Source organism: Bolinopsis microptera, chromosome 3, assembly GCF_026151205.1.
Source record: "Bolinopsis microptera isolate Bmic1 chromosome 3, MBARI_Bmic_1.0, whole genome shotgun sequence".
NCBI lineage: Eukaryota > Metazoa > Ctenophora > Tentaculata > Lobata > Bolinopsidae > Bolinopsis > Bolinopsis microptera.
In genome coordinates, this window is record NC_087074.1 from 1,622,897 (window position 1) to 1,694,985 (window position 72,089).

Genomic DNA, 72,089 nt, shown 5'->3' on the forward strand with positions numbered 1-72,089 from the left:
GGGATTTGGCAGCAAAACCCCAGACGAGGGAGCAGTAATTAAGGTGAGACTGCACAAAGCTGTGATATATTTGTAAACGTGCTTCCAGAGGCAAATATTTTTTAAGTTTGTACATGACTCCAATGTATCTGGCCATTTTCATTTTCATGGCAGAAATATGTTGCGACCAGTTCAGTTTGTTATCTATTATAACACCTAAGAAACGGGCTTCTGTTTTTCTTTCGATTGTGACACCAGAAATTACTACATCGCGATAAATGAGGTTTCTTTGTCGAGAAAAGATCATATAATTCGTTTTTTTAAGATTTAGAGCTAATCCGTTGTTATCCACCCATTTAACTAAGACATCGCTAAGAATTTTGAGCTTATCATAAACCTCGTTTATATTTTCTCCTGTTAGGAAAATGTTTGCATCATCTGCGTACATGATGAAATTAGCTATTTCTGATATTTGAGGAAGATCGTTTATGTAGATTATAAAAAGGAGAGGTCCCAAAATTGAACCTTGGGGTACACCGTAAATAATTGGATTGGCTGAGGATTCAGAGGATCCAATTGATACAAACTGGTTTCTGTTCATAAGATATGATTTAAACCAGTTTAAAGCTAGACCTCTTATGCCATAGTGCTCGAGCTTATTCAGGAGTATGGAGTGATCCACAAGGTCAAAGGCTTTGCTAAAGTCAATCAAAAGGAGCAAAGTAACTTGCTTTTTAGACATTGAATTGAGGATTCTGTCTTTAGCATTAAGAAGTGCATGTTCACAAGACCTACCTGGGCGGAAGCCGTATTGATTTTCACAAAGTATATTGTAGGTATCCAAGAAATTTATGACTCGATTGTGCATAAGCTTTTCGTAGACTTTTGAGAAAGTGGCAAGTAGAGATATCGGTCTGTAATTTTTGATGTCAGTTTTAGATCCACCTTTATGTACAGGAACTACTTTTGCCGTTTTCAAGGCTTGGGGAAAGACCCCTTGTTCGAACGAGCTGTTAACAACGTGGGCCAATACAGTGGTAAAATTGTGACAGCTGTTGGCAATTTTGAGTGGTTGGATTTTGGTGTCAAGAGTAGCTTTATTCTTAAATAGGTTAATAACGTCTTGAACTTCGGTAGTTGTGACTGGTTTTATGTAGATACTATTTGGAGAAGGGTTACGTAGTGTCCCCTGGGCCCCACCAGGATCGAAAGTGGTCCTACTACTAATTTCAGATTTAATTTTTGGAGCGATGTTTGAGAAGTGATCATTAAATTTTTCTGCTACTGCTGCCGGAGTGCTGACTTGTCCGTTTTCGTCCGACAGTTTTATCGATGTAGGTTTGGCTGGTTTCCTATTCAGAAGTCCGTTAATCATCTGCCACTGCTTCTTAGAATTATCTTTGTGTTGTTCAAAGAATTTTTTGTAGTGTATGTTTTTGGCTTTGTCAACGTGTTTGGTGCAAAACTTTTTCAAACGGTCATATTTTAGCTGGTTCCTATCAACTGGTTCCTTAACAAAATCATGATATGCCTGATTTTTACGTTCTATAGCTTCTTCAAGCCAGGGCAGTATCCATGGTTTGGGATTAACACGTTCATTTTGTCTGCGCTCGGACTGTCTTTTTGTCGGGTAGGCAGCGTTATAAATCCTGTTGTAATTAGAATTAGAATTAGAATCAAATTTACACAGCAATACAATAAGAATAAAAATAATTTAAGAAGCTTCAATCTGCTGTGCAGGACATTCAAGTCAGTCGAAAACTGTTAGCAGAACACCCTTCTAGGGACATAAGGATATAGTATGTAAAACATAATGAGTAATAAATTAATGAGTGATAAAATAAGATATGATTTAACAGTGAACTGTGGGCATGAAGGTAACAATTAAGATTACATAGATGCCCACTTTGGGATTACGTTAGTAATGTTATTTACAGTTATATACAGAGAAGTATAGAACAATAATAGATTGGCAATGATAACAAATGGGAACGAATAAAGGAGATGTTTAAAGTTCTATACTTCTGGAAAAACCTAGGTCATATATAACGCAGGGGGCCTTTCCACCCGACAAAAACTCCAGCACCATAAAATTTGTTTCAGTTGTCACATAGCTAGAGTGTAGAAATAGTCGAAACTATTGTTTATTTCATAGGATGAGACTCCTTGAATTACATCTGACATAAATTTAGATTTCATACATTGTGAGAATTTTACACTACATTCTATAGTCCTTATGTTCTCTGGAATTGTATTCCAACATTTTGCACCTAAATATGTAAAGGTTTTGTGTGTTCTGGATTTGTGAATATAAAGGTTGCACCTCTCAGCATCACGTGATCCTCCGGATACATAAGAAAATTTATCTGTGAATGATGATGGTGCAGCCTCATTAAGAATTTTATACATATACGTTGATAGATGGAGTTGTCTTCTTAAGTGTAAGGGTAACCACTTCATATTTCGATATACATTTACTGATGGTTCCTGCCAATGAACATCCAGAGCAATTTTTGCTACTTTCTTGTATAATATATCAAGAGAATTAAGTTTGGTTTTGGCAGCCCTACACCATATTATATCCAGGTAGTCAAATTGGGGGAGCATAAGAGCATTTACAAACATTTTTCTATATTTCAGTGGAAGAAGATTTTTCGACCTGTATAATGCCCCTATTCTTTTAGCAATTTTTGATTTCACATAATCAATATGGTCTTGAAAGTTCAATAAATTGTCTATCATGAGACCTAAATATTTTTGAGATTTAGTTTCTTCTATAAATAGGCATTCTTTTTCCAAATCCAGAGGGATTGACAACGTGTCCAGATTAGGTGATCTATCAAATACAATGAATGAAGATTTTGCAGCATTTAGTCTTAGCTTGTTGATTCTAAGCCATTCATACACAATTTTCATATCCTTAATTACATTCTCATATATGCCTCGGGAAATGTTATCAAAATATAGTGCACTATCATCTGCAAATAAGTAAACAGTAGATTGTGTGCAATTTCTACTGAGATCATTTATGAATAAACTAAATAGAATTGGTCCTAATATGCTACCCTGTGGCACACCTGTTTTAACAGGGAGTGATGTGCTTACATTACCACGTATTTTGGTGTGTTGCTTTCTGTCCCCAAGGTAGCTTTTGAACCACTTTATGACAAAGCCATCAACTCCATAATACTTAAGTTTTTTTAATAAAATATTATGGCTTACTGTGTCAAAGGCCTTTTTGATATCTAAGAATACAATTGCAGGTTTCTTCTGTGATTCCTTAGACGTAAATATTTTATCAAATAGATTAAGCATTAGAAAAGTGGTGGAATGATCTTTTCTAAAACCATACTGATGGTTGGTAAGCAGTTTATTTGTTTCAACATACTCTGTAAGCTGTTGGTTAACAAAATATTCTATGCATTTTCCAAGTAGGGGGAGTATGGATATTGGCCGGTAGTTATTTGGATCATTAGGGTCACCAGTTTTAAGAATTGGAGTGACTGATGCAATTTTACATGCCAACGGCATTGTTCCACTTTTCATACTAAGGTTTATAATATGAGCTACTGGATCGATGATTTGGGGAATAATATACTTATATATTTTAATGGGCATGATATCGTTAATCGATTTATCTGATGGTATACTGAGTATATATTCTTTTACTTGTTCAACAGTCACCTCTTCGAATACAGAGAGTTTACACTCTGTTGGAGGCGGCATATATTCTAGGAAGTCGTCTGAATCCTTTTCCTTAATCGATTCTTGTATTATTGTACCAACTGTGGCAAAATGCAGGTTAACTCCGTTAACATTTAAGTTGCTTGGGGAAGAGCTACTTATTTTTCCAGGTAAGTTTGAAGCATGTTTGATAGTTTTCCAAATGCCTTTTAAATCGTTTTTTGCACTTTTCACAGTAAGGTCCTGAACAATATTTGTACGTCTGTTTTCTTTGGATAATTTTGTCACAGTTTCTTTGGGGACGATAGTTATCCCACGAAGTAGAGCATTTCTTGTAAGCCGAATTTAAACAATCAAACTGCTGGTTAGCATCAGGGGTATTTGTTAGTATTACAGACCAATTTTCTTCCATTATTAAATCTCTAAATTTATGGTTGTTGGCCTCATTAAAACTACGTACGTTGGTTTGTGTTGGATTTTGATTATAAGATGCGGAGCGGTAACTGCTGGTGGATGTATTATCAAGATTAATTGTTGTAACTATCGCTAAGTGATCCGACAGATCTGTCGTTAATACGTTGCAGCTTATTGTATCTTCAAGATTGTTCGTGTAGATATGATCAATAAGCGTGGCACTGTGGTCTGTTATGCGAGTTGGACGTGATACAATTTGGATGAAACCGTAAGAGGATGCAATATCTATAATGCTTTGACATGCCTGGTTGCTACTGTGCTTCAGTAAATTTAGATTAAAATCTCCATGTAACGTCATATGTTTGCGAGAGTGTCTTCCCAGGTTGTGAAGCGTACTTTTAAAAATTTCAAGAAATGCTTCAGGTTTTCTAGCGGGAGAGCGATAAACATTTCCAATTATCTTTGTTCTATTATATCCTTTACACTGGTGGATCTTGATAAATTGAAATTCGCCGCTAGTATTTGAGGGTTCAGGGTTGGGATTGAAAACATCAATTTTATCAGAGTCAGCTACACGTTTGTGTATGTATATGGCAAGCCCCCCACCTTTACCCGATGTGCGGATGGGATCTTGGATATACGGTTCATGGAATCCATTTAATGTGATGTCGTTTATTCCGTTAGGCAATTTTTCTAGTGTGCAGTTAGTTTCGTTAAAACACAATACATCATACTTATCATACATTTCTATATCTTCTCGTAGTTGATCAATATTTTTGAAAAGGGATCTGATATTCATGGAAAATGTTTTAAGTTGAGAGGATGTCGACCTTTTTATGTTACGTTGCTGTTTATACTGACAGTGAGTTAGGAAAGCCGAAATGTCACTCCATGTTGAATCATGGTGTTCTTCATTGGTCATGGCGTCTCCAATAAGATTACATCGACTATTTTGAGCGTATGGATTATAAATAGCGCAATTAAGCTTATTGTAGTCATCGTAAATTTCATAGTAAGTCGCGTAAAATCCAGGAATAAGACTTTCACAACAGCTTGTACAACCTAAATTTTCCTTAAAACATTTGACGTGGACGTTGTTTTGGCACCATGAACAGCTGCGGATGTTTTTGGAAGAATAACACCAGCCGCTACAGCTACCACATTTTATTTTGATTTTATGACCAGAAGTATCAGTAACATTTCCATTCGCTGCCATTTTAAGTTTACTCTTATGCTTGTGGAGGAATTAGAGAATAAAAAATGTATAAATTTATAAATAACGTAAAATATATCTATACTAGTGCAAATCAGATTCTTTCACGAGAACCGGAGGTCCTGTATGCTACAGAATCGTGATCTGAGTCTTATCTACTTATTTGTTAAAAATATTCGCTAAATCAAATGTTACAATATAGTGCCCTTATCTCGATTTTCGGGCTTATCAGTATGATAATATGACTTTACCTAAAGTGTATATTAAGTCGTTGTGATTTGTATGTGTGAAATTGTTTCGTTGTGTAGTTTTGTGTGGTGATTTTTGCTATTTAGTTGTTTGTGAAGTTTTCGAAAATACTGTTGCACTGAACTTTGACTGAGGAAACGTGCTTGATGCTGATTTACCAGAGAAGCTTCTATAATTATTAAATAAAATGTGCACAGTTTTGTTTGGTAATGTGAAAATGTTTTAGGAAATGTATGGTGGGATGATAAGAGACAAAAATGCTTGATAGTTAAAGAATGTTCATCAGTTCATCTGATAAGCTTAAGAAGATAAGCATTTTCGACCAATCAGATCATTTCTTCAAAAATCGATCGTGGTAGCAATCAAATGATGAATTTGGATGAGGAGTGAGGATGTACTGAAAAAGATATGAAAATACTTGACGATATGCTTAATTTAAGGGCTTGACAGAAAAGGTTGATTTTTATATAATTAATTCATTTATGGATTAGTGCTCAACCACGGTGATATCTGAAAGGACTGTTAGGCTCATGGTGGTAGAGCCACGCACAGTTCCTGTGGCGTGGCAGTTCTGATCCACATAACTTGCCAACGCAGTTGACAAGTTCATATGCAACAGCCCTTCTGACATCGTGATGTAAATGGATGCCATGCTTATCATTGCGGTCCCATACGTAGTATGAATGAACCCGCTTGATAACGGCATGGGCATCGTAAAATGTCAGATTGGGAATCACCCTGGCGAGATTCACCATACATAGATTAAAATCATCAATTTCTCTGTTCAACCAACCAATTCTAGTTAAAGACAAAGCACAAAAAACAAACTGTGTGCTTTTGTTGCTCTTACAGCTTTCGACAAGGCGGGGACAAAAGTTATCAGCCAGACTCTTGGCAGATTTTCCATACCGTGAAAGATCGTTTATGCCACATGAGATGATCACAGTTTTGGCATGTTTGAGGTCATGATCCAAAGAGTCTATGAGCTGGTAGTTCAAACGCTTCTGACAGCGGTGGCCGGGTATCTGATCGAACAACCATTCAGGTGTTTCACGATGAATAGAGTCATGTATGAATAGGACCCTGGAGTGACGAGACTGAGAGGAGGAGTTCTGAGCTGGAGGGGCAACAGGTGGTATCCGATGGAGAGCTGGAGGTGCAGGCACAGTGCATGACTCTTGTTGTTTCAGTTTGCGGAAAGTCAGTGAAATGCGTGGAAACCTTACCGAGATATCGCGGTCAATGCCGTGGCGCCAGTTGTCCTGATCTGCTCGTGACATGACGTAAAGTGAACCGTGCTCAAGTGGAATGTTATGCTCGACAAAGGGGCCTACTGTACTTGATATCCTAAGGTTTCTAGGTGCTCCAATCGACACTGTATAAATTTGACTATCCTCCATTATGCTAGGTTCGCTGTCATTATGCATCGGTATGCCGACCGATCCGTCCTTGTATAAAGTGCAAAGGCAAGTGTAGTTCGCTGGGGTTATGTCAGCGTCCAGTTTTTGCAGTTGCTCGTACACATGTTCCAGAGTGGGTGGAAGTGGCCCAACAGAGACAGGATGTGAGGTTCTGCCGTACGTGTAGGGGACGGAGCCATAATAAGTTGTGATACGGCCTCCAGGGTGGTGCATGTCAAAGTTTAGCTCACTTGAAACTTTATCAAAAGTTAACTCAAAACGGACAAACTCAAAACGGACAAAAAATAAAGCGGACAAAAACGGACAAAAACGGACAAAAAATAACAAAAATTGAAATAACATTTAGATGCTTCCTCCTCCTCCTCCTCCTCCTCCTCCTCCTCCTCCTCCTCCTCCTCCTCCTTCTCCTCCTCCTCCTCCTCCTCCTCCTCCTCCTCCTCCTCCTCCTCTTCCACCTTCTCCTCCTCCTCCTCCTCAGCCATCCTCCTCAGCCATCCTCCTCAGTCCTCCTCAGTCCTCCTCAGTCCTCCTCAGTCCTCCTCAGTCCTCCTCCTCTGCAGTCCTCATCATCCTCCTCAGTCCTCCTCCTCCTGGGTCCTCCTCCTCCTCTTCATCCTCCTCCTCTTCCTCCTCAGTCCTCAGTCCTTCTCCTTAGTCCTCCTCCTCATCCTTTTCGTCAGTACTCCTCCTCCTCAGTCCTCCCCCAGTCCCCCTCCTCCTCCTATTCAGTCCTCCTCCTCCTCCTCCTCAGTTCTCCTCCTTCTCATTCCTCCTTCTGAGTCCTCCTCATTCCTCCTTCTGAGTCCTCCTCTTCCTCCTCTTTCTCCTGAGTCCTCCTCCTGGGTCCTCTTTCTCCTCCTCCTTCTCAGTCCTCCTCCTCCTCCCTCTCAGTCATCCTCCTCAGTCATCCTCCTCAGCCATCCTCCTCAGCCATCCTCTTCAGCGATCCTCCTCAGTACTCCTCAGTCCTCCTCCTTCTCAGTCCTCCTCAGTCCTCCTCCTCAGTCATCCTTCTCCTCCTCCTCCTCCAGGGGGGATCCTGTTTTTTATCCGTTTTTTCCGTTCGGAACCCTATATTATCAAAACGGACAAAAAATAGAGCGGACAAAAACGGACAAAAACGGACAAAAAATAACAAAAATGGAAATAATATTTAGATGCTTCCTCCTCCTCCTCAGTCTTCCTCAGTCATCCTCCTGAGTCCTCCTCCTGGGTCCTCCTCCTGGGACCTCCTCCTCTTGGGTCCACCTCCTCTTCATCCTCCTCCTCTTCCTCCTCAGTCCTCAGTTCTCCTCCTCAGCTCAGTCCTCCTCCTCAGTCCTCCTCCTCATCCTTTTCCTCAGTCCTCCTCCTCAGTCCTGCCCAGTCCCCCTCCTCCTCCTATTCACTCCTCCTCCTCCTCCTCCTCCTCCTCCTCCTCCTCCTCCTCAGTCCTCCTCCTCAGTCCTCCTCCTCCTCAGTCCTCCTCCTTCTCAGTCCTCCTCCTCCTCAGTCATCCTCCTCAGTCCTTCTCCTCCTCAGTCCTTCTCCTCTTCCTCCTCCTCCTCCTCAGTCTTCCTCATATTCCTCAGTCCTCCCCCAGTCACCCTCCTTCTCAGTCCTCCCCCAGTCACCCTCCTCCTCATCCTCATCCTCCTCATCAGTCCTCCTTCGCCTTCTCAGTCCTCCTCTTCAGTCCTCCTCCTCCTTTTCCTGGTTCCTCCTCCTCAGTCCGCATTCTCCTCCTCAGTCCTTCTCAGTCCTTTCCCCAGTCACCCTCCTCCTCATCCTCCTCATCAGTTCTCCTTCTCCTTAGTCCTCCTCCTCAGTCCTCCTCCTCCTCCTCCTGGGTTCTCCTCCTGGATCCCTCTTCTCCTCCTCAGTCCTTCTCCTCCTCCTCAGTTATCCTCCTCCTCCTCCTTCTCCTCCTGGGTCCTCCTCCTTCTGCTCACCAGTCCTCCTCCTCACTCCTCAGTCCTCCTCATCCTCTTCATCCGCTTACTTCTCCTCCTCATCAGTCCTCATCAGTCCTCCTCCTCCCAAGTCATCCTCCTCCTCCTGGGGCCTTTTCCTGTGTCCTCCTCCTCCTGGGTCCTCCTCCTCAGTCCTCCTCCTCTTCCTTCTCCTCAGTCCTTCTCCTCCTCAGTCCTTCTCCTCTTCCTCCTCCTCAGTCTTCCTCCTCCTCAATCCTTTCCCCAGTCACCCTCCTCCTCATCCTCATCCTCCTCATCAGTCCTCCTTCTCCTTCTCAGTCCTCCTTCTCAGTCCTCCTCCTCCTCTTCTTCCTGGTTCCTCCTCCTGGGTCCTCCTTCTCCTCCTCAGTCCTCCTCCTCTTCCTCCTCCTCCTGGGTCCTCCTGATCCTCCTCAGTCTTCTTTCTCCTTCTACTCCTCAGTCCTCCTCCCCCTCAATCCTCCTCTTCCTCCTAAGTCCTCCCCTCCTCAGTCCTCCTAAGTCCTCCCATTCTCAGTCCTCCTCCTCATCAGTCCTCTTCACCAGTCCTCCTCCTCAGTCCTCCTTATCCTCATCCTTCATCTCCTTCCTTCATCTCCTTTCTCCTCCTCATCCTCCTCATACACCTCCTCCTCATCAGTCCTCCTCCTCACTGCTCACTCCTTCTCCTCCTCCTCCTCCTCCTCCTCCTCCTCCTCCTCCTCGTCCTTAGTCCTCTTTATCAGTCCTCATCAGTCCTCATCAGTCCTCCTCCTCCCCAGTCCTCCTTTTGGGGCCTTTTCCTGGGTCCTCCTCCTGGGTCCTCCTCCTCTTGGGTCCTCCTCCTCTTGGGTCCTCCTCCTCATCCTTCTCCTTAGTCCTCCTCCTCCTCAGTCCTCCTCTTGAGTCCTTCTTCTCCTCCTCCTCCTATTCATTCCTCCTCCTCAGTTCTCCTTCTCAGTCTCACTCCTCCTTCTCAGTCCTCCTCCTCCTCTTCTTCCTGGTTCCTCCTCTTGGGTCCTCCTTCTCCTCCTCAGTCCTCCTCCTCTTCCTGGGTCCTCCTGATCCTCCTCAGTCTTCTTCCTCCTTCTACTCCTCAGTCCTCCTCCTGCTCAATCCTCCTCTTCCTTCTAAGTCCTCCCCTCCTCAGTCCTCCTAAGTCCTCCCCTTCTCAGTCCTCCTCCTCATCAGTCCTCTTCACCAGTCCTCCTCCTCAGTCCTCCTTATCCTCATCCTTTATCTCCTTTCTCCTCCTCATCCTCCTCATACACCTCCTTCTCCTCATCAGTCCTCCTCCTCACTCCTCAGTCCTTCTCCTCCTCCTCCTCCTCCTCGTCCTTAGTCCTCTTTATCAGTCCTCATCAGTCCTCATCGGTCCTCCTCCTCCCCAGTCCTCCTCATGGGGCCTTTTCCTGGGTCCTCCTCCTCTTGGGTCCTCCTCCTCTTGAGTCCTTCTTCTCCTCCTCCTATTCATTCCTCCTCCTCAGTTCTCCTTCTCAGTCTCACTCCTCCTCAGCCCCCCTCCTCTCCCTCCTCAGTCCCTCCTCAGTCCCCCTCCTCAGTCCCCCCTCCTCCTTTTCCTCTCTTTCATCTCTCAATAATTTGTTCAATTTATAATTATTGTTGGTGTTATTGTTAACATAATTTATTGTTATATACTAAAATGTTTTTAAGCGCATTTGAGTCTGGCTCAAAATGTGCTCAAGAATCTTTGTGTTTAACAAAGTTTTACTCTCCAGTAATAAAACTTTTCATCCCTTTTTATGTTATTAAAAAATGTGTAGACTATTCTTTGTGCCTAATTGAAGATTAAAAGTTTGAGAAAGGACCATGGTCATTAACCGGGCTACCCATTTCTGCAGATAGCCTGTTACAAATTGTGGAGAAAATTTAAATCAAAAGTTACAATTTTTGTCCGTTTTTGTCCGTTTTTGTCCGTTTGGCAGCTATATTTTCAAAACGGACAAAAATTAACGGACAAAAACGGACAAAAACGGACAAAAAATAACATGAGCCCCCCCCCCCCCCCGAGGTACAATCAATAATCCATGAGGTTTTATCACTAGTTCCAGACCATAAACACTTTGAAAAGGAGCATACAAAACCCATTTTTAATAGATTACAAATTCTTACAGCTCAAAACTTGTACAAATATCACTGTATTTTAGAATTCTCTAAGGTTATCAAGTACCACTGCCCATACTCCCTTTATGAGGCTATCAACATTTCAAACCGTGCAACGAGTCTAATGGTTATTCTCCTAAATAAATCAAATACCTTTTTGTTTAATGCAGCCAAGCTTTGGAACGCTGTTCATAAAAAAATTTTAACTTCAAGCAATTGCTTAGAAACGTCCATTAGCTTGATAAAACTGAGAACCAAAGCACTATTAATACAAGCACAGGCAGCTGACTTAAAAGATACTTGGACTCCAAACAATTTTAAATTGCAGTAATCAAATCTAATTGCAGCGGCACACACTTACTATTACTATCATGATTGTACTATAGACAGAAAATCTTTCAAATCGATTTTGGGCGCTTTTTAAACATTTGTTGTAATGTAAGGGGCACTATCCGTCGCGGAGTCGAGTCCGCGGCGGAGCCGCCGGACTCCGAGCGGACTCCGAGCGGACTCCGGCGGAGCCGCCGGACTCCGAGCGGACTCCGGCGGAGCCGCCGGACTCCGAGCGGACTCCGGCGGTGCTCCGCCAAAATGTATTTACAGTGGACTCGAGTACATTTTGGCGGACTCCGAGCGGAGCCGAGCGGAGCCGAGCGGAGCCGAGCGGACTCCGAGCGGACTTTAAAGTCCGCCGCGGACTCCGAGCGGCTCCGCGGCGGCTCGGCGGAGTGTCCGCCGCGGACTAAGCCACTAGGCGGACTCCGGTCCGCCGCGGACTCCGGCGGAGTGCTTGGCGGACTCCGCCGGACCTCTCCGCCAGACTTGAATCCGGCGGAGTCCGGCGGAGCTTGGCGGAGTCCGCCAGCTCGGCGGACTCCGCTCGGAGTCCGCCGGACTCCAACAGAGTCCACTGACTTCCGACCTCCGTCTTCCGACCCTCGGCTAAATTTGTCACGTGACATACAACATAGCATTTTGCAATATTGTGGTCAGATGAAAAGGTCGCTAGTGATAAACCTTAACCATTACCCTCACATGAATGTCAATAGTGTACAACTCTAGTCCTAACTTTGACGCTATAATGTATAAACGTTGACCCTAACCCTCCACCAAACCGTCCGCAGCGAAATATCAATGTCATTGACTGGTCACGTGACCAAAACAATTTTTGTCATATTATCTCATATGGGGAAGCGTTTTTAGCAAGCAAAAATACGTCGACCATCACAGGACGACGCCAGCACTCTCTACGCTCGTCGAGCTCCGATCGTCCTGTGACGAAGTAAGGACGAAGCCTGAGGTCCTCAGGTAACATCGACCACCGATTGAAAATTCAAAGATTTTTTGACAGAAAGGTCAAATGTAAAACTAAAATCTTGATGTTAATTGATTGACGACGTCAATTTTTGAGCACAGCGCGAGCGCATGCGGAAAAGGACCGCGTAGCTAGTCAAGATGTTGATAAATATTTGGCTTGTGGCGCGATGTGTTGCTTTAAGTCTAACTATAGCCCTTTCGCTTGCAGTAGCGCGCGACCGCCGGAGGCGGAAATGACCTGGTTAGCTAGGTAAACGCGATGTGCCTTGTAGGATGAAATCCTACTAGCTGACGCCATTCGCAGCTGTGCTGCTCGCTGTACGTCAGCGATCGAAATTTATACGCGTATCCCCCGTTAAGATGTGCCACTCGACGCGCCACACAATTTTTCTCGTTGCTCGTCGCACGTCGACGAACAACGAAGCTCGTTGCGACGCGCAATGAGCTGCCAGGCTAGGACATCGTCCTGGTCCAACAAATTTTGGCGAGCGATTTTCTCCAAAAATTTAATATATATATATTATTTATATATATAATGAGGGCGCCGACTTCCACTCTGGCTAGGTTTCTTGTTACCCAGCGCGCGTTCCTTAATGGGATGAGGTAAAATTAGGTAAAAAGAATCCACTGACTTGGCCAGAGTGCTTTCATAAAACTCTATTACTAGCTTGGCGTTGTATGATTATATACTTTAATTTCGGATCGAGTGAAGCGAGTGATACACATTACTTTGATTAAACTCATGCTGATCACAATACAGTACAGGGAAGTGGGTAACACGGCTTGCAGTCGCAGCTGCAGCTCCTCGCTGGCGGTAATATTTCAATGAACAAGAATTAAGAAAAAGAGAATTTAAGAAAAAGAGAATTTTATTTGCCACAGAATAATCAATACATATAATATACTTCAAAAACTTCAAAATATATTGTAACATGTAATAGTTCATCTATCGTTCATAAGATGGGGTACTCTCAATAATCAAGTATGAAGTACATGAGTACCCGACCCGCCGCGCTGGGTAAGAAGAAACCTAGCCAGAGTGGAAGTCGGCGCCCTCATTAAATTTTTGGAGAAAATCGCTCGACAAAATTTGTTGGACCAGGACGATGTCCTAGCCTGGCAGCTCATTGCGCGGCGCGTCGCAACGAGCTTCGTTGTTCGTCGACGTGCGACGAGCAACGAGAAAAATTGTGTGGCGCGTCGAGTGGCACATCTTAACGGGGGATACGCGTATAAATTTCGATCGCTGACGTACAGCGAGCAGCACAGCTGCGAATGGCGTCAGCTAGTAGGATTTCATCCTACAAGGCACATCGCGTTTACCTAGCTAACCAGGTCATTTCCGCCTCCGGCGGTCGCGCGCTACTGCAAGCGAGAGGGCTATAGTTAGAGCAACACATCGCGCCACAAGCCAAATATTTATCAACATCTTGACTAGCTACGCGGTCCTTTTCCGCATGCGCTCGCGCTGTGCTCAAAAATTGACGTCGTCAATCAATCAACATCAAGATTTTAGTTTTACATTTGACCTTTATGTCAAAAAATCTTTGAATTTTCAATCGGTGGTCGATGTTACCTGAGGACCTCAGGCTTCGTCCTTACTTCGTCACAGGACGATCGGAGCTCGAAGAGCGTAGAGTGCTGGCGTCGTCCTGTGATGGTCGACGTATTTTTGCTTGCTAAAAACGCTTCCCCATATGAGATAATATGACAAAAATTGTTTTGGTCACGTGACCAGTCAATGACATTGATATTTCGCTGCGGACGGTTTGGTGGAGGGTTAGGGTCAACGTTTATACATTATAGCGTCAAAGTTAGGACTAGAGTTGTACACTATTGACATTCATGTGAGGGTAATGGTTAAGGTTTATCACTAGCGACCTTTTCATCTGACCACAATATTGCAAAATGCTATGTTGTATGTCACGTGACAAATTTAGCCGAGGGTCGGAAGACGGAGGTCGGAAGTCAGTGGACTCTGTTGGAGTCCGGCGGACTCCGAGCGGAGTCCGCCGAGCTGGCGGACTCTGCCAAGCTCCGCCGGACTCCGCCGGATTCAAGTCTGGCGGAGAGGTCCGGCGGAGTCCGCCAAGCACTCCGCCGGAGTCCGCGGCGGACCGGAGTCCGCCTAGTGGCTTAGTCCGCGGCGGACACTCCGCCGAGCCGCCGCGGAGCCGCTCGGAGTCCGCGGCGGACTTTAAAGTCCGCTCGGAGTCCGCTCGGCTCCGCTCGGAGTCCGCCAAAATGTACTCGAGTCCACTGTAAATACATTTTGGCGGAGCACCGCCGGAGTCCGCTCGGAGTCCGGCGGCTCCGCCGGAGTCCGCTCGGAGTCCGCTCGGAGTCCGCTCGGAGTCCGGCGGCTCCGCCGCGGACTCGACTCCGCGACGGATAGTGCCATGTTTTTAGATAAGTTAAATATCTAAATCTATAAAATTTTTTATCGGAATGAATTAATTGATATTTAATAATTTATTCGGTAGGTTTATCTGGTATTGATATTGATTATATTGATATTGTTATTATTGAACGAAGCTAACTCTAGACATAGTTAATACTACTTCTTTTAAGAAAGGGACTTGGAGTATAAACGACCAAGTTTGCATAAATTTCTACCCAACCAAGAACTCAGGAGGCAAAGGTGGGTGCGTAAACTTTTGGTCTGCACTCTCCGATCCTGTATCACCCTGGATTCTTCTCGACGTATCTTTGTAAAAGTTATATACCTTTTAGTCAATCTCTTGCTACTCCAAGTCCCCTAAGATATCTGATCTAAAGTTCGTGCTAGTTATATATATATGAAATATATTTTTGTCTGCTTTAATTGGTACTAAATAAAATTGTTGTTTTCTCCCGACTCACCGGGTAGTTGATACACCTTTCACAAGCAAGAGCCACTTTGGTCTACTTGCTGTGAGGTGTCTCAGCTACATGGGTTGGGGGTCCCCCCTTTTTTTAAAAAATAAATCAAATCAAATCAAAATATAATGACACAAACATCATCACACATCATCAAAAATATATCTACTAAAGTTTTAAAAATATCTTAAATCTATTGGCCTAAACAACCAAGATAAAATGAATCTAATTTACATACTTTCCACTACTATATAAGTTAATAAAGCGTTTCTTAGCAACATGAGGATGACACACAAGATATTCATTGTGCTTCTCTTTATTAGTAGCATAATTTAATCCCTCAATCTTTCCTAATACTTCGTCCGAAACATACCAAAAATGAATATCATTTACGGATCCGTTTAAAATAGTCTCTTTTTTGAAAGCCTCTAATCTTATTTTAAAACTTAACACAGTCCCACAATTCTTGACATCCGAGGGGAGTTTGTTCCAATAATGGTCTCACCCTCTCCGGAAGAAAAGAACTGTGGACTTTCTTCATTTTACTGCTACTTTTACTGCATCTACTGTTTGATACCACATTAAGACCAGATCTGCTCATACTGAACAAACCAGCTCCGTAATTGGCCAAACCACTTATCATTTTAAAAGATTCAATGAGGTCCCCACGTATTCGCCGCTCTGCCAGCGTTGTCAAATTGAGGATTTCCAGTCGACGACTGTACAGTATGGAAGAGTACCCACCTCGTCAATCAGACGGGTAAACCGCCTCTGGACGCTCTCCAGCTCCAAGATGATCCCCCAACTTCCATGAGCCGCAACTGGACTCCACAATTGAACACAATACTCTAAATGGGGTCTTATTAAAGCTTTGTAAATGGATATCATCACAGATTTTTCCCTGATAATCAGATTTCTAACAATCCAACATATCATTCTGTTGGCTTTAGATATTGAAGCCGTAATCTGTTCATTCCAAAGCAGAGAGTTATGGGTTATAACTCCCAAGTCTTTTTCCTGTACAGATTCTGCCAATGTAACTCCATTAAGAGAATAACTTGATCTTGGGTTATCGTTAACATCTAAATGCATTACTGTTCAACACTTAGTAGGATTAAACTTTAAAAGCCATTTACTCTCCCACATCTCTAGTTCGTTCAGATCATTAGCTATAGTTTCATGCTCGGAGGCATTAGCTATAAGCTTAAGATCATCAGCAAATATTTTAACTTTACTTTTAATGTTATCTGGTAAATCATTAATAAATAACACAAATAGTAATGGTCCAAGGACTGATCCCTGGGGAACTCCTGACCATACAATCTTCCACTCTGAAGTTTCACCTTCTACACACACTCTCATAGTTCTATTTGAGATAAAATCTGTAATTACATCTAAAACTTTACCAGTTATCCCTAGACTCTCTAGCTTGTTAATCAAGCGATAATGGGGAACATAATCGAAAGCTTTACTAAAATCAAAATAAAATAAGTCCACAGGAGCACCTTCATCTATTAAATTAAGTATAGTGTCGAAAGTCTCCAAAAGATTTGACAAACAAGATTTTCCTTTAACAAACCCATGTTGGTCCTTTGAAATACGGTCTTCTAAAAATTCTAACACATGGGATCTAACAAACTGTTCATAAACTTTACAAAGAATACAAGTAAGAGAAACTGGTCTATAGTTAAGAGGGTCAGACTTAGAGCCCTTTTTAAAAAGTGCAACTACAGATGCCGACTTCCATACCTCCGGAAGATTTCCAGTATCACTACAGGCACTAAATAATTTAGTAAGAGCTGTTACAAAACTAGCATCTCCAGCTAGGGACTTAAGCAGCTTTGGATGATGCCCATCTGGGCCAGTGCTTTTAAAAATATTAAGCTTTAATAGTTCCTTTTTAACATTATCAAAGGTAATAACAATATCAGATATACTATTAGTATTCTTACTATAACTTCTAGGTAATGGGCCGAGTGGCTCATTAACAAACACAGAACTAAAGGCACTTGCAAGTACCTCTGCAGACTCCCCTGTACTAGTTGTCCTTGTACCGTCTTCCTTATCTAAACTTGGTACCGAAGCTTTAACCTTTCTCTATACTTTAACAGTTTGATTCGATGTAGGCTGCTCCCGTCCAATTTTGGTGTCAGTTATGTGGATGGATTTGATGAGTTCTGTGATAGGGATGGTCTCCTTGACCGCTCTCTCTCTCGCGACCTCAACAAATACCAAAAACCGGACTTCCTTCACCTCAACTGGAGGGGACTAGCAAAGTTAGGTCAATTTATTCGTAACACTGTTCTTCTCAGGATTAACGGTGGTATCGACAAAAGGAAGAGGAGGTCCACAAGGGTAGACGATAGATCCTACAGGGATGCGACTGCTGGAAGAGAAACTGGTCCTGTTGTTCCTGCTGCTGCTAGTCAGGGTCACGTGGATGGTTACCAACCATGACTCCCCTCATTAAGGAGGTATGTCCTGTCTGTTCTAAGAACATAGTCATCGGCCAAACAATAGTTGAATGTTTTTACTGTGACTGCATAATGCACCATAAATGCTATCGCAAATCAAATCCAAATAGCCAATCTAATGAGTTTTACTGTACTCGTTGTATCCATTTAGACAAGGTTAAATACAACCCATTTAAACTACTCACTGACAATGACGACGACGACAACAACCTAGACGAATACACAACCAAAATCTCAAATACTTTAAATGATTGTAACTCATACACTGCATCTGACCTTACAAATATTCTCTGAAACCAAGTAAAGAAACAATCTTCTATTCTCTTTCAAAATATTGATGGAAATAAATCAAATTTTGACAACCTTGCCATTGAAACCTGTAGGTACAAAACAAAATTCTCCGTAATAGCCCTAGCTGAAACCAACACTGGAAAAGAATTAAGCAATCTATTTCAGCTCGACGGTTATAATAGTTACTATCAGGACACAGCACCTAACAAACAAAAGGGCACTGGAGTAGCCCTTTATGTTGACGATAGATTAAATGCTACAGTAATTGAAAATATATCACAAGTCACAGAACATCTAGAAATACTTGTCTTATCATTAAGTAACGAAGATCAACCTGTTAATGTAGGTGTTTTGTATCGTCCACCAAGTGGCTGTATTTCCCAAGCTCTAGTTGAACTTTCTAACCTTCTTGATCACATGCCGAAGTTTAGTTATCTAGCTGGAGACTTTAATATCGATCTTCATGATAAAGATAACAAAAATGTTCAAAAATATGAAGAAATATTATTCAGTAAAGGATTTTGTCCGTTAATATCTATTGTTACCCACGAAAAACCAGGCTGTAAAGCATCCTGCATAGATAACATTATTACTAACGATATTGAGAATGTGATTACTTCAGGCACCCTAAAAGAACGAATAACTCATCACTCACCTATTTTTAACACATTTAACTGGAATGTTGAAGGCAACTCTGAAAAAACTTCTTTTAAACAATATTACGACTTCTGTCAATCAAATGTTAACGGCTTCCTAGTGGATCTTGAAGATGAGCTTAAAACTAAAACAATCCATAACTTTACTGAATTCCATGACACTTACAAAAACTGCGTCGAAAAATCGTTTAAACTAGAGACCCCGAAAACCTCTAAGAGAACTGTTCAGGTTAACCCTTGGATAACTCCCGGTCTCATTTGCTCAATTAATAATCAGCATAAACTGTACGAAAATTGGGTTGAGATAAGAAATAGAAAATGTAAACTCGGGGAAACTGATAACAAGGGCGGCATTTGCCAGTGCCCTGAATGCTCACTAAAACGTAGTCGCTACCTTATCTACAAAGAATACAGAAAAGTCCTAAAGAAAACACGTCAAACTGTGAAAACAGAATACTTCTCTGGTAAATTTGCTGAAAATAGCGGTGATAGTAAAAAGACCTGGGAACTAACAAATCGTATAAGAGGTAAACGGCGGCGTGAAATAAAGCCGCTGTTCACCATAGACAACGTTAAGATAACAAATAGAAGGATCATAGCAAACGAATTCAATAAATATTTTGTATCATTAGCCTCTGACCTAAATACCGCTTACAATGATCTTGGACAAATTAACATAAACAGTATACCTAGTTTCTATGATTATCTACCGCTTTCAAACACTTCCAGCATTTACATGCATGACTGCACAACAGACGAGGTTAGCAAAATCATATCTGAACTTAAAAATGGCAAGGCAAGTGACATACCGATTCATGTAATTAAGCAGTCCTCTAAAATAGTTACTCCTTTACTCACTGTACTGTATAACGAATGTATGAAAGATGGCATATTTCCAGATGACCTTAAAGTTGGAAGGATTAGTCCCATTTACAAGAAAGATAACCAGGAACTCCTTGAAAACTATAGACCTGTATCAACGCTAGCTGTGTTTGGTAAAATATTTGAAAAGATTATATTCAATAGATTATACAGCTTCTTTCATTCACAGAACTCCTTATATGAAAACCAGTACGGATTCCGTAAAAATCACTCGACCAGTTATGCCCTAAATTACTCAGTGAACCACGTAGAATCTTGCCTCAAGAAAAAACAACACGTTCTTGGAATATTTATTGATCTTAGTAAAGCCTTTGATACAATATCACATGAAAAGTTACTGCATAAGTTAGAAAATTATGGAATCCGTGGAAATGCAAATAACCTTATAGCAAGTTACCTGTCGAACAGATACCAGTATGTCTCGGTATTAGGTGAAGAATCCGAGAAACTTCCAGTAGTCTATGGAGTGCCGCAGGGGAGCTGTCTTGGTCCCTTACTTTTTATTATTTATATTAATGACATCCGTAACTCATCAATTATAGGAAAGTTTATACTATTTGCCGACGACACTAACATATTTATAGAAGACACATGTGTCAAAAGACTATACGAAAAAGGAAATGAAGTTCTATCATTTGTGTACAAGTATATGAAACTAAACTTATTACATATTAACATTAAGAAATGTTGTTTTATTCATTTTAAACCCTCACGGGCCAAAGAGGAAGTAGAAAATGACGAGAACATACTAACTTTAAATAATGTAGTTATTAAAAGAGTTCAAGAAGCTAAATTTCTAGGCGTTATTATTGACGACCAACTTAACTGGAAATCACATACGCAGTCACTTAACTCAAAACTTAAATGCGAAGTAGGAAAGCTGTGCAGAATACGACACATTGTCCCAAAGCAGTATTATAAGGATTTATATCATACTCTATTTGAATCACATTTAGGATTTGGAATATCTGTGTGGGGTGGTATTAGCAATAACCGACTTGAACCTATCTTTAAAACACAGAAAAAGTGTATAAGAATTCTGTTTGGGGATAGAGAAGCTTACCTAGAGAAGTTTAAAACGTGTGCCCGAACACGACCTGTTGATAAGCAAAGACTGGGGGTGGACTTTTACCAAAAAGAACACTCCAAGCCCTTGTTTAAAACCCACAGGTTGTTGACGGTCCACAATCTGTACAAGTACACTTGTCTCTTAGAACTATTCAAAATTAATAAGTTAGAGGAACCATTATCACTGTACTCATCATTTAACAGGTCACCACGACGAGAGGATTATTTCATTACATCACAACCATCCTCACAATTCATCTACCAATCATCCTACATGTGGAACAGCTGTCGACAAACATCAAGTAAGATAAGTTTTAATACTCCGACAAACGGGTTTAAGAATATATTGAAAATTGCCTTACGAGAATTGCAATTCAAGCATGATACACTTGATTGGTGTGAGCTTAATTTTGCCACAAATGAGCTCAAGTTCTGATTTATTTGAGTTACTAAAATGACCATATATCTTTTCTCATACATATAACCACTGCACTCCAACCAAAAACATTACTTACACCATACTCCACAAATGATATATATATATATACACAAACACACTAGTACCGAGCAATCGCACTGTAAAACATGCTCACGATACACTCAAAATTGGAAATATTCAACGGCTTGTATATGAAACTTACACTTACACTCAGTGTACACCCAGTGTTAACTAGTATTACACACTGGTAAACTCTACGTAACGCGCGAAAATAATAATTCTATGGCGTTTTCATTGTCACATCTCACGTCGACGGGATTAAACGCGCGCGCGTAACGTCATATCTTGCTGCTATCTCAACGAATAAACACACGACGACTTTGACAATTGACCGACGACTTAACGATTGTGAGTTATGCATATGACGGACTTAACTGTTTGGGTCAACTACTAAAACTGCATTGTATACTATCTTAATCACTATACTGGACATGAGATGACGAAGTATCTTGAGCAGCACTTTATACCTCCACTTAGAACTTGATTAGTCACGAACAATAGAATCATTATAAATCAATACAATAAAACATCTTGATCAATAAATGCCTAGCAGCACCAGACAGCAGCCGTGTACCTTTTTCGACTCCACGGAGTCCCTGATGGACTTTTGTTTACTTTTGTTAATAATTTGACCGCAACCTTTCTTTCTCGAAACACAAATCCTACTGTACTTCATTACAGTATTAAGATAATATAAAGCAAATCATGTGAATATATGACTACGAAATAGATCTATAGACTTGTCCATAATATTTAATACCGTATTGATGGTTTTGAATTTTGTATATTGAATTTTAATGTGAAGCGTTTACTCTTCCCCCTCGGCAATTAATTAGAAAGTTAGATTAATGACAACAATTGCCAAATGACGTAGTAGATATAGATGTTCAATGTTGTAGAGTGATTTCAAGAGTAGTGGTCCACAGGGGCCCGAAAAAGCCGTACAGGCACTTGGGTCCTTATCCTTGTCACTAGTCCCAATTGGATTCACTTTACACAAAACATGAACGTTTACAATTTAGACGTACACATTGGCACGATATTTATTAGAAAGCAAACAGTATAAAATAATACGTGCGTGCGCGGCTTGAGCCGCGCCGCATAACAATTTATGCGTTTAGGGGCTGGAGTACGCGTGTTTACAAATTAATGAATTGTTGCATTGTAAATATTTAAAGTTGACGATATATTATGATTTAATAGTAAATTTTTCAAAGCTGGCTTTGGACTTAGGTAAAATTATAATTTATTTATTTAAAAGAAAAAACCACGGATAGTTTTAAATTTACATAGTCGTATAACTATAATCAAGTTAATCCTGTTTTCAAGAATGCGCGGCTTTGGCGGCCAGTTATTGACTTGTACATAAAATTGAATTTTAAATAGAATTGTGAATGTATTAAAATTTAAAACTTTCAAAACGGAGGCTTATAAATATTATTATATTATGATTGTAAAATAAAGGATAAAATTTTAAATTTGTTTCACTAAAATTTGTTTCACTCTTATTTCTCAAATAAGAATAAAATGATTTACAATTGATCTTTAAATCAGAAGTTATCTTCTTCTCATATCTTATCTTTGCTTTCACTTCCTCATTCTCATAGATGAGCTGTTTACTACTTGCATGACTAAGATTAACACTAGAAGGTTCAATATCAAATGCAGTCCATGCTTTATCTTTGTTCTTTCTCATGCGCTTCAATGAGGATGTGTCCCATGGCAGCTTCACAGGTCTGTTGTTTTTATAGACCGAATTAGTCGGTACTATCCCAGCAACAGTCGTAAGTTTGCCATGTAACTCATCCCACATAAGCTGAACATCATTAGAGCAACTAAAATCCCAGTTAATATTTTCAATACTAAACTTTAAAATATCATCATTAGTTATTTTACCCCATGATGGTTTCAGAATCTTCTCTTTACATTTAATTGAATCTACAGAAACACTTAGATCGACTACCACACTGACATGATCACTTTTGCCAATCGGGGACAGCACTGTGCATTTATTAATAAGTGCATCATTGGTGGAAAGTACTTGATCCAGCAGACTCTCTTGGAGTCTATCCTTTACAACCCGCCGCCTTGTTATTTCAGTAGTAAAATACCAGGACAACCCTGCTTCGTTAAACATATCAATATAGATTTCTTGATTCAAGAATGACTTATTAGTGCTGACCAAACCTCCATTTACACAACCAGTCTCCCAAGAGACATCTGGTAAATTAAAGTCTCCTACCAGGAGTGTTTCAAAATCATTATTAAAATTACAAATATTTTTAAGAAAAGAAATTAATTTTAAATTTTGGTCAGAATTTAAAGATGGTGATCTATAAATACATCCAATACAAAGTTTACCACTTGCAGTATCTATTAACACAGCTAAAGAATCAAGTGCATTACAACTTTCTTTTACTAATGATGAATTAATATAATTCTTAACATAAATGATGGACCCTCCTCCAGAACTAATATCCTTTTTAGAAGATTCAATTTTAAAGTCACGGTCTTTTCTAAAAATTGTGTAACCGTCAATTTGAACTTCAGCATCTAAAATATCATTATCAAAATGTGTCTCTGTGACACATATAATATCAATGTTCTTGTTTAGCATCAATAAACATTTTACTTCATCTATTTTGTTAAAGAATCTACTAGCATTAGTATACAATATGCTTATTCCTTTGCAACTGTAGCTTCCTTCTCTTCGATCTTCTGACTCTTCTCTGTGTTCTTCTGCTTTTTCCTCTTCTCTGCTTCCTCCCGTGCTTGAAAATTTGCCTTACGGTCAGCTCTGCACAAATCTTCGTTTATCCAATGACCACTTTTTGACCGGATTCCTCTCCCTCCATTCGTGTAGTACTTTACGTCTTCTATGTCATAGAGTTTGACAATAAGGGGCCTGCAGTACTCTGGTATGTCTTTATTGACTTTGCCAGCTCTCGAGTACTGGTATAGTACTTCAAATGGTAGCATTGATTCTGTGTTTTGATAGGGTAGAAAATGGATCACAAGTCTTTTTATTTGGGCCCAGTGACATAAAGTGAGGAATCTAAGAATCTAATTCCTAGCCATATTAATTTCCATAGCCACGCCGACTAATTTTTGTCAACAAAATTATTAAATCAACTTTAAAATAGTCGCTCTCGGTTGTTACACACTGTAACGCCGCGCACTGTACTTTAATTCTATATTTATCCGAGAAGATGTTCGAATCGAGCGCAAATGCCAGATTCCTGTCAGGATCCTAGTTCTTGCGCTTAACTTGCGCGTTACCAAATAATCCAAGATATTTCTGTCAGGATCCAAGATTTTCCTACTACCAGTATGGTAGTATGGACTGTTTGGTAGTATGGTAGTATGGTAGTTGCAGGAACGCGCGAAGACCTATATGTAAATATTACAAAAGCGTACATGAAATCGTAGCCTAGTTGATTAATCCATCGTTACTACATTAGCAGATCGCGAGTTCGAGACCCGGAAAGGAATTCTTTCACAATCTTTTGGCAATTATGAATAACTATACTAATGAATTAATAACTATACTAATGAATAACTAAACCTCTGTAATATAACTAGCAAAGTAAAATGAAATCGTTCCGGCCGCGGAGCGGCCGAAAAATTTATGGTAGTCGTTTTAAAAATATATGGTAGCCGTTTTTTCTTTCCAGACTGGATTCCTAGTCCCTTTTTAAATTTATGTCACTGGGTATTTGGGCAGATATGGACTGCTATAAATTGATGTTTTGGAGAAAGCAAAGTTTGTTTCAATAACCATCGAGAACCAGTGGCCTTTGGTAGCTGCTTTTTCAACCTCAGTTTCATTTTGAAACGTCGAGTGACTGGTCAAATATTTTGTTCTATGAACATTGATTCTAGTATTTTGAAGTGTAGCAAGTGTTTAAATTTTTAATTCCATACTAAATTATTGATGTTTCAAGCGTTTTAATGGAGTATAATTTGTAAGGAGGGCATTTAAAATTAGTCTGTTGGAAATTTAAGTTTTTGATCTCTTCTATTTATTGTTAATAAAATGCTCGGTGTAGCCAGTTATTTTCAAAATTTTCACCATCATCATTTTGGGCAGCGTTGGTGAAAGATCTTCCACATATGGATGATAACGCTCTCTCCTCCTTCGCATTAGTACTTTGAGTCGCTGTAAAATGTTGAACAACCCAAATCCTTAAGGCAAAAGAACACTGTACTCCTTCAATCTTTTAGATGTCTGAGATTTTTCTGGTATTCCACAGAGGGCAGCAGTACTCTAAATGACTACGGACTAGAAACTTGTATATTGTCAACATTGTGACTCTATTTCTGCATCTGAATGCACTGAGTACCCGGCTGCAACTGTTTTAGCTCTTGATGCCATGTAGCTGTCATGATGTGACATGTCTGTATAGAAACAGGAAAGAGAGGAAAGAAGAGATTACATTTTTTTAAAAGTAGTCTTAGTGTACCTACTTATACTGACATTGCTCTAATGGTATTAAGTTTAACAGCTGTTATAGTACTCGTTGAATACAATCTTGAATCTTTTATCTAAATATCATCTTGTGACTTTTAATTTGTGGATAATATCATATGTCATTATCATTGATGATGTTAACTGATTATAGACTTCGATAGAATTAGTGTCGGCAATGGTGATATGAGTAATGACATTCAAGCAGTGTGGCACACATACATCAATTCTCAGAAGAACGATAGCCTAAAAAGAAATAAGAATTTAGAGCAATTTCTGAAATGTTATCAGGACCTTTATCAGTCTTCCAAGTGTACTCTTTTGTAAGTATACATCTTCATAATATTCATATTTTTAAAGTTGCACTATTAAAATTCAAATCAACAGAAATTTGCTATTAATCCTGTTATCATAAATATTTAAACTTGTTACAGGGATCTGGCCAGTGTCCAGAGTGTGCTCATGGAGCACTTTATAACCGATATCATGGGCCTTTGTGACGAAAATTCGAAGGAGAGTGTCCTGGAGGAATACCTTTTGAGCCAGCATGGGACACTTCTTATTGAAACATTATCTTTGCTCACCAAACAAGTAGGATATTATATTACATTGGTCTATTAACTGTGGTTGTGCTGGTGAAATTATTTGATGTGTTCTTAACGTTTATTGATGATTCAATGAAAGGATAAAGGAGATAAATAGTGTTTTACTTTCAGTCAGAGCCTACAACCCACATCAGTGAACTAGCTCCTTTGGTATTGAGTCTCATAGACTTTATCATGAACTGGAATACAAATGTTGTCATCAGTACAGGTAGGAGCTCAGTTTTACTTAAACCAGGTTCCTCTCCACAGTCGAACTAACGTTTGCACATTTCCAAATTAGTTGCATCATCCTGTAGGGGTTGATAATGCACATGGTAGGGTTATTGTTTATAATGCCCTGGCCATTGTAAGTGGATCTGTAATCCAATTCAATTAGTGAACACAAATGTAGATCACATGTTTAATACATGAGCATAAGATAGGATTACACTTCCAAAGCTGCTAAGCATAATAATTTATAAATAAATGTTAATCAAATTAACCCCAGATCTCTTTTCAACGTGCTCTTTGGACAAGTGTTTTGGTGATGAACCAGTGTTGATTGTGAATACTACAAACACAGAAATACAGACAACAATGAATGAAGCAGAGAATATAACAGCTGGGAAAATCGTGGAAGAGAAAGAATCCAAGAGTAACGATACAGAAAAAGATCCTAAAATAGACCCAGAAAGTGAGGCTCAACAGCGAGGATCACTCTACTTGTCCTTGTCACATCTCCTTAACCTTGCCAACAACTTGGGTTGTGTCCAAAGATGTACTTCAATTCCTGAAAACAAGGTTTTTGTAGCTCGATTGATTTACCTTTCATCATGTGAAACAAATTTTAGAAGAATCAAAGTTTGATGTTTAGAAAATTTCTTTTGTACCTATATAACTTATCTGCAATGTAAATGTTAAACTCATTAATGACCATGTATCATTGACAACACAATTTTTATAAATATTCAACAATAATTTAATTTGAATTTAACTAGAATACGTCAGGTCTCAATAATAATTCTAGCTCACTTGATTGGAGTTCTGGGTCAGCAGTGTTCGGAGCAAACTGAAAAGGAGCCACCTAGAAGTCCTGTCTGTAGTGTGTTTGTAAAGCGGTCCCTACTCCTAACCATCCTCTCTATTGCTAATTCTATCCTTGTGTCAGTCTTCCATATTTACCATTAATTTTAAATGCGATCTAATCTGATGTGCAATATTTCGTACATAATTAATATTTGAAATGATTCTTATGGGTAGTTGATGCTTCGAAATTAAAATTAACAACTTCGAGTTTGGAAGTTTTGCTCGAAATATAATTAATCCAATTAATAACATCAGTAAAGATGTGCTGTTGCTGGCTCAGAGTCAGTTTATGGATCAGATGATCGCTCTTGCTGACACTTGTTCTGATGCTAACATCAAATCTACTCTTTTAACTGGTAAGGGTGGGGATTATACATTATATATATATAATATATATTAATGCTTTTCATACAAAGTTATAACGAATTCTTCATGTCGTGCATCTGGGTTTGGACAGGATATGCCCGCTCAATAAATGTAAAAGATTTGTAGTGTTGTAATTAGTTTTACATTTGTCATGTTTAATTAGGTAAAGTTTTGAAAATATTGAAAAAATATTGAAAAACATTTATTACAAAAGGGATAATTTTACTGATTGTCTGTTTTCAGGACTCCTAATCCTGCTGGAAAAGAGTCTGAATCTCCCTGGCAACGACATTACAGGATTCTCTACCTTCTTTGCTCAATTCTTCCTCCTGGGGTTCAAACAGTGTGCCAATACACTCTGCAACTGCGGCGAGGTGGCTGTCTTTATATATCTTATCTGACTTGTCGACTTGATCTATCTGACTTGATCCATTTAATCGATTTACGTACCATAGTTTCAATCGTCATGAGACTATTACTGTAACTACTGTTACCATGACAACACTACTGTTACCTGTTACAATCGTTACTAAAGGATGCTCAGTAGATTGATGAAGCCTTTAAATCTATTTCAGGTGATGTGTGAAAAAGAAGACGACTTACTTAAAGCCAGTTCGGAGACACTGATAACACATCTAGCTTCACTGCACGGTGCTATCGAGATGAGCGAGAAGTAAGACAATACGTCACAATCTTTCTCTTTAGTTTGTGTGGTGTTTAGTATACCCTTATATGGGCATCACGTGTGGTGTTTGGTATACCCTTACATACACGTGATGCCCTTATATGGGCATCACGTGTTTAGATAGCGGTTATTATTGCGACAGTATTCGAATAAAAGACAATTTTGATGATAGTTGTTAGTACAAATATCAATTATTTGCTACCAGCGTATCACTACTGACTAGTAGGAATAGTCTCAGTAAGTCTCACTGCCCCCCCCCTCACCCCCTCACCCCCTCACCCCCTCACCCCACAGATCAGGATTAACAGAATACATAGAACAAAACAGAATTATTGGAGACTCTGTTGACAGCACTTCCACCCCTGGCTCAGCTCTCTTCTTTACATTCGCCCTCTCCAATTCCGTCTTTTTACAGGTATGTACCCGACTTTTCATTAATTTGTTTGAGAATATTTTATGGTTTTTCTTAGGTGTATAAGATGGCTTTTAAATTGAGGTAGAGCTGATTTATAGTTAAAAACTATTTTGTTGACCATGATCCTAAAATGTCTAGTTAAAGATAATTCTTACCCAATGTTCGTGACGGAATTATGTAACCTGAATATGTTATAATAATACCGTATACTATTTACATTTAATAAACAACTTCATGAATGATAATATAAGTTATGAATAATGTAACAAACAAAATGTAACAGTGTTACGATTATGTAAGTTATGTCAATATCATATTGTGTAGTATTATGTAAATATGTGTAATGATTGTTTTTTTCAGGAGTGTGTGTTGGATAGTTGCCTGGAACACGGTGTAGTGTGTAATGTGTCTCTTAAACAGGTAACTATGGGAACCCTGGTAACCCTGGTAACCCCGGTAACCCTGGTAACCCTGGTAACCAGTATAATGTGTCTCTTAAACAGGTAACTATGGAAACCCTGGTAACTATGGTAACCCGGGTAGTGGTAACTATGGTAACCCTGGTAACTATGGTAACCCTGGTAACTATGGTAATCCTGGTAACCCTGGTAACCCTGGTAACGGATTATTCTCACCCGCATTTTGGGGCCGTCTCAATATTCATTACTTATCCGGGTCGTGATTCTGAGACCGGATAAGCTTTTAGTTATTTTTGGTCTGATTGGTCCTTGTGCAATGGGGCTGATAGGCGGGCCCCCTTACTTAGATAATATCGCCTTTATGTTAATATGATTTTTATGCTCACTCACAAAAAGCACTTTTATGATGTCAAAGATGGTTGAATTATAAAATATGTAAAAAGTAATGTATTTTATGGATTGTGGTATAACACACTCTTTTTCTCTTCAGACGTTCACATTGTTGCTGTGGAACTACAAGCAGCGTCCTGAACACGTACAGTGTAAAGTGCTGTCCGGACTTGAAAAGGTTTGTTAACAGTGTGTTGGACACGTGCCAATACTTTAGTAGTGTGTTCGACACGTGCCAATCCTTAACAGTGTGTTGGACACGTGCCAATACTTTAACAGTGTGTTGGACACGTGCCAATACTTTAACAGTGTGTTGGACACGTGCCAATACTTTAGTAGTGTGTTGGACACGTGCCAATACTTTAGTAGTGTGTTGGACACGTGCCAATACTTTAACAGTGTGTTGGACACGTGCCAATACTTTAACAGTGTGTTGGACACGTGCCAATACTTTAACAGTGTGTTGGACACGTGCCAATACTTTAACAGTGTGTTGGACACGTGCCAATACTTTAGTAGTGTGTTGGACACGTGCCAATACTTTAACAGTGTGTTGGACACGTGCCAATACTTTAGTAGTGTGTTGGACACGTGCCAATACTTTAACAGTGTGTTGGACACGTGCCAATACTTTAACAGTGTGTTGGACACGTGCCAATACTTTAGTAGTGTGTTGGACACGTGCCAATACTTTAGTAGTGTGTTGGACACGTGCCAATACTTAAGTAGTGTGTTGGACACGTGCCAATACTTTAACAGTGTGTTGGACACGTGCCAATACTTTAACAGTGTGTTGGACACGTGTCAATACTTTAACAGTGTGTTGGACACGTGCCAATACTTTAGTAGTGTGTTGGACACGTGCCAATACTTTAGTAGTGTGTTGGACACGTGCCAATACTTTAGTAGTGTGTTGGACACGTGTCAATACTTTAACAGTGTGTTGGACACGTGCCAATACTTTAACAGTGTGTTGGACACGTGCCAATACTTTAACAGTGTGTTGGACACGTGCCAATACTTTAACAGTGTGTTGGACACGTGCCAATACTTTAACAGTGTGTTGGACACGTGCCAATACTTTAGTAGTGTGTTGGACACGTGCCAATACTTTAACAGTGTGTTGGACACGTGCCAATACTTTAACAGTGTGTTGGACACGTGCCAATACTTTAGTAGTGTGTTGGACACGTGCCAATACTTTAACAGTGTGTTGGACACGTGCCAATACTTTAACAGTGTGTTGGACACGTGCCAATACTTTAACAGTGTGTTGGACACGTGCCAATACTTTAACAGTGTGTTGGACACGTGCCAATACTTTAGTAGTGTGTTGGACACGTGCCAATACTTTAGTAGTGTGTTGGACACGTGCCAATACTTTAACAGTGTGTTGGACACGTGCCAATACTTTAACAGTGTGTTGGACACGTGCCAATACTTTAACAGTGTGTTGGACACGTGCCAATACTTTAACAGTGTGTTGGACACGTGCCAATACTTTAACAGTGTGTTGGACACGTGCCAATACTTTAGTAGTGTGTTGGACACGTGCCAATACTTTAACAGTGTGTTGGACACGTGCCAATACTTTAACAGTGTGTTGGACACGTGCCAATACTTTAGTAGTGTGTTGGACACGTGTCAATACTTTAACAGTGTGTTGGACACGTGCCAATACTTTAACAGTGTGTTGGACACGTGTCAATACTTTAACAGTGTGTTGGACACGTGCCAATACTTTAGTAGTGTGTTGGACACGTGCCAATACTTTAACAGTGTGTTGGACACGTGCCAATACTTTAGTAGTGTGTTGGACACGTGCCAATACTTTAACAGTGTGTTGGACACGTGCCAATACTTTAGTAGTGTGTTGGACACGTGCCAATACTTTAGTAGTGTGTTGGACACGTGCCAATACTTTAACAGTGTGTTGGACACGTGTCAATACTTAAACAGTGTGTTGGACACGTGCCAATACTTTAACAGTGTGTTGGACACGTGTCAATACTTTAACAGTGTGTTGGACACGTGCCAATACTTTAGTAGTGTGTACAGACTGTTCATATCTTTAGTGATTTGACTAAAAATGGTCGACATATCTTGCTCTTTATCAAAGTATCAATGTATATTGCTCCTTTAAAATAATAGCCCCTTTTTTTGTAATGTGACCCATCTTTGTGACCAGTGTATTTATTGTAAATTAGATTACACGATAGTTCTTGTTGAACATTCTCTACTCAGCTCAGCATCTCTCCTGGAAATATCCCTTTTTTCTGAGAAATAACCCACTTTTTTGTGAAGTTTGGGATAAAATATCATCCCGCAAGTTATATTAGAGCGCCACCACCGTCAATTAATAACACTCTAATTTCACTGTTGTTCTCTTTAACAGGCAGTACTCACTATAATGACTGTGTCCTATTACAGGTATTACTGACAGCTCCCTTTTAACAGGTAGTACTGACTGCTGATAAGTATGAGTTTCTCTTCCCTACCTCTCCCTCCTCCTCTCCACAATACCAAGCTGCTGACTTCAAGGAACGATTCATGAACTTCTCTAATGATTTGTTTGAGAAGCGGAAGAAGCAGCAAAATGCAAATAAATCTATCTCCGATCATTGGTCCTGCTTGTCTGACTACTGCCAGGTTAGCTTAGTTAGTTTAGTTAGCTTAGTTAGCTTAGTAAAATTAGTTAGCTTAGTTAGCTTAGTTAGCTTCAGTAAGCTTAGTTAAGTTTAGTTAGCTTAGCCAGCTTAGTTAGCTTAGTTAGCTTAGTTAGCTTTAGTAAGTTTAGTTAGCTTAGTTAAATTAGTTAGCTTAGTTAGCTTAGTTAGCTTAGTTAGCTTAGTTAGTTTAGTTAGCTTAGTTAGCTTAGTTAGCTTAGTTAGCTTAGTTAGCTTAGTTAGCTTAGTTAACTTTAGTTAACTTTAGTTAGCTTAGTTAGCTTAGTTAACTTAGTTAACTTAGTTAGTTTAGTTAACTTAGTTAGCTTAGTTAGCTTAATGAGTTGAGTTAGCTCAGTTAGCTTAGTTAGCTTAGTTAGCTTAGTTAGCTTAGTTAGCTTAGTTAGCTTCAGTTTCACTTACTATAGATAAGTACTGTCTTATTGCAAAGGAACTGGTTGGTTTTGTTATTCAATAACTTAATTGTTTCTAAAAACCGCTATATTTAAACCTGGTCAGGTGTTACGAGACAGTAACGAAACACTGATCACAACATTGGGAGAACACCTCAGCTCACTTTGTAGTAAAGGAAGTCAACAACTCAGAACTAAACTACTTAAATACTTGTTCCTAAAAGAGGTATGTTTGTTTATACATACCCTTATATGGGCATCACGTGTTTAGTATACCCTTATATGGGCATCACGTGTTTATTGTTTACATATTATATTATTTTCATAGTTAACCGTTAAATTACCACTTCCATTCCATACACTGTGTCTCTTACTATCTTTACACGACGAGAAGTAAACTATCGTATTCTTATTATAAGATATTAATTAAAGTTACGTAGTGCAGTAAGTTACGTAATCCTTTTACTCTTTTTATCATTTAAGTACTTAGTAGGAAAGCCGCCTTGACACGGGTAATTAATATTTCTTAACAATATAATATATTGTCGATAAGAGTAATACAGTAAAACCCCGATTTACCGCGGAGTTTGGGGAAAGGAAACATCCGCGGTAAATCGGGGTTCGCGGTAAATCGGGTTTTTGTTCGTTTACACTTTACATTATGCACGTTAAGCCATATCTTGGGGAAAGGAGATTGCGGTAAATCGGGGCGCGGTAAATCGGGGTTTTACTGTATCTTGTTACATATAATTTCATATTTTGCGTTAATAAATAGTTTGCTCATCCTATTTATATTTCCCGGCATTGTTTAACTGAACTATATCATTGTTTACCGTTGTGTGCAAATCTTGCAGATGCGTGATATTGGAAACTATTTCGCGCTACACTACACGAAAAACAGCAGTCTCAGCAGACAGCAGCACATGTCCAATATAGGTTAGTGCCCTTCTCCGACCCTTGTTAAAATAAATTCAGTTGTTTTGTACTATTCATCTTTCTACGGTCTACGTCATGTGTATTCAGCATCTTCTGACGTCACACTCTCCCTCACGTGACGTCACACTCTCCCTCACGTGACGTCACACTCTCCCTCACGTGACGTCACACTACAACGTCACTATTTTAACAGCATGACGTCACAACTTAACTCACGTGACGTCACTATTTTAACAGGTATAAGCACGATGATTCTGTACCGAGACCTCTGCACTCCCGAACTAATTGTCACTACAATAATGCCCTCGCTGCTGCACCTTCTGGACGACGCGGACAGGAAGCTTCTCTTTCACAGCGGTAAGTTGCGAAAATTTGCCTACATTCCTAACTTCCTGTTTCATTTGTCCTTGTCTCTTCCAACCGGATATTATCCAACTATCGGCAGCTGTATCAATAGTATTATATAAAGTGGTTACGTTCGAATCTTTTACCATACACTGTGTGACGATAAAGGAACCAGTTGATTGTTGAATTATAAATAGAGCCGAATTGTTGTAAAGTACTCAGCTGGAGTGGTCTCAGTGGTCTCTGTAGTCTCAGTGGTCTCTGTAGTCTCAGTGGTCTCAGTGGTCTCAGTGGTCTCTGTAGTCTCAGTGGTCTCAGTGGTCTCTGTAGTCTCTGTAGTCTCAGTGATCTCAGTGGTCTCTGTAGTCTCAGTGGTCTCAGTGGTCTCAGTGGTCTCTGTAGTCTCAGTGGTCTCAGTGGTCTCAGTGGTCTCTGTAGTCTCAGTGGTCTCTGTAGTCTCAGTGATCTATGTAGTCTCAGTGGTCTCTGTAGTCTCAGTGGTCTCTGTAGTCTCAGTGGTCTCTGTAGTCTCAGTGGTCTCTGTGGTCTCTGTAGTCTCAGTGGTAATCTCTGTGGTCTCAGTGGTCTTGCGAAATATCAACCTCCCTCCCCCAGTGGGTCTCTGTGGTATCAAGTACAAAATACTCACTATCACCACTCCTCTGTAACCTTAATCACGGTGTACATTATTATATTACATGTAATGTATATCGTATTCTCGTAATAGTTTCAATTAAATCGGGCTTCCTTATAATCCCCTCAAGTGTGTAATTTAGTTGTATTATCTGCACTCAGTCATAATTCATATCATTGCGTTTTCCATATTATTGAACTTGTCGAACCATTTATAAAGTATCCTGTAGCGCGTGCAAATAGTGATAATGTAGCACGTGCAAATAGTGATAATCACGCTACTCATCTGATACACCTTGTTTCATTTCTGATTTCTCAATGTTTCTAGAAATCTAATAACACTGAGTTCTATCAATACAGCCGAGCTTGAGAGCTTGAGAGATGAGTATGTACCTACCTTGTCAGATGAAATTGGTGTCTGGGGTCGCAGTGTAGACTGCTAGTTCTAGAGTTTCTGTAAGGAGATTGTGATAAACCACGTGGTGCCCATATAAGGGTATACTCAACACTCGTGTTACCTGCGGACAATAATTGTCACGGTATATCTACTGTACATAGCTGTGTTGGGAAGTTAATCATGCCTTGCAAACAAAAGGCTGGTTGAAAATACTGATTTGATGGTTCTAAGCCCTGCCCGAACCTGACCAATGGGCAGGTCGTAGTTGAAAGTTACCTTGTGATGCCCATATAAGGGTATACTAAACACGTGATGCCCATATAAGGGTATACTCAACACGATACTATAGAGTTGTAAGTTACTGAGAGACCTGCACTGAATACAATACTGGAAGGCTATGTAATGGGCTCCATTATCTTATTGATATTGTAATTGCAGCTCAGCAAGGGAGGGATTACCTAATATGGTCTGGAACATTACCTAATAATAATATGGTCTGGAACATTACCTAATATGGTCTGGAACTGATCGTGTTGCTCAAGTACCTTAAGTTTGTGTGTTTCATTACTCGATAAGTGATAATGACTGTTGACCACAAACATTGTTCACCTCGGAGCTGATAGATTTGAAAATTATCCTTCTATAAGTACCTGCAATTTTATTTGTTAATTCGACTTAACCATTAACTAATTAATTGAATCTCCAATTAACTAATTAACTAATTAACTAAATCTCTAATTAACTAATTAACCCATTATCGCAGAGTCGGGCGTGGATAGTCTGCAGTATCTGATCCACCACAAGCTGACACGAACTCACGTGCTCCAGCTTTACCAGCTTCTCATCTCCGGGGATCAGGGACCTCCCGAGCTTATTCCGGTTAGTTCCCTTAGAGGTTACTCTTATCTTGTATATAATATGGGTCATATAATAAAGTAGCTGCTTCGATTTCCCGATTAATTTAGTGAAAAGTTGTTTATTATTCATGTTACGTAATTTTAAAATTTTTTGGATCGAAAATAATTTTATAATTTTTGAATATTTGTTTAATAACTTGATTTAACTAATAATTAATTATCAAATCAATGGTGTACAGATAAAATGTTGTCTCTTTCCTGTTTTGAAACAATCAGTTTATTCTAGAACTTTCTAAGACATCAGAAGTCGTTTTTATTGGCACTTTCCGTCGCGGAGTAAGAGTCCGCGGCGTGTGCCGCCGGACTCCGACGCGGAATAAGGCGGATGCTCCGCTAAAATGTATTTACACTGGAACCTGAGTACATTTTTGGCGGTCTTCCGAGCGGAGCGAAGCGGGACTCCGAGCGGAATCCGAGGGACTTTAAAGGTCCGCGCGGACTCCGAGCGGCCCGCGGCGGCTCGGCAGAGTGTCCGCCGCAGAGTAAGCACCTAGGCGGAATCGGTTCCGTGAGGACTCCGGCGGAGTGCTTTGGCGGGGACTCCGCCGGAACTTCAGCAGACTTGAACGCCGGATGTCCGCTGCTCGGCGGAATCCGCTCGGAGGTCCGCGGACTCCAACAGAGTCCACTGACTTCCGACCTCCGACTTCCGACCCTCAGAGCATAAATTAGTCACGTGACATACAACATGGCATTTTGCAATATTGTGGTCAGAGATGAAAAGGTGTAGTGATAAACCTTAACCATTACCCTCACAATGTCAATAGGTACAACACTTAGTCTAACTTTGACCCTTATTGGCATAAAACGTTGACCCTAACACACCTCCACCAAAACGTCGCAGCGATAATACTAGCATCTGATATTCTCAGGCTTTACTGTTTCTTCCAGTAGCAAGGATTATTATATGAAATCATTATGGCTTCAGAAAAAATCATTCGACAAGCCATGCACTTAATTCTCTGTCGGACTAAATTGAAAAAACACTAAGAGATAAAAATCTGTAATAGGCATCTTCATTGATTTAAGTAAAGCTTTTGATACAATTGTCATGTAAACTGCTTAAAAAACTGAAATGATTATGGAATTCGAGGGATCTGCAAATAAATTAATAGCAGTTACCTCTTAATAGGCAGCAATAGTTTCAGTACTTGGAGAAGAATCCGAAAAAATGTCTGTAATATTTGGTGTGCCTCAGGGGGACAGTATTAGGTTCCTTTGCTTTTCATTATCTAATCAATGATATATATAGAGTATCAAGACTAGGTAAGTTTTTACTTTTTGCGATGACTCCAAACAATTGTTGTAGATAATGTTTAAAAACTCTTTACTGCAAACGCTTAAAAAATTCTCTAAACTTGTTCATCATATATGAAGAGTTAACTTGCCTGCATATCAACACAAGAAATGTTGTTTTATCCACTTTAAGCCGAACTGTAGAAATGAACCAGATTCAAACACTAATGAATTAGATACGGACACTGAATAATATATAATTAACAAAGGTAGAGGAAACTAAGTGTCTTGGACGTCATTATTGACCAAAAACTGAACTGGGTTGCTTGTGGGTTCACTTGAGAGCGTTAAATCGTAAATTGAAAGTGACATTGGTCAGACTATGTGGAATCAGACGCTGTGTACTAAAACACTCTATAAGGGACTGTACCACACCCTTTTGAATCACACCTATGTTATGGAATTTCTGTTTCTGTTTGGAGGAGGTGTTATCACAATAATAAACTAGATGCCATAGTTAAACACAAAAGAAATGGCATAGAATTCTCTTTGGTGATAATGTGCAGTACTTCAATATGTTCAAAAAAATGTGCCAGAGTAAGGCCTATCACTAGGGATAAGACCGGTAAAGTTATCAGCAGATGTTAGCGCAAAGATTTCTTTGAACTAGAACACAGTAAACCAATCTGTAACGTGTATATACTTCCTGTCTGTCCACAATCTTTCATAAGTTGCACACTGTTTACTGGAACTGTTTTAAATTTAATAAGTTCCAATCACCAGTCTCAATGTTTCTTTTTCAACAGGTCACCAATACGAGTCAACTACCTCATCCCACCACTCCGTCATCACTAATCATCTACATATCAACAGCTATTTGGATTCACTGCGTACGTCTACGAGTGAAATAGGACTTCTCCACTCTATAAGTATATTCAAAGAATAATCTGAAGAAAGCTTTGTTTGAGAACACAATCTAAATATGACAGTCAACTATGGTGCTCGTTACAACTTTGGGCAAATGAATTATCATTGGAAAATAGGTTAATTAACTAACTTTATCTATGAGTAAAACCACGGTGTTATTGCAAAGAACCATGGACAAGGGATCATGACCTATATATTAATCTAGAGCGAAACAAAACGAATATCATTCAACAAATTTTAAAAGCCTGCGCTCAGGATCCTGTTGTTTTCCTACTCTGCCTATCCCAAAAACCCTCTCCTTCCCTTCCTTCAGGTTTAGTCTTCCCTCAAGTTTTAAATTAGTATAGCTGATAATATTTTCTTCGAATTAGTTCTGGGCATTATACATTATTTGGTATCGTATGTATGTGTGTTAGTAGTTTGCTATCTAGGTATGTGCTGTATATTTGAAGGAATTTTGAGGCATCTCCGACGTCATCGTCCCATGGGTTGAGTTGTAAGCTGAGTATATGTTCAAACTCGCCTTACTTCGTATGGTGAAACATCGACAGGTTTGCCTTGACACTTTCGGTCGAATGTGTTTGACCCGGGTTTCAAGAAAAATTTGATCCACCATGAACATTACTTTGACACGTGAAAGTATCAAACGACTGTAATGATTCATTAAATTTTTTAGTATATTTTAGCTAGTTTATAGTAGAGACACAAGATCACAGAATAGAAAAGAGCACAATTGGCTTTGTTCTGCGACCGTGTTTCCTCAGGTGGCGACAGGTTTTTGTTGTTTTTGTAGTGTGCTGGGGAAAAACACGCTTTAAATATCTAATGAATTAAATAAGTTAATTGACATTAGTGCCTCAGTTTGTGGTAAAAAACAAATTTATGGTCAAAAGCTATATATCGTAGATGGGCATGATTTACACCACACACTAAGCATCTGGATGGATAATTAGCACACAAGGATAAACTGACCTTTAAAAATGACAACCACTATACCACTTAATCATAGCTCCAAAATAAATTATAGATATACATATGTAACATCTGGCCATGATTTATCACATGTGGTCACCCTGGGGTTCGGTAAAGCCCTTTCTGCAACTGGGTCCTTTTACCAGCCATCAATAAATAAGTCCATGCACCAGTACTGTCATAAACTGTAACATAATATTTAAAAATAAGATTATCTTTTGCTAGAATTTAACCATTTTACGCCATAGTGCAATCTTCTCATTTTAAATTTAAAAATAACATTTACCCTACTATGATGTTGGTGGCATTTCATAATTAACTAAAATTCAACTGTTGAAACGTCATTAGATTTTTAGGTCACAAACAATATTATAGTTTAAGCATCCTTTTAGCATTGTGTTTCCATTATTAGAATTTATGATATGTATTGATTGAATATTTGGTAATAATTTTAACTTCTGTTCTTACTTACCTTTTGTTTTATTAATTCGATGTTGTTCAATGAGTTCGCCACAAAATGTTTCAAAGTATGAGGAGGGTAAAGGACACAATGCTAGTAGTTGCTTCTTTGTGCCCGTGGACTCAATGAACCCATTTTGCGGAGTTTCTCCAGACATCCCGGCTTTTATCTGGCCCGTGCGTGTTTTTTTACTTGGTTACTGCACAAGCCAGGACAACATTTGTTTTTGTGTTAGCCGTGCTAAGGTTGCAGAGTGATTATAAACACTAAACAATTATACCACTTACAAATTTGCTAATACAATATCATGCAGAAGTCCGATTTGCTGCAAACGTCGAAACCACAGTTCAGCCGCCAGTAAGTTTAAGTGAACACGAAACACGAGGTTTACGGTGTCATTTTGTAAACTCACTTTATGGATGGTAGATTCCAGTAATTGTTGAAAGTAAATTACAGTCACTGCCACCTATAGCGTTTATGTCACGGGTCTGATTAACGGCCAAGAATAATACGTTACGTGCGCGATAAGAAAACCGCGCAAAATGTTGAGGTAGGGATTAGCTGCGCGCGCTTTTAACATATTATTACGTTATGCGCCGTACGGGAAAACGGCAATATTTAGTAATTAAGTATTTGTTTACATAAATTTCCACGTTTTTATCAATAATCTCAAGCATGGTCCAAAAACTGTTAAAGTTGTCATCTATGCAAACCTCCATTATCGAAACTGCTTTGGGCATCTAGAAGAGATCGGTTTAGACTGATTTGATGAGTTACAGGATGTGTTCACAATGTCAGGTTCTTTTTTCTGTGGTTCTGGGGAGTCCTTGAATTGAATTGATTCCAAAGCCAAGAAGCATTTAATAAATAAAGGTTATGGGCTTGGCTTTGGTGGTATAGACGGTAATCCCTAAGTTCAGACATGTTAAGTAAAGAGTAGAGAGTATGGGTACCCATTTATTTCACTATTTTAAAAAGTTCAGTTATAGTACGAAGTTTTGTAAAGATTATGGAACCAGTAAGGAGTTTTGGCATGTTAAATAATGGTTTGGTTGATTCCTTGGTATAGACATTCTGCTCCTAGTTTTTGGTCTTACATAAGGGTCTAAAAAAGTTTTATTATGAAATACGATTTAGACTCACCCTAATATTGGAGGCACGTAAACACGATACTGCTGTGCCACGCTTTCACTGGATCAGACACCACAGGTTGGATCCACGGAATTGGTAAGGATCGGCTTTTCAGAACGATCGATTCTATCGATGGAAAAGTGTAATAATAGATGCTTTTTATTCGGCAAATTCTACACCAGCAACCATTAAAGCATGTCGGAGAAACTTTTGATGCTGACAGTTGATTTCATCACAATCGAGATGACTAGATGAAGATAGACTTTCAGTTCTTGAACAGAAGTCGCAATCTTCAACAGCAGACATCAAGTGGGAACAGCTCACGCATCATCTGGGGACAGCTGAACAAAACATTATAATCTTGTTTACCATCAAGCTGCAGGGTAAGATAATATAACCTAGATCCGATCAAGCTGAGGATTGAAAGAAGATTAACTGGGGCGCATGTACAGTGACCACTCTTATGAATCACAGCTCGAAAAAGTCATTTAAAACATCAGTTGCAACTGTTTAATGTCAGGTTGTGGACAATGCTTGTTCATGCAGAACAAGCAGGAATACATTGTGGATCAAACATGATTAAATGTCAGGTAAGTTGCACAATGTGCAGCTGAGGACTTCATAGTAAGACTCTTATCTCTGTTTATAATATGGGTCCATATATAAAGTACTGCTTCGATTTACCGATTAATTTAGTGAAAAGTTGATTTATTATTCAGGCATACGTAATTTTTAAAATATTTTGACTCGTAAAATAATTTTATAGTTTGAATATTTGTTTAATATTGATTATCATATTAATGAAGTATATAATCAAATGGTTGTCAGTTAATTAGTATGTTCTCTTTCCTTGTTTGAACACATCAGTTTAATCTAGAACTTCTAAGACATCAGAAGTCGTTTTTAATTGGCAATATCCGTCGGCGGTGTAGAGTCCGCGGCGGCCAGCCGCAGGAATCCGAGCGGACTCCGGCGGTGCTCCGCCTAAAATGTATTTTATACCCCCACTGGACTCGAGGTACATTTTGGAGGACATCCGAGCGGAGCCGTGACGGGACTCCGAGCGGACTCCGAGCGGTACTTTAAAGTCCGCAGACGGACTCCGAGCGGCTCCGCGGCGGATCGGCAGAGAGTGTCCGTCCGCAGAGTAAGCCACTAGGCGGACTCGGTTCCCCCCCACTGCGGACTCCGGCGGAGTGTCTGGCGGACTCGCCAGGACATCTCCGCCAGATTTGAATCCGCCGGAAGTCGCCAGCTCGGCGGACTCGCTCGGAGTCCGCCGGACTCCAACAGAGTCCACTGATTCCGTACTTCCGACTTCCGACCCTAGGCATAATTTGTCACGTGACATACAAAAATAGCATTTTGCAATATTGTGGTCAGATGAAAAGGTCGCTAGTGATAAAAACCTTAACTTACCCTCAACTATGTCAATGTGTTACAAAACTCTGCTCCTAACTTTGGACCCTTTAATGTATTAAACGTTGACCCTAACCTCACAAACCGCTCCGCAGCTGAATATATCAATGTCATTGATATTCTCCAGGCTTTACAGTTTCTCAGTATGCAAGGATTTTTATATGAAAATCAATATGGCTTCAGAAAAAATCAATTAGGAACAAGCCATGCACTTAACTTCTTGGCGACTAATGAAAATCACTAAGAGATAAAAATCATGTGTACTAGGCTCTTCATTGATTTAAAGTAAAGCTTTTGTACATCTGTCATAGATAAATGCTTAAAAAAACTGAATGAATTATGGACATTCGAGGGATTAAAATTAAATTAATAGCCAGTTGAACTCTCCTAATAGGCAGCAATTGTTTCAGTAATTGGAGAAGAATCCGAATAACTGTCTGTAATACTGGTGGTGCCTCAGGGGGTCAGTAATAGGTCCTTGCTTTTCATTTTCTACATAATGAAATATATAGAGTATCAGACCTACGGAAGTTTATACTTTTGCCCGATGACACCTACATATATGTGTAGATAAAATGTATAAAAACACTTTACTGCAAAGCTAACAACAATTCTTAAACTTGTTCATCAATTATATGAAGAGTAACTTGCTGCATATCAACACAAAGAAATGTTGTTATATCCACTTTGATAGCCGAACTGTAGAAATGAACAGATTCAAAAACTAATGAATTAGAACTGACATGATTATATAATAATAAAAGGTAGCAGGAAAAACTAAAGTTTCTTGGAGTCCATTATTGACCAAAGAAAACTGACTTGGATGCTCACTTGAGAGCGTCTAAATCGTAATTGAAATGTGAGTTTGTTGACTATAGTGAAATCAGACGCTGTGTACATAAAAACTTATAAGGCCCTGTTCCTCACCGTTTTGAATCACACCTATGCTTATGGAATATCTGTTTGGGAGGTGTATCATATAATAAAACTAGAAGCAATATTAATAAACCAAAAGGTAATGCATAAGAATTCTCTTTGGTATAACTGATCGTACTTCAAATAAGTTACAAAAACTTGTGCCAGTGTAAGCCTACTCACTAGGGATAAGACCGGTAAGTTATCAAGCAGATGTTAGGCAAAGATTTCTTGAACTAGAAACAGTAATCCAACTGTCAAGAGTTAACGTCCTGACTGTCCACAATCTTCATAAGTTGCACTGTTACTGGGAAAATGTTTAAAATTAATAAGTTCAATCACCAGTCTCAATGTTTCTCTTTATTCAAAGGTCACATAGACGAGGGACAATCCTCATCACCAACACTCCGTCCTCACTATTCTTCTACCAATAAACCAGTTATTTGGAATCACTGCGTAGTCACGGGGAAATAGACTTCTCCACTCCTATCTGTATATTTCAAGAATAATTTAAGAGAGCTTTGTTGAAACTACAATCTAAATATGACAGACAAAACTTGGATGCAGTTAAATCTTGATGCAAATGAATTATCATTGAAATAGGTTATTTAACAAACTTAATTCATATGAGTAAACCACGGTGTTATTGCAAAGGAAACCATGACAGGTATCAGGACCTATATTTTTATCTATGAGACCGAGACAAAACGAATTTCATTACAAACAAATTTTAAAATCATGTGGCAAAGGATCCTGTTGTTTTCCTACTCTGCCTATCCCAAACCCCTCTCCTTCCCATTTCTTCAGTTTATTCTTCAATTTTTTAAATTAGATAGCTGATATATTTTCTTCGAATTAGTTATGGCATATAATTATTTGGTATCGTATGTATGTGTGTTTAGTGTTTGCTAACTAGGGTATTGTGCACTGTTTATTTTGAAGAATTTTGAGGCTCACGACCGTCTCGTAATGGGTGAGTTGTAAGCTGAGTATATGTTCAAATCGCCTTATTCGGATGGTGAAACATTCGACAGGTTTGACCTGACCTTTCGGACGTGTGTTGGCCAAAGGGATCAAAAAAATTTGATCACTTGAACATTACTTTGACACGTGAAACTATCAAAAGACTGTATGTTTCCATTATATTTTTCTTAGTATATTTAGCTAGTTTATAGTAGAATACACAAGAATACAGATAGAAGAGCTACAATTGGGCTCTTTGTTCTGCGTCCGTGTTTCTCGGTGGGCCGGACAGGTTTTTGTTGGGTAGTAGTGATGGGGAAAACAAGCTTTAAATTTCAATGAATGTAATATTGTTAATTGAACATTTGTTGCAACCAAGGGTGTTTATGTGGTAAAAACAAATTTATGGTCAAACATTATATATCGTAGAAGGGCATGTTTACCCACATGACACTAAGCATCTGGATGGATAATTTGCACCCAGTTAAAACTGACCTTTTAACTGTAACACAGCATTTACCCACGTAATCATAGCTCCAAAATAATAAATTGCTCTACATAGGAAAATTCGGACTGATTTACAAATTGTGGTCCCTGGAGGTTCGGTAAAGCATTACAGGAAACTGGGTCCTTTTTTTTTTCTACCAGCCCACAATAAAACTAGTCATGCCATGTACTGTCATACAACTGTACCAACTATTTAAAATAAGATTTCTTTTGCTTAGAATTTTTACATTTTATAGCCATTGAGCAATTACTCAATATTTAAAATTTAAAATTAAACATTTTACACTTTCTTTGATGGGTGCATTTCATACTTAACTAAATTCAACTTTGAAAGTCAATAGATTATTAGGCACAACAAATATTCTATTGTTTATGACTCCATTTTGAATTGTGTACTTATTAGATTTTATGTTATGTATTGATTGAATATTTGGTAATTACAAATGTTTACTTTTGTTTTATTTTCTTTTGTTTTTTTATTAGATGTGTTATATGGAGTTCCGACACAAATTGTTCATATTATGTAGGTGGGTAATGGACACATTTGTGCTAGGTGTGTTCTTTGTGCCGTTGACTACATTGAAATTTTGCACGGACGTTTCTCCTGTCTGCTTTTTTCGGTTGTGCGGTGTTATTTATCTTGGTTTGCACAAGCCAGGCCAACATTTTGTTTTTGTGTTAGCGTGCTACCAGGTTGCAGAGTATATATAAAATAAAACAATTATAAACACTTTACAAATTTGTTACTACATTATCATGCAGAGTCGATCCTAGATGCAAACGTCAGACCACACAGTCAGCCGCCAGTAACGTTTAAGTGCAACACACGAAAACACAGGTTTAGGTGTAATTTTGTAAATCACTTTATGGATGGATAATTCAGTAATTGTTGTAGAAATTTACAGTCACTGCCACATATAGCGGTTATGTTCAAGGGTTCTGATTAACGGCCAAGAATAAACGTACGTTTGCGCGCATAACGAAACCCGCGCAAAATGTTTGAGGTAGGAGTAGCTGCGTAGAGCGCTTTAACATATATTTCGTATAGCGCCGTACGGACTGGCATTTATTTATGTAATTAAGGATTTGTTGACGTATATTCCACGTTTTTATCAATAATTAGCATGGTCCAAAACTGTTTAAAGTTGTCATTATTGCACTCATTTTCGACCTGCTTTGGGCATCTAGAAAGAGATCGGTTTTGCCTTGATTTGATTGAGTTACAGGATGTGTTCACAAAGTCAGGTTTATCTGTGGATTGGAGTCTTGAATTGATTCAAGCCAAGAAGATTGTTTAATAAAGTTATGGCTTGGGCTTTGGTTGGTATTTGACGGTCATCCTCATTTTCAGAATGTTATGTAAAGAGTATTGAGAGATATGGGTACCTATAATTTCCACTATTTTTAAAAAAGTTCAGTTATGTACGAGTTTGTAATGATTATGAACAGTAAGGAGTTTATGACTGTTAAATTAATGGTTTGGTTGATTACCTTGGAATAGAATTCAGCTCTAGTTTTTTGACAAATCTACTGGGTATACAAGATTATTATGAACTACCGATTTGACTCCCCCCTTAAACTTGGAGGCTCGTAAACACGATACTGCTGTGTTCCACGCTTTCACTGGATCAGACAAAACCACGTTGGATCACCACGAATTGGTAAGTGATCGGCTATTCAAGAACGATCGCATCTATCGATGATAGTGTAAATAGATGCTTTTTATTCCGGCAAATTATACACAGCAACCTAAATGCATGTCGGAGAACTTTTGATGCTGCAGTTGATTTCATCACAATAGAGATGATAGATGAAGTAGGACTTTCAGTTCTTGATCAGAAGCTCGCAATCTCAAACAGCAGAAATCAAGTCGGGAACAGCTCCCGCCACATATGGGACAGCTGAAAACATCTATCTTGTTTACCCATCAGCCGCAAGCGTAAGATAATAATCACCTGATCCATAAGCTGAGGATGAAAGAGAGATAATGGCGCATGTTTACCAGTGACCACTCTTATGAATACAGCTCCGAAAAAGCCTCATTATAAAACATCCTGTTGCAACTGTTAAAAGTCAGGTTGTGGCAGTATGCTTGTTCATGCAGAAAAGGCGGAATACATTGTGGATCAACCTGACTTAAAATGTCAGGAACATTGCACCAAATGTGCCAGCTGAGACTTCATAAGTAAGGAATCTTATCTAGTATATAATTTGGTCATATATAAAGTACTGTTCGATTTCCGATTAATTTAGTGAAAAAGTTCGTTATATTATTCATGTTACGTAATTTTAAAATATTTTGATCGAAAATAATTTTATAATTTTTTGATATTTGTTTAATCAAGTGATTAATAATTAATTAATTATCTAATCAATGGTTGTCAGATAAAAAGTTGTTCTCTTTCCTGTTTTGAAACCATCAGTTTAATATAGAACTGTTCTATGACTTCGAAGTCGTTTTTATTGGCACTATCCGTCGCGGAGTAGAGTCCGCACCCAAGGCGGAGCCGCGGAATCCGTGCGGACTCCGGGCCGGTGCTCCCGCTTAAAATGTAGTTAAACTGGATCGAGTCATTTTGGGCGGACTCGAGCGGAGCCGAGCGGGGACTCCAGAGCGGACTCCGAGCGGGACTTTAAAGTCAGCCGCGGCTCCAGAGCAGGCTCCGCGGAGGATACCGGCAGAGTGTCCGCCGCCTGAGTAAGCCTCTTGGCGGACTCGGTCCGATGCGGACTCCGGCGTGTGTTGGCGGACTCCGCGGTACCCTCTCCGCCAGACTTGAATCCAGCCGGAGTCCGCCAGCTCCGGCGGACTCCGCTCGGAGTCCGCCAGGACTCAAACAGAGTCCACTGACTTCCGACCTCCGCTTCCGTCCCTCGGCTAAATTTGTCACGTGACATACCAAAATGCATTTTGCAATATTGTGGTCAGATGAAAAGGTCGCTAGTGATACCCTTAACCATTACCCTCACAATGTCAATAGTGTACAACTCTAGTCCTAACTTTGACCCTATAATGTATTACGTTGAACCTAAACTCCTCACTCACAAACAGGTCCGCTGCGAAATTTCAAATGTCAGGAAATTATCCAGGGCTTACAGGTTTCTTCAAGTCGAAGGATTATTATATGAAAATACAATATGGTTCAGCAAAAATCTTCGACAAGCCATGCACTTAACATACATCTGTCGATTAATTGAAATATAACTAAGAGTTAAAAATCTTGGACTAGGCATCTTCATTGATTTAAGTTAAGCTTTTGATACAATCTGTCATGATAAACTGCTTATAAACTGAATGAATTATGGATTCGTGGACTGCAAATATTTATTAGCCAGTTAACTCTCTATTAGGCAGCCAATATGTTTCAGTACTTGGAGAAGAATCGAAAAACTGTCTGTATATTTGGGGTGCCTCAGGGTCAGTTTTATGGTCACCTTGACTTTTCTTTTTGCTCACATCAATCAATATCATAGAGTATCAGACCTAGGTAAGTTTATACTTTTTGCGATGACTCCAAAATATTTGTTGTAGATAAATGTTAAAAACACTTTTCTGCCAACAATCCGCTACAAAATTCTTAAACTTGTTCATCAATTATGAAGTGTAAACTTGCTGCATATCAAACACAAAGAAATGTTGTTATATCCACTTTAAGCCGAACGGTAGAAATGAACCAGATTCAAACACTTAAATGAATTAGAATTGACTCTGAATATTATAATAATTAAAGGTAGAGAGGAAACTAGTTTCTGGAGTCATTATTGACCCAAAAACTGAACTGGGATGGCTCACTTGAGAGCGTTAAATCGTAAATTGAAATGTGAGATTGGTAGACTATGTGGAATCAGCGCTGTGTACCTAAAACATTCTATAAGGACACTGTACCCACAACCTTTTTGCAATCACCACCTATGTTATGGATTATCTGTTTGGGGAGGTGCTATCAAATAATTAAACTAGAAGCCAATTTAAAAAAACACAATGAAAAGCTTAAGAATTCTCTTTGGTGAATAATGTTGCGTCATCAATAAGTTCATAACTATGTGCCAGCGTACGGACTATAACTAGGGATAAGACGGGTAAAGTTATCAAGCTGATGTTAGGCAAGAGTTCTTTGAAACTAGAACACAGTAAACCAATCTGTATCGAGTATAACTTCCTGACTGTCCACAATCTTAATAAGTTGCACTGTTTAATGGTAATGTTTAAAATTAATAAGTTCCAATAACCAGTTCAATGTCTCTTTTATTCAACAGGTCACAAGTCGAGACAACTACATATAACACCCACTCGGTCCCTCACTATTCTTCTTACAATTCAACCAGTATTTGGAATCACTGCCGTAAGTAACGAGTGAAAATTGACTTCTCCACTCCTATCTGTATTTTCAAGAATAACTTAGAAAGCTTTGTTAGAACTACAATTCTTATATGACAGACACTATGGTGCAAGTTACAACTTGATGCAAATGAATTATCATTGATATAGGTTAATAACTAAAACTTAATCATATGAGTATCCACGGTGTCTATTGCAAAGAACATGACAAGGGTATAGTCCTATATAAGAATTAAGTGACGAACACAAAACGAATCTTCACTACGACTAATTTTAAAATCCTGCGGCCAGGATCCTGTTGTTTTCCTACTCTGCTCTACCTAACCCCTATACCTTCCCTTTTCTTCAGGTTTATTCTTCAATTTTTTAAATTAGATAGCGATATAATTTTCTTTCGAATTAGTATGGCATTATACATTATTTGGTATCGTATGTATGTTGTGTTTAGGTTTGCTATATCTAGGTTATGTGCTGTATATTGTTGAAGATTTTTGAGGCTCAGACGTATCGTCCCTTGGGTTGAGTTGTAAGCGGGTTATATGTTCCAATCGCTCTTACTTCGTATGGTGAAAAATCGACAGGTGTGCCTTGACCTTTCGGCGAGTGTTTGCCCACCGGGGTTCAAAAATTATGAATCCATGACATTACTTTGACTCAGTGAACTTATCAAACGTCTGTACTGATTCATTAAATTTTCTTAGTTTATTTAAGCTAGATTATTGTAGATACACACGATCAATGAATAGCAAGAGCACAATTGGGACTCTTTGTTCTGCGACCGTGTTTCATCGGTAGGGCCGACGGTTTTTGGGTTGTGTTGTGTGCTGGGGAAAATACAACGCTTGAAAGATTATGTAATGTAAATATTGTTAATTGACATTAGTGCCACAGTTTATGTGGTAAACAAATTTATGGTCAAACTTTTATATATAGTGGAAAGGGCATGTTTTACCACATCAATATGCAATGGATGGATAAGTTGCCACACAAGGAATAAACTGACTTTAAACATGACCAACAGCCTTTACACGTAATCATAGCTCCTAATAAATAATTGATATACATGAAACATCTGGCCTGATCATTTTCACATTGTGGTCCCACACGGGGTTCGGTAAAGACCTTACAGGCAACTGGTCCTTTTTCAGCCACAATAAAAATAGTCATGCCTGTACTGTCATCATCTGTAACCAACTATTAAAAAATAATATATCTTTTGCTAGTAATTTACATTTTAAGCCTAGGCATTACTTCTCAAATTTTAAATTTATAATTTAACTTTTACTAATAACTATGATGTTGGTGGGGCGTTTATTACTTAACTAAATTCAATTTGAAGTCAATAGATTATTAGTCACAACAAAATTATAGTTTAAGAACATCCATTTTGCATTGTGTTCCATTATTAGAATTTATGATGGTATTGATTGAATTATTGGTAATAATTTAAATTTTGTGTTTATTAAACTTTTGTTAATCTAATTCAGATGTTGTTCAATGAGTTGCCACTAAAATGTTCTAAATTATGTAGGAGGTTAAGGACACAATTGCTAGTAGTGCTTCTTGTGCCCGTTGACTTGACTACAATGAAATTTTGCCGGAGTTTTTCTGTCGGCTTTTATCGGATGTGCGTTGTCTATTTACTTGGTTTTGCCAAAGCAGGCAAATAATTTTGTTTTTGTGGTTAGCCGTGATAACTGGTTTGCAGAGTATTTAAACACTAAACAATGATACACTATACAAATTGCTTATACATTTATCAGGCAGAGTCGATTGGCTGCAAACGTCAGACACCACAGTTCAGCGCCAAAGTAACGTTTTAGGACACCGAACACGTAGGTTATAGGTGTCATTTTGTAAATCACTTTATGGATGGGACTCCTAAAGTCAGTATTTGTTGAAGCATATTAGTGTCAACTGCCATCCTTATAGCGTTATGGTAATGGTCTGATTAACGGCCAAGAATAACGTACGTGCGCGGCTTAAGGAAACCCGAGCAAATGTTTGAGATAGGTGTAGCTGCGGCGCGCTTTTAAACATATATACGTATAAGCGCCGTACGGATGAAACGCAATATTTAAAGTAATTAAGCTAATTTGTTTACTTATATTCACGTTTTTAATCATAATATAGCATGGTCAATATACTGTTAAAGTTGTCATTATGATCTCATTATCGAACCTGCTTTTTTTTGGGCTATAGAAGAGATCGGTTTAGCCTTGATTTGGATTGAGTTACAGGTGTGTTTTCCACAAAGGCAGGTTTATTCTGGGATGGTAAGCTCCTTGAGTTGTTTCCAAAGCCGAGAAGATTTTTTAAATAAAAGTTATGGCTTCGCTTTCGGTGGTATTAGACGGTAATCCCTCTGTTCAGTCCTGTTAAGTAACGAAGTAGTGAGATATGGGTACCCTATATTTCAACTATTTTAAAAGTTCAGTTATAGTACGAAAGTTTGTAAAGATTATACACAGTAAGGAGTTTTTGACTGTTAAATAATGTTTGTTGATTCCTGAGTAGAATTCAGCTCTAGTTTTTGACAAATATGGGCTCTACAAGTTTATTTATGGAACTACCGATTTAGACTCCCTAACTTGGAGGCACGTAAACACGTACTGCTGTGCACGCTTTTCCATGGAATCTGACACCACTATGTGGGATCCACGGAAATTGGTAAGGCATCGGCTATTAGATACGATCGAATCTATACGATGAAAGTGTAAATAGATGCTTTTTTATTCGGCAAATTCTACACCAGCAACCATTAAAGCATGTCGGGAACTTTTGATGCTGCAGTTGATTTCATCAACAATCGAGATTGACTAGATGAAGCTAGACTTTCAGTTCTTGAACCAGAAGTCGCAATCTTCAACAGCAGGAATCAAGTGGGAACAGCTCCCGCCAACTTTGGGACAGCTGAACAACATTCTAATCTTGGTTTACCATCAGCTGCAGGTTAAGTAAATAATAACCTAGATCCGATAAGATGAGGATGAAAGCAAGAATAATGGGGCGCATTGTACCAGTGAACAACTCTTATGGCATTACAGCTCGAAAAGCTCATTTTAAACATCAGTTGCAACTGTGTAAAGTCAGGTTGTGGCAATGCTTGTTCATGCAGAAAAGGCATGAAATACATTGTGGATCAACAGCCTTAACTGTAGGACAATTTGCACAAATGCTTGCAAGCTGAGGACTTCATAAGTAAGATCTTTATATAGTATATAATATGGTATATATAAAGTACTGCTTAGATTTCACGATTTATTTTAGTGAAAAGTTGTTTTATTTTATGTTACGTAATTTTAAAATATTTTTTGATCGAAAAGAATGTTTTATATTTTGAATATTTGTTTATAATTGATTAAATACATTAAGTAATTATCTAATCAAATGGTTGTCAGTTAAAAAGGTTGTTCTTTTCCTGTTTGTGAACACATCAGGTTTAATCTAGAAACTTTCTAAGAATCAGAAGTCGTTTTTTTTGCACTATCCGTCGACGGAGTAGAAGTAAGCGGCGGAGACGCGGACTCGAGCGGACTCCGCGGTTGCTCCGCTAAAATGTATTTTAAATGGACTCGAGGACTTTTTGGCGGACTCCGAGCGGAAAAGCCGAGCGGACTCCGAGCGGTACTCCGTGCGGACTTTAATGTCCGCGCGGATCCGTGCGGCTCGCGGAGGCTCGGCTGAGTGTCCGCGAAGAGTAAGCCTATAGGCGGACTCGGGTCCGCTGCGGACTCCGGCGGATGTCGCAAGGGTAGGCGGGACTCCGACTGACTCTCCGCCCAGACTTGAATCAGCCGAGTCCGCCTGGCTCGGCGGGACTCGCTCGGGTACGGCCGGGACTCCAACAGAGTCCACTGAACTTCACGACCTCGACTTCCGACCCTCGGCTAACTTGTCAGTGACATTAAAAACATAGCATTTTGCAATATTGTGGTCAGATGAAAGGTCGCTAGTGATAATCTTAACCATTACCCCTCACAATGCTTCAATAGTGTACCAACTCGAGTCCTAACTTTGACACATAATGTATTAACGTTGACCTTACCCTCTCACCAACCGTCCGCAGCGAAATATCATTGTCTATTGATATTCTCAGGCTTTACAGTTTCTTCAGTCGCCAAGGATTTATATATGAAAATCATATGGCTTCAGAGAAATCATTCGACAAGCCATGCACTTAATTCTTCTGTCGGACTACATTAAAAACCAACTTAAGAGATAAAAATCATGTACTAGGCATCTTCATTGGATTTAAGTAAAGCTTTTGATACAATATGTTCTGATAACTGCTAAAAAAACTGAATGATTATCGGTATTCGAGGGACTGCCAAATAAATAATAGGCCAGATTACCTCTCTATTAGGCAGAAATAAGTTTCAGTACTTGGAGAAGAATTCGACAAAACTGTCGTATTTTTGGTGTGTGCATCAGGGTCAGTATTTAGGTCCATTGCTTTTCATTATCTACATTCAATGAAATATATAGTGTATCAGACCTAGGTAAGTTTATTACTTTTTGACGATGACTCAACACATATTTGTTGTAGTTAAATGTATAACAAACACTTTACTGCCAAGCTAACAAAATTCTTTAAACTTGTTCATCATATTTGAAAGAGTAACTTGCTGCTATCAACACAAAGAAATGTTGTTATATCCACTTTAGCCGAACTGTTAGAAATGACACAAGTTCAAACACTAATGAATTGAACTAGACACTGAATAATATAATATTTAAAAAAGGTAGAGGAATTAAGTTTCTTGAGTATTTATTGACCAAAAACTGAACTGGGATGCTCACTTGAGGAGCGTTAAATCGTAAATTGAAATGTGAGAATGGTCTAGAATATGTGGTATCTGACGCTGTGTAACCTAAAAAACACTCTATAAGGACCTGTACCACACCCTTTTGAATCACCCTATGTTTTATGGAATATCTGTTTGGGGACGGTGAAACAAATAATAAACTAGAAGCCTATTTAAAACACAAAAGAAATGCATAAGAATTCTCACTTTGGGTGATAATGATGCGTACTTCAATAAGTTCAAAACATGTGCCAGGAGTAAGGCCTATCACTAGGGGATAAGACGGGTAAAGTTATCAAGCAGGATGTTGGCAAAGATTTCTTTGAACTAGAACACCAGTAAACCAATTCTGTAACGAGGTATAACTTCCTGACTGTTCCACAATCTTAATAAGTTGCACTGTTTCAACTGGTAATGTTTAAAATTAATAAGTTCCAATCACCAGTCTCAATGTTCTCTTTATTCACAGGTCACACAAGAACGGACAACTTACCTCATCCCACCCACTCGTCCTCACTATTCATCTACAATCAACCAGTATTTGGAATCACTGCCGTTTAAGTCAACGAGTGAAAATAGAACTTCTCACTCACTATCAGTATATTCAAGTATAATCTTAAGAAAGCTTTGTTGAACTACAATCTAAATATGAAAGACAAACTATGGTGCTGCAGTTACACTTTTGAGCAATTGAATTATCATTGAAATTAGGAAAATTAACTAAACTATAATCATATGAGTAAAATAAAAACCCCCCCCCCACGGTGTTATTGCAAAGAACCATGACAAGGGTATCAAGACCATATATTATCTAAGAGACGAAACAAAACGAATCATCATACAAACAAATTTAAATTCTGCGCAAGGATTCCTGTTGTTTTCTTCTATGCCTCTCCAAAAACCCATTCTCATTCCTTTCTTCAGGTTATTCTTCAATTTTCTTAATTTAGTATAGCAGATATATTTTTACTTTCGAATTAGTTATGGCATTATAATTTTTGGTATCGTTTGTATGTTGTGTTTAGTGTTTGCTAACTAGGTATGTGCTGTATATTTTGAAGAATTTGAGGGCTCACGACGTCTCGTCCCATGGGTTGAGTTGTTAAGCTGGTATATGTTCAATCGCCTTTCTTCGTTATGGTTGAAAAATCGACAGGTTTGCCTTGACCTTTCGACGAGTGTTTGCCCACAGGGGATCAAAAAAATATGAATCACCTTGAAACATAACTTTGACACGTGAACTTATCAAACGACTGTAATGATTCCATTTAATTTTATTAGTATATTAGCTAGTTTATAGTAGTTACACACGATCAAAGAATTGAATAGCACAATTGGGCTCATTTGTTATGCGACCGTGTTTTCCCTCGGTGGGCCAGAAGGTTTTTGTTTGTGTAGTAGTGAGGGGGCGGAAAAACACGCTTTAATATAAATGAATGTTAAATATTGTAATTGACATTAGTGTGCCACAAGTTGATGTGGTTAAAACAAAATTTATGTCTAAACTTTTATCGTAGAAGGGCACTGATTTACCCACATCACTAAGGCATATGGAGGATAATTAGCACAAAAGGATAAAAGCCTTTAAAACATGGACCTCCTGCTATTCAACGTACGTAATCCTAGCTCCAAAATAAATAATTGCTCTAATTAGAAATCATCTGGCTGATACTTTTCAAAATTGTGGTCCCCTTGGGGCTTCGGTTAAAGCCCTTACAGGCAACAGGTCCTTATACAGCTCCCCAATTAATCTTTGTCATGCCCAGCCAGTACTTGTCATAAACCTGTACCAACTATTTTAAAATAAGTATACTTTTGCTAGAATTTTACATTTTAAGCCATAGAGCAATATTCTCAATTTTAAATTTAAAAAACATTTTACCCTAACTATGATGTGGTGGCATTTTCATACTTAACTAAAATTAAACTTTGGCAAAGTCAATAGATTATTAGTCACAACATTAATTATAGTTTAAGGGAATCCATTTTGCAATTGTGTTTCCATTGATTAGAATTTATGATATGTATTGAGTGAATAATTGGTAAATAAATTAACTTTGTTTTATTACTTTTGTTTTATTAATTCAGATGTTGTTCAATGAGTTCGCCACAAATGTTCAAATTATGTAGGTGGGTTAAAGGGACAACAATTGCTAGTAGTGATTTCTTTATTTGGCCGTTGACTACATTGGAAACATTTTGCAGGAGTTTTCCAGACGGCTTTTATCGTGAGTGGTGTTATTTACTTTGTTATGCACAAGCCATGCCAAACATTTTTGTTTTTGTGTTAGCCGTGCTACCAGGTGCAGAGTTTTATATAACACTAAACACTTATTCACTATACAAATTTGCTAATACAATATCAAGCAGTGTCCGATCTTGCTGCAACGTCAGACACACAGTTCAGCCGCCAGTAACGTTAAGTGAACACCGAAACACGAGGTTAGTGTTCATTTTGTAAAATCACTTTATGGATGGATAATTCAGTAATTGTGGAAGAAAATTACAGTCATGCCACCTATAGCGTCTATGTCATGGGTCTGATTAACGGCCAAGAATAAAAAACGTTGTGCGAGCATAAGAAAACACCGAGCTATATGTTGAGGTAGGGAGTAGCTGCGCGCGCGCTTTTAACATTATTACGTTATAGCGCCGTACGGAAACGCAATATTTATAGTATTAACGTATTTGTTTTCATATATTTCCACGTTTTATCAATATCTTAGCATGGTCCAAAACTTGTTTAAAGTTGTCATTATTGCCCACTCATTATAGAACCTGCTTTGGGAATCTAGAAGAGATCGGTTTAGCCTTTGATTTGATTGAGTTTACAGATGTGTTCACAAAGGAGGTTTATTCTGTGGATTGGAGGTCCTTGATTGATTCCAATGCCAGAGTTTTATAATAAGTTATGGCTTGGCTTTGGTGGTATTAGACGGTCATCCCTCAGTTCCAGACATGTTTAAGTAAAGAGTAGAGAGGATATTGGGTACCTTATAATTTTCACTATTTTAAAAAGTTCAGTTATAGTTACGAAGTTTGTAAAAGATTCATGAACAGTAAGGAGTTTTATGGACGTTAATAATGGTTGGTTGATTCCTTGGAATGGATATTCAGCTCCTAGTTTTTGACAACCATAAGGGTCTAACAAAGTTTATTATGATTTTCCGATTTGTCTCCCACCTAACTTTGGAGGCACGTAAAACACGATACTGCTGGTGCCACGCTTTCAATGGATCGACACAACCAGTTGGATACAACCGCGATTTAGGTTAGGATCCGGCTTTTCAGACGATCGGCATCTATGATTGAATGTGTAATAGTGCTTTTTATTCGGCAAATTCTTACACCCAGCAACCATAAAGCATGTCGGAGAACTTTTGATTGATGAAGTGATTTCATAACAATCGAGAATGACTAGATGAAGCTAGACTTTCAGTTCTTGACAGAAGTCGCAATCTTCAACTGCAGGACATTCAAGTTGGGGACAGCTCCCGCCACAATCTGCGGACAGCCTGAACAACATTCTAATCTTGTTTAACCATCAGCTGCAGCGTAAGATAATAATAACCTAGATCGATAAGCTGAGGATGAAAATGAATAATGGGGGATGTACAGTGACCACTCTTATGAATAAAGCTCCGAAAAAGCTCATTAAAACATCAGTTTGCAACTGTTTTAAGTAGTTGGGAATGCTTGTTCATGCAGAAAGCAGGAATACAATTGTGGATCAACCTGCCTTAAATGTCAGGACAATTGCACAATGTGCTGCTGAGGAATTATAAGTAAGGACTCTTATCTAGTATTTAATATGGTCATATCTAAATTACTGCTTCGATTTCACGATAATTTGAGTGAAAGTTGTTTATTATCATGTTACGTAATTTTAAAATATTTTGATCGAAAATAATTTTATAATTTTGAATATTTGTTTTATAATTGATTAAACTAATTATATTAATTATCTAATCAAATGGTTGTCAGATAAAAGTTGTTTATCTTTCCTGTTTGAACACATCTTTTAATCTAGAACTTTCTATGACATCAGAAGTCGTTTTTATTGGCCTATCCGTCGCGGGTGTTAGAGTTCCGAGGCGGAGCCGACGGACCTCCGAGCGGATTCGGCACGGTGCTCCGCTAAAATGTATGTACACTGGACTCGAAGTACATTTTGGCGGAATCCAGCGGAGCACACGAGCGAATCCGAGCGGACTCCGTGCGGACTTTTAATTCCGCCCGCGGACTCCGAGCGGCCTCCGCGGCGGCTCGGCAGAGTGCCGTCCGGCAGAGGCTAAGCCACTGGCGGACTTCCGGACGCTGCGGACTCGGCGGAGTGCTTGCGGGACTACGCCCGGAACCTCTCCGCAAAGAATTGAAATCCGCCGGAGTCCGCCCCAGCTCGGCGGACTCCGCTCGGAGTCCGCCCGGACTCCAACAGAGTCATGACCTTCTAGACCTCCGACTTCGACCCTCGGACTAAATTTTTCACGTGAATTCAACATAGCATTTTGCAATATTGTGGTCAGATAAAGGTCGCGAAGTGTATAACTTAACCATTACCATAACAAATGTCAATTGTGTACAACTCTAGTCCTAACTTTGAACCCTACTAATGTCATAAACGTTGACCCTAACCCTCCACCAAACCGTACCGCAGCGAATTATCATGGCATTGATATTCTCCAGGCTTTACAGTTTCTTTCCCCTGTCGCAAGGAATTATTTTATGATTATCTATAATGGCTTCAGGAAAAATCATTCGACAAGCCATTGCACTTAAACTTCTTCTGTCGATCTAACATTGAAAAATAACTAAGGATAAAAAATCATTGTTCTAGGGGCATATTTCATTGATTTAAGTTAAAGCTTTTGATACAATCTGTAATATAAACTGCTTAAAAAACTGAATGATTATGGATTCGTGGGACTGCAAATAAATGAATAGCCAGTTACCTCATATAATAGGCAGCAATATGTTTTCAGTACTTGGTGACAGAATCCGAAATAAACTGTCTGTAATATTTGGTGTGCCCAGGGTCTGTATTCAGGTCCCGTGCTTTTATTATCTACATCAATGAAAATATATAGAGTATAAGAACCTATGTAAGTTTATTACTTTTGCCGATGCAAATAACATATTTGTTGTCTGATAAAATGTATAAAACACTTTACTGCAAGCTTTACAAAATCTTAAAACTTGTCTCATCAATATATGATAGAGTTTCTTCTGCTGCATATCAACACAAAGAAATGTTGTTATATCCACTTTAAGCCGAACTGTAGAAATGAACAGATTCAATCACTAATGACATTAGAATAACTGACAATGGAATAATATAATAATTAAAAAGGTTAGAGGAAACTAAGTTTCTTGAGTCATTATGGACAAAAAACTGAACAGGGATGCTCATTGGGAGCGTTAAGTCGTAACATTGAAATTGTGATGGTAGACTCTGTGGAATCAGTCGCTGTGTACCTAAAACACTTAATTAAGGACCTGTACCACACCCTTTTTGAATCTCATCTATGTTATGGAATATATGTTTGGGGAGGTGTATCATAATAGTTAAACTAGAAGAAGCCATATTTAAAACACAAAAGAAATGCATAAGAATTCTCTTTGGTGATATTGATGCGTACTGCAATAAGATCAAAACATGTGCCAGAGTAAGGCCTATCATAGGGATAAGACGGTAAAGTTATCAAGCAGATGTTAGGGCAAAGATTTCTTTGAACCTAGAAACACTGTAAACAATACTGTACGAGTATAATTCCTGACTGTACACAATTCTTCATAAGTAGTTGCACTGTTTACTTGAAATGTTTTTAAAATTATAAGTTCCATCACCAGTCTAATGTTCTCTTTATTAATCAGGTCACCAGACGTGCAATCTACCTCATCACACCACTCCGTCAGACTATTCATCTACAATCAAACCAGTATTTGGAATCACTGCCGTAAGTCAACGAGTGAAAATAGTCTTCTCCCACTACTATCAGTATATTCTCAAGTATAATCTAAGAAAGCTGTCGTTAGAACTACAATCTAAATAGACAGACAATACTATGTGCAGTCTACAACTTTGGATGCAAAGTATTATCCATTGAAAATAGGTTAACTAACTAAACTTAATCATATGAGTAAACCACGGTGTTATTGACAAAGTACCATGACAAGGGTTATCAGACCTATATATTAATCTAAGAGACGAAACAATACGGATCCTATAAACAATTTTAAAATCCTGCGGCACAGGATCTGTTGTTTTCCTACTCTGCTCTCCCAAACCCCTTCCTTCCCCTTTTCTTCAGGTTTATTTTCAATTTTTTTCAAATTAGATAGCAGATATATTTTCTTTCGAATTCAGTAATGGCATTATACATATTTGGTATGGTGTGTATGTTGTGTTTAGTGTTTGCAACTAGGTATGTGCTGTATATGTTTGAAGAATTGAGGCTCACGACGTATCGTCCCATGGGTTGAGTTGTAAGCTGTGTATATGTTCAATCGCCTTACTTCGTATGGTGAAAACATCGACAGGTTTGCCTTGGACCTTTCGGACGGAGTGTGTTGCACAACCGGGGATCATAAAAATATGATCACCATGAACATTACTTTGACCGGAACTTATCAAACGACTGTAATCGATTCCATTTAAATGTTTGTCAGTCATTAGTAATATAATTAGCTGTATTAGTAGATACACCACGATCACAGAATTAGAAGAGCACAATTGGGCTATTTGTATCTGCGACCGTGTTTCCTCGTGGGCGACAGGTTTTGTTGTGTAGTAGTGCTGGGAAATAACACGCTTTAAATAACAGAATGAATGCTAAATATTGTTAATTGACATTGTTTTTTTGGCCACAGTTTATGTGTAAAACAAAATTTATGGTCAAACATTATATATCGTAGAAGGCATGATTTACCAACATCACTAAGCATCTGGATGGATAGTTTGCACACAAGGCATAAACTGACCATTTAAAAATGACCACCAGCTATACAAGTAAATATAGCTACAAAAATATATAATTGCTCTACATAGAAACATCTAGGCCTGATCTTATCACATTGTGGTCCCTGGGTTCAGGTATAAGACCATTCACAGGCAACTGGGTCTTTTACCAGCCTCAATAAAACTAGTCATGCCAGTTCTGTCATAACTGTAACCAACATATTTAAAAATATGATATCTTTGCTAGAATTTTCACATTTTGAGCATTGAGCAATTCTTATCAATTTTAAAATTTTAAAATACTAATTTTACCCATAACTATGATGTGTGCATTTCATTATTAAACTAAAATTCATCTTTGAAGTCGATAGATTATTAGTCACACTAAAATTATAGTTTACAGACATCCTTTTTGCTTTGTGTTTCCTTTATTAGAATTTATGATTGTATTGATTGAATAAATTGGTAATTAATTTAATTTTGTTTTATTAACTTTTGTTTTATTATTCAGAAGCAGTAGTTGTTCAATGATTCGCCACAAAAATGTTCAAATTATGTAGGAGGTTAAAGGACCACAATTGCTCGTAGTGCTTCTTTGTGCCCGTTGACTACAATGAACAATTTTGCAGGAGTCTTCTCCAGACGGGCTTTTATCGGAAGTGCGTGTTATTTACTTGGTTTTGCACAAGCCAGGCCAACATTTTTGTTTTTTGTGTTAGCCGTGCTACCAGGTTGCAGAGTATTATAAAAACTAAACAATTTATGCACTATACAAATTTGCTAATACAATATCATGCAGAGTACGATCTAGCTGCAAACGTCAGACACCACAGTTCAGACGAAGTTACGATTTACGTGAAACACCGAAATATAGAGGTTTAGGTGTCATTTTTGTAAATCACTTTTAGGATGGATAATTCAGTAATTGTTGAAGAAAATTACAGTCACTGCCACCTTTAGCGTTATGTCATGCGGTATGATTTAAGGCCTAAGCATAACGTTACGTGGCGCATAAGAAACCAGCGCTATGTTGAAGGAGAGTAGCTGCACGGCGCGCTTTTTAACATATATTACGTAATAGCGCCGTACGGAAACGGCAATATTTAAGTAATTATGTATTTGTTTACATAAATTCCACGTTTTTATCAAATAATCTTGCATGGTCCAAAACTGTTTTAGTTGTCATTATGCCTCTCATATCGAACATGCTTTGGGCATCTAGAGAGATCGGTTTAGCCTTGATTTGATGAGTTACTGGATGTGTTCTCAAAGTCTGGTTTATTTGTGGATTGGAGTCCTTGAATTGATTCCAAAGCACCAAGAAGATTTATAAATATAGTTATGGCTTGGGACTTTGGTGGTATTAGACGGTCATCCTCAGTTCAGACATGTTAAGTAATGAGTAGAGAGATATGGGAAGAATACAGTGGGACTATTGAAATACTAGGGTTCAATTGAGCATGTTGTTTACAAGTATATGCATATAAATGCTTCTGGCAAAAAGATTCCCAGACAATAGTCATCATAATGCTCTTACCATTAATAGGCTAGGCAAATGATTATTAAGATAACAAATAAGAAATATTTTTTAGTTACCACATTGCCACCATGAGGTACTTCCATCTCGAGTAGTCCTCAGGTTCAAGGTTTGAAGGTCTCTTGCTGCTGTTCTCCCATTCACTGGGAAATTGAACTCTCCTTGCAACAAGGAAACCCATCACACCAGTTGCTTTAGTTCTTCTACATGTTAAGACTGTATTGGAATATAATAATAATAATAATTCTATACATTACATAATTGAAACAATTATGGCCCCTTATTGTGGGCAGAGTATGTGTATTTGTTGAAGTGTCCTGGTATAAACTTATCTGAGTGACTGCATTAAAATAATTTAAGGAGAGTTATCATAAAACTTTAAGACGAAAGGGATAAATACTAGGACCTAATAAAATCAAAACAAAATGCAGCCACCTAATTTGTTGTTAAGCTTTCTCTTCTCCTTCGATTGACTAGAGGAACCATCTTTGGCGAGTATTAGGAACTTAGACCATTACAAATACCAGGCAGAGCATCTCAATGCTATCCTCTCGTGGGCTATCTTGGCCCAGCCTCTCTTTAAAAAAAAAAAAAAAAAAAAAAATACCGTGCTGTAAGTTTGCAAGGCATGTGGACTAAGTGGGTATTGGAATAGCTAATTATAATTCAAACAGAAGAAATTGGGGTTTGTATTTTTCCAGATAAAAATAGATTCAAACAATATACATAGATAAATTCAGCAATAGTTACTGTCAAACTAGTCCAACCAGTTCAACTATACGAATAACTTGATAAACATTTTAGTTAAACAAATTGGATTTCGTTATTGCATAACGCCAACCTGTATGAACGCTGCAACAGTGAACCACTGTCAGCTAGAGTGGATAAAAGTCGATTGAGAATGCTTGATCATGTGCTGAGAGGTTTGACTGAGCAAATTGGTGCTCTGTTTATTTAGAGAAAGATTAGATAGCATCATTGTGTTTACACTATCTGTTATTTAGAACAGGAAGGAGGGGTACTGTGATGTAATGTGGCATGTAAGAACGAGGATAAAATTTGCTATGCTAAGAACAACTCTTATCACTCATCGTGGGTACAGAGGAAAGAAGATTGACATTAAACATGACACCCCTCTATCAGAAGTCTCGTACAACCTCATCCCGTTTACAGCAGCAAATACTGAGCTGAGGGCCAAGGCTCTCCGTGCTCTCTATGGCCTCAAAGGCAAAATAGTTAAGGATGCCCTCTCTCACCGTGCCCTTAATATTCTATTTGACTCCTTAATAAAACCAATCCTGCTTTATGGCTGTCAAGTCTTATGCCCCCACTCAAAAACCATGAGATACCTTTCAAAAATAGATGACAAAGCCAACCCCCAGCATACCTTGAAGTACATTTCACAAGACCACTATGAGAAATTCCACCTAAAGTTTATCAAGTGGTCTTTGTCTGTCCATTCAAAAGCATCAAATATAGGTTGCTGGGGCGAAAGTGGGCGCCACCCCCCATTCTTTGAAGCCTGCAAACTTGCAATAGATTACTATAGTCGCCTTGAAAGCACCGAAAATGAACTACTTTGTGCTGCATTTCACGAGCAGATCATGCTGGGCCTTCCTTGGTATACCAACATCTCAAAGCTTCTCACCAAATACAACTTCCCCCACTCATCTTCATCAAAATCTAAGCTCTCCACCCAAATCAGTCATAATATGAGGGAAGAATTCGTGAATACCTGGAAATCTGCCAAGGCCTCCTCACCAAAACTAGAATTCTATAACTTAATTAAACATGATTTTGAACCAGAGGCATACCTACGAATAATCAAAGTACCTGATTTTCGAAAAAGCTTGACAAGGTTTCGTATCAGCTGCCACAACCTCTACGTTGAAAGGGGCAGATACGAAACCCCTCTTGTACCAAGAGAAGAACGTTGGTGCACTTACTGCTTTTTCAGTAAAGGGCTCAAACCTATCGAGGACGAAAGCCATGTATTAATTGACTGTTTGCTTTACTCCTCAGTTAGGGAAAAATTCAACTTTTATCCCCAAAACATCACTGACCTAGCCGGTCTGCTCTCCAACAAAAATCTAGATCCTACCAAATTTACTGCCACAGCAAGAGCAATCCATTCAATTCTCTCTGTGAACGAACAATATACAGCCTATTATAAGAGCCCAGATTTCCACTCAAATACTGGCAAGTGCATAATGCTCTAGGAACTCAAAATAAACTCATGAACCATACAAATTTGATTTACTTAAAGAAAATAGCATTATATTATAACATTTCTATTTTATCCCTACACATTTGTAAATGATTAGAAGTGTGTAACTTAAATTATTTCAGAATTATAACTATTGTGAACTCAATAAAATAATTATCACTTTTGTATCCTTGTATCCTTGTATCCTTGTATCCTAACCCCAGCTTACACAGTGTACACGACAGGTCTTATCTTTGCGGTTGAACCATAAAAGCGTGACCACGTCGAGAGATCACCCCTACTCTCATACCGGGTTGTTTCCCCATATTTCCAGAAACAAAGTGATCCCCAATACCAATATTTGTCAGTTATATCTCGACAAGGTCTACCATACCACGTTATCGGCCGGGTGTAGTAGGTTGTGCCGTCTAAGGTAATATCAAGAGTAAAGTGAATATTATCAGCTAGCATGTGGGATTCTCTGTGAAAATGTATATCATCAGGGTAGAGGTTAGGATCTACGACAAGTTGTATGTTAAAGGAATCATCGTTTTTCCCGGTTGCAGCTGTTACTCGCAGTATAAACCCACAATCCCCTTCCTTGCTGCAGTTTGTTATAGAGGCCTGTTTGAATGTAAACTTTATGTCGTGATCTCGTGCAAATAGTTCTTCTGGAGAGTATTCAGATTTCGATGTCATGCGATTGAAACAGTTTCCAGTTACCATGCTGGCTTTATTTTGTATTTTATCAACCAGGCCACCGTGGTATACTCCATTTTTTTGCCTCATGTATACGAGTTCTAGAGGTTTCCATCCTCTGCACTGCATTGTATGAGCGAATGTTTCAATAAATTCGTCGCTTATGGATACGAAAGGTGTATTTACATTAATTCTTTTATCACAAAGCCAAATATGAACAGCATCAAAGAAAATATAACTGTTTCTCACCATTGGAGATTCTATCAAAAAGGTTGTAAGTTCGTCAATACTGTTTATGTTATTTAGCTGTTGAAAATCAAGAAACAAGTTTGGCAAAGCTGCGTATGACATGGAATCTTTTATTTCCTTCTGGGCTTTATTATATTGTTGCAGAGCCCTCGCGACGAGCCCGAAGTCCTCAGTTGTCGGGGTTTCCAGTTCTGCCAGCTTCTCGAACAGTCGTTGATAGACAGCCTCGTAAGTAGAAGAACAATCTTCATAGGTCAACCTCTGGAGTATGTATCTGCTGGTCTGATCAAGAGTATTTTCAGTCCTTTCCAAGTTGTTGTTAAGAGCCTCCACAAGAACATGCTCCTGATTAGCAGTAAGTTCCATTATCACATCAATATTCTTTGTAGAACAGAATGAGAAATCGCTGAGGTATTTGGTTACAAAAAGCAGTGTGCAAGGTGCAGAAGATGTGAATTTCTTGATTACGACATCTATGAAAGTTCTCTTTTTCAATTTGTTCAGAGTATACATGGCCTCATCAAATAAAAATAACTGCTCGTCAAAATTATCCTCTCTTACGGACTCCGTCAATTCCTGAAAGTATTCAAAACACTTTTCTATCAACCAGTTTACCTCAAAAACGTGGACTATTTTGTTGAGATCTCTGAAGTTGAATTTGGAGATATCTTTCAAAGTACCAGAATATGAGGCTTCTAGGAAACATTGTACTGCGCCTTTAGAGAATTCTTTAACTTCTATTTCAGTTTGATAAAGTTCTACTGTTATTTTCTTTATAACAGGGCTATTGAAGGACATTATTGCTGAGTTTGCAAGAAGTGCTTCATCTTTCAAAAGAAACTTCAGGTTGCCATGGGTGGGGGAGCCGAGATATTCCAACCCAAAGTTCATTGGTACTTGAATACAAGGAACTAGCGAAGCCATTCTGTTCATTCGTTTTTACTGGAAAGTATTCAAATTTCAGATAACACTATTTACTCGATTCAGTCTCAGAGCAACAAACAGTCTTAAATCAAAATATGCCCAGTTTCAAAACCTTACAATAAAATAGCTGACTTGTGGTTAGAAAAACGTTATCTGCATCACATCTTAAGTGCAGGCGATTATTAAAATCCTCACAAAATCTTATACGGGTGAAAAATGGTGCGAAAACAACATAAAACAAGGAAACCATCACTAGATTTCAAACATAATATTTCGGTACACTATCATCACGCAAATCAAATCAGTGCTGTGGGCTCTTTATCAGGTTTATGAGGTTAGGTCACCATATTACGTTTCAAATAACAAGTCGCACAAGCGCCATGATTCAATTTACAACCATATCACACTGAAAATAGCCTCCAACTTCAATTTTACCTTCACTCGTCTTCATTTCAATGTTACAATTAATTAAGATCCCTTAAATTAAACCTTAAAACCAGCACCCAGCCAATCACATTTTCGTTGTGTTAAATTTCATGACAGGTGTTCAACACTGGTACAACAATGCGAAACATTTTTAAAATATTTATCTCACATAACAGCTTGACTGTAATATCAAATATCAAATTCCGGGACACCTCCCAGGTCCTATTTATAGTGATTTAGATAATATATTAAGAGCGTGTTTTTAACTCAGATAACTGGGTATATTGCTTAAAACACTGCTTACCGTGGTAGTTACTGGGTGGGTCCCTTATATTGGCTTATATTTTATTGGCTTATATTGGTGTTGGTTTATAATATTAGCGTTAGTATTTAGTCCTTCTCCAATACATACTTACATAGGGCTGTACTTCTTGCTGTATTCAGCTTTCTCTAATTTTCACAAAGGTTACGAAATTTGTTTTAAAACAAACCTTTTTATCTTACATTAACAAAATATTACAGTCTGATAAGATACAAATTTTAGACTTAATATGTCTCATAATACATGATAAATTAATTTTGTAATATAGAAAATCAAACTTTTAAAGAAAACTTTGCGATCAAACTAACGGTTTTTAACGTAAACATTTAAAATTACATTTAAACATGAAAATAAAGAAATTACTATCCTAATGTATGATGTATTTGAAAACAGAACATTCCACTGTTCTTATCATTACCATCTATAAGAGTTACAGAGCACTTTCTAGCTAGAATCTTCTCATTACCCGAGCTTATACAATGTACACGACAGGTCTTATCTTTGCGGCTGAAATGTAATTGCGTACCCACTTCGAGACATCTCCCCTACTCCTAAACCTGGTTGTTTCCCCTAGTTTCCAGAACCAATGTGTTCCCCAATACCAGTATTTGTCAGTTATATCTAGACAAGGTCTTCCTTGCCACGTTAACGGTGGGATAAGATAGCTTCTGCCGACTAAGCTTAAGGTAATGTCAAGAGTAAAGTGAATATTATCAGCTAACATGCGGGATTCTCTGTGGAAATGTATATCAATTATCATCAGGGTAGAGTTTGGGATCTGTGACTAGTTGTATGTTAAAGGAATCATCGTTTTCCCCTGTTGCAGCTGTTACTCGCAGTATAAACCCACAATCCCCTTCCTTCCTCTTTTATTTCCTTCTGGGCTTTATTGTATTGTTGCATAGCCCCCACGACAAGCCTGAAGTCTTCAGTTGTCGGGGTTTCCAGTTCTGCCAGCTTCTCGAGCAGTCGTTGATAGACAGTCTCGTAAGTAGAAGAACAAACTTTATAGGTCAACCTCTGGAGTATGTATCTGCTGGTCTGATCAAGAGTACATTTAATCCTTTCCAAGTTGTTGATAAGAGCTTCCACAAGAACATGCTCCTGATTAGCAGTAAGTTCCATTATCACATCAATATTCTTTGTAGAACAGGATGAGAAATCGTCGAGGTATTTGGTTACAATATACTGTGTGCAGGTTGCAGAAGATGTAAATTTCTTGATTACCACATCTATGAGAGTTCTCTTTTTCAATTTGTCCAGAGTATACATGGCTTCATCAAATAAGAATAACTGCTCGTCAAAATTATCCCCTCTTACGGACTCCGTCAATTCCTGAAAGTACTCGAAGCACTTTTCTATCAACCAGTTTACCTCAAAAATATGGACTATTTTGTTGAGATCTCTGAAGTTGAGTTTTGAGATATCTTTCAAAGTACCAGAATATGAGGCTTCTAGGAAACACTGTACTGCGCTTTTAGAGAATTCTTTAACTTCAATTTCTGTTTGGAAAAGTTCTACTGTTATTTTCTTTATAACAGGACTGTTGAAGGATATTATTGCTGAGTTTGCGAGAAGTACTTCATCTTTCAAAAGAAACTTCAGGTTGCCATGGGAAGGGGAGCCGAGATATTCCAGCCCAAAGTTCATTGGTACTTGAATACAAGGAACTAGCGAAGCCATCCTGTTCATGCGTTTATACTGGAAAGTATTCAAATTTCAGATAACGATATTTATTCTATTCTAAGCAACAAACAGTCTTAAATCAGAATATGCCCAGTTTCAAAACCTTACAATAAAATGGCTTTTTTTTTAAATTTTTAAAAATTTTTTTAAAGAGAGGCTGGACCTAGATGGCCCATGAAAGGATAGTATTGAGATGCTCTGCCTACCTCTGGGGAATAATGGAACTTTATATGCATCACATCTTAATTGCAGGTGATTTTTGTCCTTCGGATGATCAAGGTACAATGTACACGAAAGATCACAAAATCCTATACGGGTCACAAAATGGTGCAAAAACAACAGAAAACAAGGAAACCACCACTAGATGTCAATCATAATATATTTCGGTACACTATCATCACGCAAATCAAATCAGTGCTGTGGGCTCTTTATCAGGTTTATGAGGTTAGGTCACCATTTTACGTCTTAAATAATAAGTCGCACAAGCGCCATGAATCAATTTATAACCATATCACACTAAAATTAACCTCCAAGTTCAATTTTACTTTTACTCGTCTTTATTTCAATGATATAATTAATTAAAATCCCTTAAATTAAACCTTAAAACCAGCTGGCAACCAATCACATTTTCGTTGTGTTAAATTTCATGACAGGTGTTCAACACTGGTACAACAATGCGAAACATTTAAAAAATATTTATCTCACATAACAGCTTGGCTGTAATATCAAATATCAAATTCCACCTCCCAGGTCCTATTTATAGTGATTTAGATAAGATCTTAAGAGCGTGTTTTTAACTCAGATTACTGGGTATATTGCTTAAAACACTGCTTACCGTGGTAGTTACTGGGTGGGTCCCTTATATTGGCTTATATTTTATTGGCTTATATTGGCGTTAGTATTTAGTCTTTCTCCAATACATACTAACATAGAGCTGCACTTCTTGCTGTATTCAGCTTTCTCTAATTATCTTCATCACAAAGGTTACGAAAACAAAAGTTGTTATCTTACATTAATAACAAAATATTACAGTCTAATGAGATACACATTTTAGACTTAATATGTCTCAATTGCTATCTCGAAATCAAATTGCACAAGAAAACCAACTTTACATTGACTGTATTTATAAAATGTATATTTCAAGTTACTTATACACTTACAGCAACTGTTATATTCTATACAACAGTTTGCAAGTACTCTATATTGTGTTAGTGGGTATCATAATTTAAAACATTTTATGTCAGGAAATGGAGGAGCTTGAAAAGAAGATAACTGACTCTGTTGAAAAACACAAGCAAGATCTGGAACAATACTGTTTATCTAACGCTGGTTCTGTGGATATCTTACAATGGAAACTGTTCTCTAAACTATCTGACAGCACCACGCCCCTTTCACAGCTACTGAAATGTAAAGAGACTCAGAACATAATCAGAGACAGAGCCCTGTTAGAAGCGTTCATGACAAGTGGAGACGTAGAGAATGGAGACTGGATGAGAGCTCTTGATTTGTTAAAATCCATCCTCCGGTTAGATCCTCACGCTACCAAACACCCAGTTAAACTGAAGTTAGCTGTGGCTGTAGCACTTACCTTTGCAATGCCTGTTATATCGTATGCATTGAGGAAGGAAGGTAAGGAAATTGATCCAATTAGGCGGTATCTAAGCTTTGTAAGGTGGTGGGACATGAAGCATCTTTTTGAAATGTTAGACAAGATGACATGCTGGCATCTTCGATATGTGGTGGGATCCTTTGCAGAGGATGACGAGTTAGAGTGGGCCAGGATAAACATACCTCTCGAGTTTCAATCTTCAGAAAAGATAGGAGAGGCCACACACACCATGATAAAATATAGGGCGACCAATGATGAAGGTGTTTCAATCCACGATGGTTCCGCTTTTTATAACCACCGTCCTGAAACCCTGATGCTTCTCCACCAAGAAGGGGGAGTTTGTGGGGTGGTCTCCAAATTTGGGGCTGCAGCCTGTCAAGCTTTTGGGGTGCCAGCAATGCCAATAGGGCAGCCTGGACACTGTGCCTTTACTTGGTACACAGCTGAAGGGTGGGTCCTAGGTAATGACATCAGCGGATGGGATGAGTCAACAGAGGCACATATTAGGTGCGGTAAAAAAATCGAAATTATGCGGTACCGCACCCGACTATAAAGGTTAAATGTGCGGTTAGGTGCGGTAAATTTTTACCAATTATGCGGCAAATGTGCGGCGATTTTTTCGAAATTTGTGCGGGAATTGTGCGGTTTTCTTTTGCATTTTCTCAAGGACTTTGGAAATTCTAAACGTATAACCGCCGCTCTTATCAAAAATAGGTCTGTTTATGTGTTACTGAGGGTGTAGTTTTTTACTAAGACCATGATTGAACCTAATATTGAGATTCAGTTATCTGAGAACAGTGACTTGATCTGGTAGAGATCAGGAGACAGTTATTTGAAGACGCCTCTTGATAGAGTTGATCAGATCCCATGCAGGTATCTTCTGTTTCTTGTGTGGTGAGCTTGATGATGGGTCACTGTCTGTAGCTGTTCGTTTCTTTAGGAAACGGTCCATGACGTTGTGATGTGATATAGAGTAATCAGATGATGTGGTGAAGTTACGAATGATAACTGATACACTATAATCGAAGTACGGTAACGACGAGGGTTCCATAACGGCCTGGATCACGGTCCCGAAAGGGCCTGGGTCACGGTCCCGAAAGGGCCTGGGTAACGGTCCCGAAAGGGCCTGGGTCACGGTCCCGAAAAGGCCTGGGTCACGTGGTAACCAGGTCACGTGGCCTAGGCATGAGTTCCAAAAGGGTCTGGGTCACGGTCCCGAAAGGGCCTGGGTCAGGGTCCCGAAAAGGCCTGGGTCAGGGTCCCGAAAGGGCCTGGGTCAGGGTCCCGAAAGGGCCTGAGTCAGGGTCCCGAAAGGGCCTGAGTCACGGTCATAAAATAGCCCGACTTTTAAAATATTTTGGTTTTTACACTCGAAAATCTTAACGCGAAAATTTCAAAATTATCCGAAATTACGCGGAAAATTCTAGATTATGCAGAAATATGCAGAAAATTACAAAATGTGCGGAAATGTGCGGAAAACAATAAATTATGCGGAAATGTGCGGAAAACGGTAAATTGTGCGATCCCGCACCCATCGCACCTAATATGTGCCTCTGTGAGTCAAGGTATCATGATGGGATCCAGGCATATTGGAGTAGGTCTGCACCTTTTATAGGACTCATGGACGATGCTCAAACGAGTGGGAAATACGTGTTGTCAGAAAAGTTGCGTCTAGCTGTTAACTTTCTGGATCCTGCGGAGCGATTTAAACTTCTATTCTCACGTGTTCTCCCCATATGCCCTGAGAATTATAGCACTTGGCGAGATGTTCTTTACTTGGCAAAGGATATTGGATTGGTCGGTAACTCTCACTCTTTCAAAAATGTTGCAGAGTGTAAACCGGTCACAGTTAGCTCAACTGGAAATAGGGCTCAAAATATAACTGAAAACTCGGAGAGTGAATGGTGGACAGGGGACCAAACAGCCTGGATAGAAATCGATCTAAAGACAGCTTGCATAATTGACCATGTAAAAATACAATGGTGGGGTTATTCTAAGGCAAATCATTTCAGAATCTTTGCCATCATGGAAAATGG

The 72,089-nt window shown here is 38.8% G+C and overlaps 1 protein-coding gene across 1 annotated transcript; it reads left to right on the forward strand.

Annotated features, from left to right (window-relative positions):
- Positions 1-25,666: 25,666 nt before the first annotated feature.
- On the forward strand, positions 25,667-46,839 carry LOC134812443 (uncharacterized). Its single transcript, XM_063819866.1, has 17 exons — positions 25,667-25,831; positions 25,943-26,099; positions 26,225-26,321; positions 26,601-26,893; positions 27,101-27,255; positions 27,434-27,534; positions 27,788-27,918; positions 28,120-28,217; positions 28,524-28,644; positions 29,005-29,064; positions 29,554-29,631; positions 31,911-32,102; positions 32,639-32,758; positions 33,387-33,468; positions 33,706-33,825; positions 35,607-35,722; positions 46,714-46,839. The coding sequence occupies exons 1-17, from the start codon at positions 25,695-25,697 to the stop codon at positions 46,837-46,839; spliced, it is 2,184 nt and encodes a 727-aa protein (XP_063675936.1). The 5' UTR covers positions 25,667-25,694.
- The last annotated feature ends 25,250 nt before the right edge of the window (positions 46,840-72,089 follow it).

Coding starts and splice junctions, on each gene's coding strand:
- LOC134812443 (XM_063819866.1), top strand. CDS start 25,695: ATGAGTAATGACATTCAAGCAGTGTGGCACACATACATCAATTCTCAG. Junction 26,322..26,600: donor AAATGTTGTCATCAGTACAG/GTAGGAGCTCAG, acceptor AATTAACCCCAG/ATCTCTTTTCAACGTGCTCT. Junction 27,256..27,433: donor ATTGCTAATTCTATCCTTGT/GTCAGTCTTCCA, acceptor TAATAACATCAG/TAAAGATGTGCTGTTGCTGG.